Raw genomic sequence first — 70364 nt, 5'->3', positions numbered from 1 at the left:
AATGGATAAGAAAAAAGATCCACGTATATGCTGTTTACAAGAGACCCATTTTAGACCTAAACCACCTTCATATTGAAAATGAGGGGATGGAGAACCATATATCATGCTAATGGTCAACAAAAGAAAGCCAGAGTAGCCATACTTCTATCAGACAATCTAGGCTTTAAAATAAAGACTGTAACAAGAGATGAAGAAGGGCATTATATCATAATTAAGAGGTCTATCCACCAAGAAGACCTAACAATTGTAAACATTGATGCTTCAACTGTGAGAGCACCCATACGTATAAATCAATTAACCACAAACATAAAGAAACTCATTGACAATAATACCATAATAGTAGGGGACTTCAACACCCCACTTACAACAATGGACAGATCCTCTAATCAGAAAACCAACAAGGAAACAATGGCTTTGAATGACACACTGGATCAGATGGACTTAATAGATACATTCAGAACATGTCATCCTAAAGCAGCAAAATTCACATTCTTCTCCAGTGCACATGGAACATTCTCCAGAATAGACCACATACTGGGACACAAATCAGCCCTCTACAAGTACAAAAAGATCAAGATCATACCGTGTATATTTTCAGACCACAACACTATGAAACTCAAAACCAACCACAAGAAAAAAAAATTGGAAAGGGAACAAATACTTGGAGACTAAAGAACATCCTACTAAAGAATGAATGGGCTAACCAAGAATTTAAAGGGGAAATTAAAAAGTACATGGAAGCCAATGAAAACGATAATACCACAACCCAAAACCTCTGGGATGCAGGAAAGGTGGTCATAAGAGGAAAGTGTATAGCAATCCAGGACTTCCTAAAGAAGTAGGAAAGGTCTCAGATACACAACCTAAGCTTACACCTTAAAGATCTGGGAAAAGAACAACAAATAAACCCAAAACCAGCCGAAGGCAGGAAATAATAAAGATTAGAGCAGAAATTAATGCTATCGAAAACCCAAAAAACAGTAGAACAGATCAATGAAACCAGCAGCTGGTTCTTTGAGAGAATTAACAAAATTGATAAACCCCCCTAGCCAGTTTAATCAAAAAGAAAAAGGAAAGGATCCAAATAAATAAAACCAAGAATGAAAGAGGAGAGATCACAACCAACACAGCAGAAATAAAAACAATAATAAGATAATATTATTTGCAATTGTACGCCAATAAAATGGGTAATCTGGAAGAAATGGACAAATTCCTAGAAACATATACACTACCAAAACTGAAACGGGAAGAAATAGGAAATTTGAACAGACCCATAACCAGTAAAGAAATCAAATTACTAATCAAAAATCTCCCAAAAAACAAAAGTCCAGGGACAGATGGCTTTCCAGGGGAATTCTACCAAACATTTAAGGAAGAATTAACACCTATTCTCTTGAAGCTGTTCCAAAAAAAAATAGGAATGGAGGGAAATTTTCCAAACTCTTTCTATGAAGCCAGCATTACCTTGATTCCAAAACCAAAGACCCCGCTAAAAAGGAGAACTATAGACCAATTTCCCTGATGAACATGCAAGCAAAAATCCTCAATAAGATATTAGCCAACTAGATCCAACAGTACATTAAAAAAATTATTCACCATGACCAAGTGGGATTTATACCTGGGATGCAGGGCTGGTTCAATATCTACAAAACAATCAATGTGATTCATCACATCAATAAAAGAAAGGACAAGAACCATATGATCCTCTCAATAGATGCAGATAAACCATTTGACAAAATGCAGTATCCTTTTTTGATAAAAACCCTCAAGAAAGCAGGGATAGAAAGATCATACCTCGATATCATAAAAGCCATATATGAGAGACCCAATGCTAATATCATCCTCAATGGGGAAAAACTGAGAGCTTTCCCCCTAAGGTCAGGAACAAGACAGTGATGTCCAATCTCGCCACTATTATTCAACATACTATTGGAAGTCTTAGCCTCTGCAATCAGACAACACAAAGAAATAAAAGGCATCCAAATCATCCAGGAGGAGGTCAAACTCACACTCTTCGCAGATGACAGGATACTCTATATGGAAAACCCAAAAGATTCCACCAAAAAACTGCTAGAACTGATCCATGAATTCAGCAAAGTGTCAGGATACAACATCAATGCACAGAAATCGGTTGCATTCCTATACACCAACAATGACGCAACAGAGAAATCAAGGAATAGATCCCATTTACAGTTGCACCAAAAACCATAAAATACTTAGGAATAAATCTAACTGATGAGGTGAAAAATCTATACACTGAAAACTATAGAAAGCTTATGAAAGAAATTGAAGAAGACACAAAAATATGGGAAAATATTCCATGCTCCTGGATAGGAAGAACAAATATTGTTAAAATGTCAATACTAACCAAAGTAATCTACATATTCAATGCAATACCTTTCAAAATAACACCAGCATTCTTCACAGAGCTGGAACAAACAATCCTAAAATCTGTATGGAACCAGAAAAGACTCCAAATAGCCAAAGCAATCTTGAAAAAGAAAACCAAAGCAGGAAGCATCACAATCCTGGACTTTAAGCTGTATCACAAAGCTGTAATCATCAAGACAGTATAGTACTGGCACAAAAACAGACACTCAGATCAATGGAACAGAATAGAGAACCCAGAAATGGACCCACAAACGTATGGCCAACTAATCTTTGACAAAGAAGGAAAGAATATCCAATGGAATAAAGACAGTCTCTTCAGCAAGTGGTGCTGGGAAAACTGGACGGCAACATGCAGAAAAATGAACCTGGACCACTTTTCTTACAGCATACACAAAAATAAACTCAAAATGGATGAAAGACCTAAATGTAAGACAGGAATCCATCAAAATCCTCGAGGAGAAAGCAGGCAAAAACCTCTTTGATCTTGGCTGCAGCAACTTCTTACTCAACACGTCTCCAGAGGCAAGGGAAACAAAAGCAAAAATGAACTACTGAGACCTCATCAAAATAAAAAACTTCTGCACAGCAAAGGAAACAAGCAGCAAAACTAGAAGGCAACTGACAGAATGGGAAAAAATATTTGCAAACGACATATCAGATAAAGGGTTAGTATCCAAAATCTTTAAAGAACTTCTCAAACTCAATACCCCCAAAACAAATAATCCAGTGAAGAAATGGGCAAAAGACATGAATAGACACTTCTCCAAAGAAGACATCCAGATGGCCAACCGACACATGAAAAAATGCTCAACATCACTCATCATGAGAGAAATACAAATCAAAACCACAATGAGATACCACCTCACACCTGCCAGGATGGCTAACATTAACAACCCAGGCAACAACAGATGTTGGCGAGGATGCAGAGAAAGAGGATCTCTTTTGCATTGTTGGTGGGAATGCAAGCTGGTGCAGCCACTCTGGAAAATAGTATGGAGGTTCCTCAAAAAATTAAAAATATAACTACCCTACAACCCAGCAATAGCACTACTAGGTATTTATCCAAGGGATACAGGTGTGCTCTTTCGAAGGGGCGCATGCACCCCAATGTTTATAGCAGCGCTATCAACAATAGCCAAAGTATGGAAAGATCCAAAATGTCCATCAATTGATGAATGGATAAAGAAGATGTGGTATATGTATACGATGGAGTATTACTCGCCAATCAAAAAGAATGAAATCTTGCCATTTGCAACTACCTGGATGGGACTAGAGGGTATTATGCTAAGTGAAATTAGTCAGAGAAAGACAAGTATCATATGACTTCACTCATATGAGGACGTTAAGACACAGAACAGATGAACACAAGGGAAGGGAAGTAAAAATAATATAAAAACAGTGAGGGGGACAAACATAACGGACTCTTAAATATGGATAACATAAGGTTATCCATATCCATATGGAGGGGTTGTGGGAGGGGAGATGGGCTAAATGGGCAAGGGGCATTAAGGAATCTACTCCTGAAATCATTGTTGCGCTATATGCTAATTAACTTGGATGTAAATTTAAAAAATAAAAAATAAATAATTTTAAAAATAAGAATAAAAAAATAAAGTACAAATTTTTAACATTATTTGATAATTGTATTTTCTCTTTTCTACTACTCACCAATTTCAACTATCTTCATCAGTATCTGCATCAATATCTTCATCAATATCCTGTCTACTTCTTTACATTTATTTTGCTGTTTTTGTTCCATTTTCTTAGGTTCAAGCCTACATTAACTTACTTTCAAATTTTTACATTTATATGTTAAATGTTCATTATAGAAATGCTGATGCCCTGGGCCTTAGATATGAAGAAGAGAGTGGGGGCACTGAGGCTCACCAGTCTAGCTGTGACAAACCATGACCTTGGATGATACATGGTTGGGTACCCAAGCACTTAGTGTTCTGCTCACTAGGCTGATTTTGTATGCACCAGAACCCTGCCCAGGCTTGGGCCCTGGGGAGATGAAATCAAAAAGATGGGTTCAACTCCTCCCAAAAGAAGGAGCTCCATCCCAAATGTAAAATGTCAGCCCAGTCCTAGACTCTCCTATCTCCTGCCTGCAACACCATGAAGACTGAATGGATCCTCTTTTCTCTATGTCTCCTCATCTTGTCTATGCCCCTCCAGACACTTTCAGGCGTCCTGTTTCCTTTACCTCTCAGAAAACAATTGTGTGAAAGTGGACATCTTGGAGGTAAGGCAAAATAGGAAGGGCAGCCCAGGAGAACACTGTGAAGGTGAAGGTGATCTAGGCAGCCTGGGTGATAGGCAGTAATGAAGTCCTGCTTTTATCTTACACCACACAGCCCTAGAGCATCTAATTCCAGAAGTTTCATTCATTTCTGTCTATGGATTGGAGAAGGAGGAAGAGAGAAAATAGAATCAAGTTTTTTCCAAGGGATTTCAGTGGAAGAGGAGGGAGATTGTGAAAATTGGATTAATGTAAGGAGTGTCCAGAAAACCTCTTTATTGTTGTGTGTGGGTGTGGGTGTGTGTGTATTAGATGAACTTTAATTCTACTTAACGCATGTATACAGGACCACTCTGCATTCCACAGATATGGAGAAGCAAAGGCCATCATTCACACACTTGGGGCACTCACATCTACTTATCATGATGGACACATGTGGAATACTCATGTATCCATGAGTAAATGCGGCAAAGTCCCAGTTGTGGGTGAGGGCTGGAGTTGGACTTCAGGAAGACTGACATTAACTCATTCTTTGTCTCCAACATGGCCGTCATTGTTCCTGCTCTGACCACCCACCTCCATGGTCTCAGTGAGGCCAGGTGAGTCTGCATGGTAGGTAAAAGGGGAGGGGCGTAGCTAGATGGGAGAGGACACAGACACTGGTGGAAGGAAGGAAGATCTTTTGCAAATTAAGCATTTTGAGCCTATCCTTCAGGAGTAGATGTAGACAGACAAAGGCCTTTTTAGCTTGTGTTTGCAGAGACTCTAAAAGTAAAGTAAGGGCTCTGACCTATGGCCTTGGGGAAGCAGATGACATGTTTACTTCCAGTGCCATGGGAAAGCCTGTGGAGAGTCAGGAAATGGGATATATTTAATATGAAATTCTGTGATAGAACGCAGAAGCCTCAGGTCCTTCTTGCTTTCCACTCTACCTTACCGTCCTTCTCCAATTATCTGAGTCACTGACCCAGGCCGTAGTCTAGAATCATTGCCCCATATCACATATACAGTGGTATTTTTGCTGAAGGAACTCTCCCAATGAAAAAGTAACAGGTAGATTGACATGGGCTGATGACCATCAGTCATCTGAGTCCATGAGGAAAAGAATGTCCGCTTGGCAGTAGAAAAGAAAACCTGGGGTGCCTGGATTACTCAGTCGGTTAAGCGATGGACTTCGGCTCACGTCATGATCTCGTGGGTCACAAGTTTGAGCCCCGTGTAGGGCTCTGTGCTGACAGCTTGGAGCTGGAGGCTGCTTTGGATTCTGTGTCTCCCTCTCTCTCTGCCCCTCCCCCCACTTGCTCTTGTGCTCTCTCTCTCTCTCTCTCTCTCTCTAAGATAAGTAAACATTAAAAATTTTTTTTAAAAAGAAAAAAAAAGAAAACCTGACTCTGGGATTCTCATGCCCAGAAATCTGCAACTATCCTCCGGTATTTGGCACCTGTAAGTCAGTTTACACGAGATTCTACTACAACACGTTGACATTTTTGTGTGAGCCCTTCGTCTTCTCTGGCTGTGGAGGCAACAGAAACAACTTTAAACATAAATTTCTCTGCGAAAAATTTTGTATTCCTGAAAAGTAAGTCTCTCAGCTCCTCACCCAACCCCCAATGACACCAAATACTAGAAACCCTGGTTTTTTCAGTAAAAAGCAAGAAAGAGGCCAGGGGAAATTGAGCAATGGGACAAGATTGTACCTGGGTTGGGGACGATCAGTCACAGGCACAAATTTCAAGGTCTCAGGTCATTTAGTCCAACAAAACTCTTTTGAAATTGTGAAAATCAGAGCCCAGAGAGGCTAACAACGAGAGGCTCATTCAGAAGAAGGACGTGGGTCCAGACGCCCAAGCTCTCCACCCAACAACTCACCACTACCATGATCACCTCAGGTCTTTAAGATCCTATTCAACCCCTATTTTTGCACAGTTAAAAAGCAAAGTAGTGAGAATGGGCAGAGTAGTTCAGTATCTATAGTGAATGGCGACACAATAGCCTTAGACTCAAGAGCAGAGACCTCACTTTATTAATTTGTATGTCCTCAGAGTAGAGTACTATATTGGCTCACTAACATTTTATGGATGCATTGTGGATCAGGATGGTATAGGAATTAAAAACCCATTTGCTACTACGTGGATGGAACTGGAGGATATTATGCTAACTGAAATTAGAGAAAGACAAAAATCATATGACTTCACTCATATGAGGACTTTAAGAGACAAAACAGATGAACATAAGGGAAGGGAAACAAAAATAATATAAAAACAGGGAGGGGGACAAAACAAAAGAGACTCATAAATATGGAGAACAAACTGAGGGTTGTTGGAGGGGTTGTGGGAGGGGGGATGGGCTAAATGGGTAAGGGGCACTAAGGAATCTACTGAAATCATTGCTTCACTATATACTAGTTTGGATGTAAATTTTAAAAAATTAAAAAATAAAGTTAAAAAAAAAAAGCTCTGAAGTTCTGCTGAAATGTAAAAGACCCATGGATTCTACCAAAGGTGCTAACAATTGCTACATTTATTTATTAACAGAGACAGAGGCAGTGGAAGAAAGGAAACCCAACACAACATAAGGAAGAAATGAAGAAAAAGGAATATTCCTTATGCAAAAGTCTGCCAAAATAATTCTGAATATAAATGGGACTATTACTGGAAGATTTTGAATTCAGAATTCTTGCTGATTTCCTTGCTCAGATTTGCCTTTCATGCTGATTATATGTATAAAAATTTAACTGAAAACTTCCTGCATGTCAGCCCCGGTCTAAATTCATTCATCTCTCCCATCCTAGATTCTTCCAATGTAAACCACTGATGACCTCTCTGAAGATACCAACCTACCCATGTAATGAATTCATCTGCATAAAGGCCATCATTGTTGGCACCTCCTTGGCATGACCCGCCAAAACTGAGTTTGCTCCTGTATTTTGTCACTGACCCCAGTGGATTTCCATATAAGTGGCACTAAAATAATCCTCATTAAGTTGTTTCATCTGCCCCAAATCAATGAGCATTCAACCCTCAACAATGCTCATGTTCTAGGGAAATATCTCCAGTGCCCCAGGGACCAGGAATATAGAAATTATGACTTTACACCTGGAAGCTGCAAATCTTGAATGAAGCTGAGCTTCTATAATCAGAGTATGGAGAGTCATTCCCCTTTGCCCTGACTTCCCTATTCACATTCTCATCAAGGACCCAGCTTCACAAAGGAGTCCAGTGATAAGAGCATTCTAAGGACCATAAACACTGGGGGGCACTGCAGCCCAGAGTAAGTCCATATATGGGCATGCTAAGTCAATCCCAACAATGGCAACCCCTGCCTCTGGACTTTGGGCACAGCCTTGGAGACATCTCAGGAATTGGCAGGAAGCATAGGTTAAAGACGTCAGTCACCCTGGCCCTTCACCCAGGAACTGTTCCTGTGTAAAAAGGGACAAATGAAAAAGGTAGTTTCTGGGTATTGAACCAAAGTCTAGTAACCGAGACCATTCTGAATCCATAGAAAACTTCTTCCTAGGCCTGGCATCACGGGTATGACCTATCTGGTGCACATTCATGGATTCTGAAGACTTCCCACCCTCTGACTATTGTGAAACACAGTGTCACATAAACAAGTATAAATGAGTGTAATTTCCTTGAAAACTCTTTCAGAACTGTAGTCTAGTATTCCAAAGAATTACTATAAGTAAAGTACTCTCTGAAGACAATTAGTATCCAAAGTCCATTTTAGGCTCAGGTTTTCAGATTTCTCCTGGGCGCTCAAGTGATTGTCCAAGTTTCCTTCTCACTCAATCCTAAATTTGCCTGTAGGATGATTTGTGTGTGTGTTGTCTGTTGGTGCTGAAGGATGATATTCACAAGTGCCAACAAAGATCAGTAAAAAAGGCACAAAGCCATACAACATTTGCAGGCCTTCCTACAGAACTACATACCCAAGGAGTAATACAGGACATCAATTAATGAGAAACCCAAATGAATTTCACATTAAATTCAAGTGAGATATTTTGAGGGGGTGATCACTGATAAAAGGGGGGCCACAGATGACAACATAAAGCAAGGTCTTGGGGTACACCAAGGACAGAACGAAAAGATTACAGTCCTGAGTGTGGTCTCTTCCCAAGGTCATATCTGATCACTAGAGAAACTCGAAGGTTTGGTTTCTGATTCCAAGAGGCCCCAGAAAGAAGGAATTTGTGCAGCAGACCTTGGAATGTGGCACAAGTTTGCCTGTCATTCGAGAGATACTCAGTGCCTTCCACCCTCACATCTGGGTGCAGAGCAGAACCTGGGAGAAGATGGAAAGAAGGGAGATGTAATGATCATCATGAAGACACTGATCTCTTCCCCCATCTAACCATCCCATTCCATCCCCTGTAGGGGAATAAATAGGGTAGGAGAAAAGCTCCAACCCTTCCTCAGGCTAGCCTTCACTGGGTCTGGTAGATCATTCTCCCCACATGAAATTCCATATCCAGCAGCCTGACACCAGTTCCATCCTGCCAAGCTCTCTTTATCAGATCCGTCCTTGATCTGGCCACTTCAAAACCTCATTAGTTCTATCTGCTGTTGCCAGAATAATTATCCTCAAGCACCATTTCTGTTTCTCGGGCCCTTGATTCAAGACACACACTGCCTGTGGTTAAGATTTTAACCAAATATCCAGGTCTCCCATGTCTGCCCCATATTATTACTGTTTCCTATACTTTTGTCTCAACTTCACGAGTCTTTTTATGAGTAGCATGGACTTTGAGAGAGGAGAGTGACCTAATCCAATTCTGACCTATTGTACTTACTGGAACGAAAGGTCTGAAATGTGAGGTGACTTGACAAATGCCCCTGTTATCTCATAGTTTCATTTATGTTTTATACCTCGACTCTCAGTTGGGGACTTTCTTCCATGCACAATGCATTCTCTCCTTCTTCATTCATTCAGCACGTTCATTGAGCACCTACTGTAAGCCAGATACCATATGAGGCATGGGATAAAGTAGTGAGCAGAGAGGGCCATACCCTGTTCTCATGGAATTGACAATCTAAAGAGGAGACAGATATTTATCCAATAACCACCCAGGTACCTGATGATAAATGTTAATACACGATCTACAAGAAAGGCATAGGGTGTTATTAGCAGGTGCAGTAGAGGAACTTAACCTATCAATAGATTCAGCAAATACTTTCCAGAATAAATGATATTTAAGCTGACATCTGAAGCATAACAAGGCACGAGGGGGACAGGCATTCCCACCAGAGAGAATGATAATGTGAATACCTTGAGGCAGGATAAAGCATAACATATTCTAAGAATTGAATGTGCTCCCATAGAGCTGGGGGCACAGTGAGGATATGGAGGTTAGCAGGCCCAGGTCATCTGTATGACTTTATATGTCAGGAAAAGAAGTTTAGATTTATTTCAACTGTGATGAATAAAAATGGAGGTTTCCAGGGGCACCTGGGTGGCTCAATCAGTTGAGCATCTGACTCTTGATTTCCACGCAGGTCATGATCTCACAGTCTGTGAGTTTGAGCCTCACATCGGGCTCAGAACTGACAGTGCACAGCCTTCTTGGGATTCTCTCTCTCCCTCTCTCTCTGCCCTTCCCACTCTGCCCCCAAATTAAATACATAATTTTTCTTTAATGGAGGGTTTCAAAAAGAAGAATAATGTTTCTAAGAGACCAGTCGGGGAATTCTGGTTCTGAGCACGGCAGAATAGCTTATATCAAACTATTCTACAGATGACGATTATATTATCTTGACAAAATGGAAAAAACAACGGTTTTAAGTCACTGGAGAGTGACCAAAATTAAGCAGAAGCTGGATAGGATTTAATCCTTGAAAGAAAAGAGCCATGGTGGAAGAGATCCACACATGGCTTTTCTCAGAGGAAGACCCCCAATCCAGCCTGAGCGAGGCAGATAAAGCTCAAGCAGAAAGCCATAGTCTTATGTCCTGAGAAGTCAGAAGACAGTACTCAGGATGGACTCCCAAAGCAACTATGTATCAAGGGAGGAAATCCAAAGTGGAGACAACCACAAGAGGGAATCTCCAACATTGTTATACAACCTCTTCTCAAATCCCTGATTGTCTCCCCAGTCTCTTATATGCAGGTGATATTCCAAGAATCCAGCCAGGACAGAGGTGCCAAATTATCAGATAGGTTTCATAGCTTTGATTTTTTTATTCAAATCCTAGTTTGCTAACATATAATGTAGTATTGGTTTCAGGAGTAGAATTTAGTGATTCATCACTTACATCTAACACCCAGTGCTCATCCCAACAAGCACCCTCCTTAATGCCCTTCACCCATTTATTTTTTTTTTAATTTTTTTTTTCAACGTTTATTTATTTTGGGACAGAGAGAGACAGAGCATGAACGGGGGAGGGGCAGAGAGAGAGGGAGACACAGAATCGGAAACAGGCTCCAGGCTCTGAGCCATCAGCCCAGAGCCCGACGCGGGGCTCGAACTCCCGGACTGCGAGATCGTGACCTGGCCGAAGTCGGACGCTCAACCGACTGCGCCACCCAGGCGCCCCACCCTTCACCCATTTAGCCCATCTCCCCACCTAGCTCCCTTCCAGAAACCCTCAGTTTATTCTCTGTATTTAAGAGTCTCTTACGGTTTGCCTCCCTCTCTGTTTTTATCTTATTTTTCCTTCCCTTCCCCTATGTTCATCTGTTTTGTTTCTTAAACCCCACATATGAGTGAAATCATATATTTGTCTTTCTCTGATTTATTTTGCTTCGCATAATACACTCTAAGTTCCATCCACATTGTTGCAAATGGCAAGATTTCGTGCTTGATTGCTGAGTAATATTCTGATATATACAGATTATATATACTATATATATATATAGTATATATATATATACTATATATATACTATAGTATAGTATATAGTATAGTATATATATAGTATAGTATATATAGCATATATATATATACATATATAGTATAAAAAGGTGATATATACATATATACATATATATATCTGTATATATACATGTATATATCTGTATATATCACCTTTTTATACTTTATATGTATATATATATGCTATATATATACACTATACTATATATATACTATACTATATATATATATACACATATACTATATGTATATATATACATATACTATATGTGTATATATATGTGTATATATCACCTTTTTATACTTTTTTAAAAATAAGCAAATATTACTTTTGTGACTTTTAAGAAATTGTTGGATTTTTTTCAAAATATGAAATAACCTAAGGATGATAATCTAAAAAACAAAACAAACAAACAACAAACAAAAAACCCAGCAGCATCAGCACCATTTGGGAGCTTGTTAGAAATGTGGAATCTCAGGCCCACCAGAGAATTGCCAAATTAGAATTGCGTTTTAAAACTATCAGTCTGCTGGGGCGCCTGGGTGGCTCAGTCAGTTAACCGTCCAACTTCAGCTCAGGTCATGATCTCACGGTTCAGGGTTCAAGACCCGCGTTGGGCTCAGGTTCTGTGCTCACAGCTCAGAAGCTGGAGCCTGCTTTGGATTCTGTGTCTCCCTCTCTCTACCCCTTCCCAGCTCATGCTCTATCTCTCTGTCTCACTCTCAAAAATAAATAAACATTAAAACTATTAGTCTGCTTTCTGTCTCTGTGGGTTTGTCTGCTCTGGACGTTCATGTGAGTGGAATTATACAATGTGTTCTTTTGTGCCTGACTTCTTTCACTTGGCATGGTGCTTTCAGGGGTTGTCCAGGTTGTGGTACATGTCAGTACTCCATTCTTTTGTTGCTGAATAATGTCCCATTGTGTGGGTATACCATACTTTGTCCATTCATTGGTTGATGAATATTTAGGTCGTTGTTATAAGCGGTACTACTGTGAGCATCCATTTATAAGTTTTTTCTAATTTTTTTAATTTTATTTTTATTATTTATTTTTGAGAGAGAAACAGAGTGCGAGTGGGGGAGGGGCAGAGAGAGGGAGATACAGAATCTGAAGCAGGCTCCAGGCTCCAGGCTCTGAGCTGTCAGCACAGAGCCGGACATGGGGCTCAAACTCATGAACCATGAGATCATGACCCCAGCCAAAGTCGGATACTTAACTGACTGAGCCACCCAGGCACCCCGGCAGACTAATAGTTTTAAAACACAATTCTAATTTGGCAATTCTCTGGTGGACCTGAGAATCAGTTTTATGTATCAGTTTTAATATGGACACGTGTTTTCATTTCTTTAGGGTAAATATCTAGGAGTACAATTTCTGGGTCATGTGATAATGCTATGTTTACATTTTTTTAATGTTTATTTATTTTTTGAGAGAGACAGAGCATGAGTGGGGGAGGGTCAGAGAGAGGGAAACACAGAATCCAAAGTAGGCTCCAGGCTCTGAGCTGTCAGCACAGAGCCCGATGCAGGGCTCGAACCTGCGGAGTACGAGATCATGATCTGAGCCAAAGTTGGACGTCTAACCATCTGAGCCACCCACGTACCCCATACATTTTTGATAAACTACCAAACTGCTTTCCAAAGTGGCTGCGCCATTTTATGTTCCTTCCTGTAATGTTTGGGCGTTCCAATGTCTCTATATCCTTACCAACGCTTGTTATTCCTCATTAAAGAAAAAAAATTACAGCTATCCTATCCTAGTGAGGATGAACCCGTTTAATGTTTCATTGTGATTTTGACTTACATTTTCTTAATGACTGATATTGGGCATCTTCTCATGTGCTTATTGGCCATTGGTGTATCTTCTTGCGAGAATGTCAACTCAAGGCCTTTCCCTGGTTCGTAAAAAGAAAAGAAAAGAAAAGAAAAGAAAAGAAAAGAAAAGAAAAGAAAAGAAAAGAAAAGAAATCTGCCTTTTAACAAGACCCGTTGGGGATTTGTATGCTCATTTTGCAAGTACAAGCCTATGGAAAATCAGGAAGCATCAGGAAAGGAAATCTACCTGAGTAGCTTCTTACAACGAAAGTTTCTCCTTCACCAGCTGCCTTCTACCCATAAAATGTGAAACTCTTCACAGAGTCTATATGGCCCTGAGGATTTACAGTGAGCTGCCTCCATCCCTTTTCTGTTCCTAGTAGTGGCTTCTCTTTCAGGGAATTCTCTCCCCCTGTTCTGTGATGTCTTGTGAGGGTCAATTCCAGGAGCCTGATGACCAACTGAAGCCAGGGAACCAGACCATTTCTCCACACATGGGGTGTGTAGGGGGCAGCACATTAGTTAAGATCAAAATTCCCAGCTAGGCCATTTTGCTCCCAGAGGACATTTGGCAATATCCAGAGACACTTTGGGTTGTCACAAATGAGGGTGAAGTCTGCTGGCCTCCAGTGGGAAGAAGCCAGGGATGCTGCTAAACATCACATAATACACAGGACAGTCCCTCCACCACAACACAGAATTACCCAGTCTAAAATGATAGTAGATCCAAGGTTGAGAAACCTTCAATTAGGAATCATATTCTTCCTCTCTCAGAAAAGCTAAAGAGAAAGTGAACATCGCTGTCACAGCAGTGCCACCACAATCCAATCTAGATGACCTTCCTGCTTAGACAATGTACTTCTTCCTCGTTGACCCTCTCCAGTGCCATCAGTTCCCAACCGTGGAGCCCCAGCTTTCCATGAATCATGTGAGCACCAGTAACGTCCCAACACATTCCTGGGTTTGCTTGATGTGAGACGAAAGGGAGATGATTCATTTCAGAAGTACTAAATAAAGGGTATACTGTCTAATTAATAATAGGTTTAGAATCTATTGGAAATATGTATGGACTCCCCCACACAATGGAGTTGCAAACCCTTAGACACTTCACTTCCTGGTTCTTCTCCCCCTCTCCATTTCACGGGCTTATTTTCACGGGCTTTGCAATGAGCATGCACCAAAGAAACGAAGGGAGGAGGGACTAAAAGTCTCTGCATCGCCCCAGGGAATGTACACTTTTTCCAATCAGACTACTTTTTGCCTTACATGGGCATAGGCAACATCTCAGTAAGGCTGTAACCTCTGTAGTACTCAGCCAATGAGGAACCAGGGGAGGGACTTGCATGCTGGGAGATAAATTGTCTGCTGTAACTGCCCCAAGTGTGCCTGTCCATCAGACACCCGCTCTTGCAAGAACGCTGATTAAAGCCTCGCTTCACTGTGCTCCGAGTCTTGGCATCCCTCCTTTGATAGGGCCATTGGTCTTATTTCTAACACTGAGTTAGCCAGTATCTTTCCGTTGCTGGTAACAAAGAACCCTGACCCACAACTACCTAGTCGGATGAGGGCTCCACTCCAGGAAGGGTAGCCTCACCCAGCTGCTAGGCTAAGCATACACATAAAGCATCAGCGAAGTAACAAAAAGTGTGGCTTTAAGGAACTTCACTAGAACTTGTAATCAGAAAACCAGAAAGAAACTATTTTAATTTCAGTCTAAATGTAAGCTTTTCATCAAGTACCTTAAACTGTTCATTCTTAGGAGCCCGGTGGTCTGGGCCACTGGTTGGGTATTGAGGCAAGCTTGCTTTAGCTTTGAGTTTCAGTGCTAAGAAGGCAGAAGAAAACAAGGGAGAGGAAAGAGACTAGATTGTTTCTATCTGGGCTCAGGGGAGAGAATGGTATAAAAAGAAGCCTATGTTCAAAAGACAAAAAAAAAATGTTAAAACTGGAATAATATTAAAAATGGAAGATGTAACCTATAAAATGGAGCACCACAGGACAGGAGAGCCTAAAAATTGAAACCACTATCCCTATATATCAGGAAACATCCATAGCAATCTATCTGCAAGCCCAAGAAGCGTTGCAAAAAATAGAGGCTTTGCATCTAAATACACTTATTGGTCTAATTGCAGTGAGATTGAGAGTAAAAGCCTCTGAGGCCATTTGGCAAAGAACATGGGAAACACAGCAAGCAGCAGCTACAGAGTTCCAGGGTGTGGTTAAATATAAAAAAAAATTCTTATATATTTAAAGAAACCGAACACTTTAACAATTAAAAATCATGTCTAGAGGCACCTGGGTGGCTCAGTAGGTTGGGTGTCTGACTTTGGCTCAGGTCATGATCTCGCGGTCTGTGAGTCGAGCCCCTCGTCGGGCTCTGTGCTGACAGCTCGGAGCCCGGAGCCTGCTTCGGATTCTGTGTCTCCCTCTCTCTCTGCCCCTCCCCCACTCATGCTCTGTCTCTCAAAAATAAATCAACGTTAAAAAAATTTTTTTTCAAAAATCATGTCTATGACATACCGTTGAGTGACGAAAGCTATTACAGAACAGCAAGAACTTCCTTCCCACGCTTGCTACCATATCAACATGAATACCTAAGACAAGGCTGGATGAATGTTCACCAGTTAGCAATCATTATCTATGGACGAGGGATCCTCTTCTTTGGACTTTTCTGTGTTGTTTGAATATCTCAACAGTGATTACACCTCCTTTCTCAAAAAAAAAAAAAAGCTGGAAAAGGAGGAGGAGGAGGCAGAAGGAAGGAAAGAAGAAAAAAAAAAAAAAAGATGCATAATCCCATAATCCTACTGAGTTAGGCTCCCATATCCTCAGAGCCCGGAAGGACTTTCACGAACTTCTAATTCAGAGATTACCAAACCACACCACACGTTAGAATCCCCTGATAAGCTTTTTTGAAATGTAGCTCCTGGTAGACAAACAAGCAGTTTCTTTTGGCCGGCCCCCACCTTTGACCTACTGAATCAAAATATCTGGGATGGAACTTGGGAATCTGCACATTGACAAGCCCACTCAGATAACTGTGTTCTAAAACCAGCCTCTGGCAACCTCTCGCCCGCTTTCTGTCTGTATGGATCTGCCTCTTCTAGATTTTTCGTATAAATGGAATCACCCACCGTCGGTGGCCTTCTGTGTCTGGCTTCTTTCACTTAGCACAGTGTTTCCAATGTCCATCCATATTGTAGCATGGATCAGTACTTCATCCCTTTTTGCGGCTGAATAATACTCCACTGGAGGGATAGGTGACATTTTTTTTTTATCCATTTATCCTCTCATGGGTATCTGGTTTGCTTCCACCTTCCGGCTATTTCAAATCGCATGTCTATGAACACTGTTGAACAAGTTTTCCTTTGAACACCTGTCTTCTATTCATTTGGTTACACAGCTGAGAGTGGATTCACTGAGCCATATGGTAATCCCATGCTTAACTTTTTGAGCCACCACCACACTTTTTACTACATTAAGTGGCTACTAGAAAATTTGCAGTTATATGCGTGGCTTGCATTATGTTCTATTGGAGAGCGCTGTTCTGGATGTTTCTTTCTGCCCCAAAATTTCACTGATGCTAACCTCTCATGTATACATACCACACCATCTTCCAAACAGGCATAGATTACAGGAAGCTGAAAATCATACCAAGAGTAAAAGAAAGCAAAGAGAATAATAAAAGAGGGTATCACGAAGAGATTCATCTTTTTTCAGAGAAACTGAATAACCATCGCTGACATTTGTTGAATGTGCCCTTTTTGTGTCGGTTCTGTGCCAAGTGCTTTCTTTATGTATTCACTCGGCAATCCTGTGGAGTGGGTAATGTGATAACATGATTGTCCTCGTCCATTTTGCACAGAGCCCATGAGCAGCAGCGGAGTCCAGATTTGAACCCAGGCCTCATTGCAAAACCCAAGCTCGTGGCTTCCTGGTAGCCGAGGCAAAAATGAAACATCGGCTCTAGAAAGCACCTTTTCACAGGGGCCAGTAACAGAGGTGATGCCAGTAAAGTTACTTCCCTGCCCATTCTCAGAATGGCTCATGGCCAGAGGGAAACTTTCTCCTGACCTTGAGCTCCACAAAGAACTTGCTCTGTGACTCTGTCCAAGAAACACTGATACAACGTGATCATGTCCCCAAGATAAGTGGTACCCAAACTGCAGGATCATTCATTCCACTTGGTATGAAAAGGGAGGGCTTAATGTTCTGTCTTAATTGATGAAGTGCAATTCAGTACGGATCTGGATTATAGACCCTGCTATGTAACGTTTTTCTCAAAGCGACAGGAAACAGTTGGGAGGAACTCAGGCAATACTGAACTTTTTCCCTTCACTAGGCTTCTAGAATTTCGGAGCATCTTTCTCTTGCCTGGGAATGGCCTATGACTTAGACCTCTGCTGCCCTCTGGTGTCTCTGAGAATAAAGGCACCCAGCCAAGAATTCTTTCCACTCAAAACTGCCCGACCGTTGTTGTTCTCACAGGCCCGCAAAGCAGCGGAGCCTGGGGTCTGAGGAGAGGAGCATGTGAGCTCCCCCCCACCCCACTCCAAACAGGCCTTGAACCTTCTCTGAACACACACACCCCATCTTCAGGGTCTGGGCTCTGCCCCAGCCCTCACGAACTGCATTTCATTTCCCTCCCCTGGGTGCACTGGTGTCCTGATTCAGGCTAGTGCTGGGACCCAGATTGTTGTTGGAAGACAACAGTTCAAGAGTTGCTATCAGTATGAAAGACCAGGATGGCAGAGTGACTAGAATACGAATGAGAAAGCATGAAAGGGAGAGTATGAATAGGTCACAGATATCGAGGGCCAAGCTCTTCCCACCTGGGACCTGCTCAGCTGGACAGAATCTCAGGCCTGGAAGGGACTGTAAATCTCGTGGAACCCGATGTCTCTCTCTGTCCCCTTCTCTTTCTCTTTCTCTCCCTGCCTCCCTCTCCCTCTCTCCCCCTGTCTCTCCCTCTCTCCCTCCCTGTCCTCTCTCTCTCTCTCTCACTCTCACTCTCTCCCTCCCTCCCTCCCCATTTCTCCCTGTCTCTCCCTCCCTGCATCTCTCTCCCTCTCTGACCTAGAGGGAGAAGCACCCTGCCCCAGCTCATGCAGCCAGTCTGGATTGGAACTCAGAGTTACCCCTACCTGTCTCTCTTTTCCTTACTTCCCAAACCATCACAGTTGATCCCAAACCACTTGCCTACCACCATTTTATAGTGAGAGAAGGTAGAATACCAAAATTATTGCTCTCCTATAGACCAAGGTTCAAACCAGCCCTGCCACTCACTCTGAGGCCTTGGGCAAGTTATTTAAACTTTCCCAGTTTTCTCAGGACTTCCCAGGCCTACTGTGAGGATTAAATACGAGTGTGCACGTCAAGCCCAGCACCTGGGATATAGTCAGTGCTCGGTAAGGATTAGCTGTTAATTCCGGGGGGGGGGGGGGGGAAGCGGAGTTCTTCATTCTTTTCCGATGCTTGTGAATCTATATGAAGCTGGCCTTCTGGGCACCAATCCCCTTGACAAGAGGCCTTCACTTGGGTAGGAAAAGGAAGGTAGCCCTCAAGAGCACCCCCTCGCAGGGGGCACAGGTTCAGCCGCCTGCCCCTCTCACCCCACATATCCCACTTACCAATGACATTATGCCTCCCAGAGAGTAAGATCCAGAAGAGCAGCAGGGAGAGGAAGTAGGGCCCGTGGTGTCACTGAGGTGGCACATGGGTGTGCAGCCAGGGGTTTCCCCCACCTGATGGTCAAGGAAAGGGATGGAGAAGCTGGGAGCTGCAAGACCCACGGAGTGGTCAGAGAACAGGTCTCAGATGACTCACACTTGATGACTGGCAAGTATCAGAGCCCCAGAAATCCCCGCCCACTGCAAGGAAGTGTTGGAGGAGGTCACAGAGAGGACATGGTGGCCGCCAGTTGACCTGCAAGCTGACCCTGGGCAGTTGGAGTTTCCTCCCCCTCCCCCGTCCTTGGAGCATAGGCTCCGCCCACCATTCCCACAGCGGGAGCCATTTTCACGGATGTAGCCTTGAGGGAGCAAAGTGTTGCTGAGACCCTCTGGCCGGTACCTGTGACCGAGCCTGGTTAAGGCCCCTCCGTAAACTGTTAAGGTTCTGGTGGGCAGGCGCTGAGATCCTCTGTCTTCCAGAGCCCAAGACCAGCATCGTGTGTAAATCCCCTTGCTTGTTACACCTGCCAGTGTGTAAATTCCCTTGCTTGTTACACCTGCCACCTGCGGAGATCAGAGTGGCCTCTTTTCTCTTTCCTCTGTCTTACCCTGCCCTCTGTGTCTGGGGGCCGGTTTCAGATTTCACCCCTCCCAAGGTGAACCACCTGGAAGCTGAGGATGGGGAGGGGCGTGTGTGTGGCCTTTCCATCTGGTCAGAAGCTAATTTCAGGGTGCAAGTTTGGGGCATCCATAGGAGCAGAGTCCACTGAGACCTGCTCCCCCAGGCCTGAGGTGGAAATGGCCTTAAACTCTGAGGAAGGAAAGGTTCTGATGGCTTTGGTTTAGGGTACAACAGTAGGAAAAGAGGCCTAGAAAGGCCTAGGGGGGCGGGGGAGGCGAAGAATCTGGCTTTTGACCTCCAACTCCAACACAACCCCGAGGTCAGATGCCCTTCAGACCTGTTGGGATGAGCACAGGGTGTTGTATGGAAATGAATTTGACAATAAATTATATTTAAATTTTTTAAAATGTTAAAAAAAAAAAAACAAATTCAGCCCTTCAGTTCATACTCTCTTTCTCTCTCTCCCTCTCCCCCCATCGCACCTCATTCTCTCCCCTCCCCTTCCCCCCCACCCCATGTCATTGCTCCCAAGTGGACAAGGTGGGTAGCCCCAGATGAGGAGGGAAGACCTGGAAGGGACCTCTCTCCTGGTGCTCAGCCTGTGCTGTGCTGGGGCTCACACCTTCCTTTCCAGTCCCACCCCCATCCTGGCAGAAAAATCACCCTACTTTACAGTATTTTAAGGTTCTAGGACTGCTGTTTTTCATTGAAAGTTTCTCCACATTGATTTTTTTTTAAGTGTGCATGTGTTATTTTGATTTTTTTAATAAACAATAACACGATAAGCAAAACAATGGAAGAGGAACCTGCCAAAATGTCCAGCAGCCTGTCACACTGACACCTGGGGGTCCTCCTAGTTCCCTGCGCTGTGAGCCTGGAGCCCTGGGATGGCCATGGACAGGCTCACACCATCTACTCTTGTTCAGATCAGGCAACAACGGACACGTCTGCTCAGAGAGAAGAATGCTTGGATCATAGCAGAAACCGGAATTTCATAGGCCAGTGTGAAAACAGAGGGAAGGGAGGAACAAAAAAGACAGCAGTGATGGGAATTTTCTTCTTAAGTTGTAACTTGCCTTTTTCCACTAGACTTGGGAATTACAAAAACATCTTTGCAATATTCAAGGTGAGCACTAATACTCTTTTTTTCTTGTTATAAAAGCCCTGCCTACGTTAGCAATTTCTAAATTTTGAATGCATGTGTCCTTTGACCCAATATGACATGTGTGGTTCATTAGCCACCTAACCCCAAAGTCATTCTCTCCTTCTCCTTGCTAATAGAATCTCAGCTTTTATATACAGATGGGGCCATCCCTCAGCCTCAAGGATGAAGCATGTTTAATCAAAGACAGTCACATTTTCCCATTCCCGTTTGCTTTTCTGGCCTCCCTTGTGGCAACAGTTCTGACCGATGAGAGGACAAGGGAAATCCGGGGAGGGGATGGCTTCTGGGGAAGATGGTCTCCATCATTAAAAGGAGAGCACCATCTGAGGTGAAGGTCTTTTCACCACTACATCTTCCTGCTGTGATGTCTGGAGCTACAGCAGCCATCCCACACCTGTGAGGTGACCCTCTCGAGGACAAAAGCCAGCATGCTGAGGTTGGTGGGGAAGGAAGGAATGAGTCTGCACGTTGGTGCTGAGGGTAAGCTGCCGAACCAGCCTCACTGCCTCTCTCCAGACTCTGATGTGAGAAAATTAAATGTCTTTATTGGCTAAGCCACTGTTAGTTGGGTTTTCTATTACTTGCAGCTCAAAAAATTCTTCCATTCATTCAGTGAACATTGATTGAGGGGCTTTGTGTGTGTGTGTGTCTTTTTTGTCAGACTCTATTTGAGAACCTAGAATTCTACTATTGAGAATTGTCCCCAGATTTACCTGCAAAAGTAGGCCAACATTAAACGTACACGGATTAAGGTCCAACAAGAGCTGACTAGCTAAATTAGCTATTTTCATGGAGTCCCATTACAAGAGTGTATGTGAGGACATAAATTTCTCAAAGATATAGAATGTGATCCATTTTGTATACCTAACAAATATAATTTTTTTTTTATTTTTTTAATGTTTATTTTTGAGAGAGAGAATCCATAGCAGCCTCCAGGCTCTGAGCCCAACACAGAGCCCGACACAGGGCTCGAACTCAGGAATAGCGAGATCATGACCCGAGTCAAAGTCCAAAGCTTAACCGACTGAGACACCCAGATGCCCTCTAACAAATATAATTTTTAAAAACTGATCTTGATTCCAAGAACCTAAAGGTAATTCCTCCCTACAGCAAAGTGACCTGGAGGGGACTTACTGCCTGTCTTGGAGCCACGGGCCAGCCCCTAAGGAAGGAGGTCCAAGGTAGGAACATCCAAACGACTGCAGTAAACCAGTTCCAAGCCCAACTCACATTCTGATAAAAGAAAGGTCAGCAGGCCCAAGAAGAGGCCTGAGGGTCCCACTCCTGAGGCTTGAGAGAGACTTCTGGGGCAAGTCGGTTGAGCTCCCACCCTCCTCTGCCCTCGCCACCTGAGCAGCAACATTTCAGTGTTCTCAGAAAGGATGGATTGCCTAAGGTGCCATAATCCTGCAGCCATGCTCAGACCCCCTAGCTCTCTCTCCTCATCCTAGCCCTCAAACAGCACAGACAAGAAGGTCAGCATGAGCCTTTACTGGGGACAAGCAGCACCGAACACCATTGCCCAAATCCACGGCTATATTCCCACGCTCAGGGCAGCAGCAGGAACAGAAGCAGAGCAGGGAGGGCAGTGAGAGCCCCCCGGAGGGTCACAGCCCCAGGATATCTCCCTCTCCTGGCAGCCAGAACAAGCCCCCTGTAGCAGCTCAGGACAGCTAGGACACCCGGGTCTCTGCAAAAAGAAGGAACATCAGGTCACAATGTGCCTTCCTGGCTCCAGCTCCCCCCTACCCTAGAGAGGTTTCCCTTCTACACCCTAGAGAAGCATGGCATACGTTGCTCCGCAAAGCCTCGAATGGTGCCCTGCTTCCCAGATAATCCAGTCCAAACTGGTGGTGAAGACTCTACTCCTTCAGATACCAACCTCATATCTCCTGGCATGAAAGCAGCCCAGCTGTCCCTTCACCCACACTTGCCCCACCCCCACCCGGTTCCCCAAACATGGCACACACATTCCACCCTCTGTGCCTGCTAACCACCAGACTCGCTGTCCAGCGTGTACTCTGTGCTATTCTTCCTCTGTCACTGCCCACCTAGCCTTTAGGACCCAGATCAGATCCCACTTCTGGCAGAAAGACCTTCCTAAGGAGCCACTCCCACACAGAGAGCCTAGAAGCCCCAGCTCGTCTATTCAAGGATTCTCATCTGTGACACATGACCTTTTTCTCCCAACTAGCCTCTGCAGGGCAAGAACTTGCCTCGACCTTCTGAAGCCCCCTGCCCGGCACCTAAGCCAGTGCTCGGCACCTAGCAGTTAGGTTGGCTGTTTTCAGCAATGACAGGCTGTACTCACCTAATTCAGAATCAGACCTGAGGGTCCAGCTGGGGTTTGTGGCCAGTTCGGCTCGCAGAATTGGTGGGACACAGAAGCGGCCGCAGCCTGACTTGCAGCACTTTTCCCCGGCCTGGCAGTTCTCATCCGTCATGCAACTGACGATGCACAAGCCCACCAAAATATTTGGACAATCACCACTCCGCCCTGCGAGATAAACAGGCACAGGTAAAGAGACAGGACAGTCAACTCCATGGACTCCACGTTCCGACTGGCACTGAGACTCAGAGGCTCCAGATGAATCCATCCCTGACTGTAACTAGATCTTAACCAAACATCTGGCTGAGAAACCAGGAAGCTACAGCCTCTGAGAATAGGCAGGTCCCCAAGAGAGCATCTGGACCAATAGTTTTCAAATGGCATCTCAGATTTCCCTATGGTGGCCCCTCGGGGCTTGACGGCTCTGTGGGCGGGGCTGCTTGGAGTCTGTCAAGACCACCACTCTCTCCCCCACACCTGGGCCTTATAGTGTTACTTCTTCAGGGAGGCCTTGTCTGCCAGACAAGGTTTGGGGCCCTGCTTTGTGTGCCTTTCATCAGAATTTATTACGATGCCTGATCCGTCTACCTTCCCTGATAAACTCTAAGCTACATAAGGAAGAGAATCTGTCTTCAGAACCTTGAACCCTGCCTGGGAATCCACATGTTGTCTAAAAACAACATCTGAGCCAGTGATTCTGAAATGGAGTTCTACAGGGCCACGTGGGTGCTTCAGTCAGTTAAGCGTCTGACTCTTGATGTCAGCTCAGGTCATGATCTCGTGGTCGTGAGATCAAGCTCACTTCAGGCTCTGCACTGTCCGGGCAGAGCCTGCTTGGAATTCTCTCTCTCTCCCTCTCTCTCTGCTCCTCCCCAACTTGTGCACTCGTGCACGCGCGCTCTCTCTCTCTCTCTCAAAATAAATAAACTTAAAGAAAAATTTTTTAATGGAGTTCTACAGTCTGGTACAAAAGGAGCATTCAAACAGATGTATTTGTTTTTTAAAATATATTGAAGAGGGGCGCCTGGGTGGCTCGGTCGGTTAAGCGTCCGACTTCGGCTCAGGTCATGATCTCATGGTCCGTGGGTTCGAGCCCCGCGTCGGGCTCTGTGCTGACAGCTCAGAGCCTGGAGCCTGTTTCAGATTCTGTGTCTCCCTCTCTCTGTGACCCTCCCCCGTTCATGCTCTGTCTCTCTCTGTCTCAAAAATAAATAAACGTTAAAAAAAAATTTTTTTTTTAATATATTGAAGAAACAAAGAAATCAGAGCAGCAATGCTTTTATCTGTTGCATACGTGTTGCTAAGAAATCAGTCAGAAAATCCTGATCTTGGGCAACTCCCTCACTTTACAAATGAAGAAGCTGGCTCAATGAGAGGAGTTTGCTTCCCTGAGGTCACAGAGCCAGTCGGCAGCAGAATGAAGCCCAGAAGCCACACTGCCCATCTTCCAGCCTCAGGACCCTTCCTACTAACCCACACTGCCTTCCCCTAGTTCTTTCAATGCCAACATGGGCCCCTGGGCCCTAGAAAGAGGGGTTGCTTTGGACTGGGGGGCTAGGAGGACAGGAAGCATGAGAACTCTCACCACCACCCCCCCTCCAGAAAGGGAAAGACAGGAAGGCCAGAGATGGCTCCCTCCCCATCCCACCCTGGAACTCAGGACTTCTTCCCCAAGGAGCCAACATACCTCCCTTAATGTCTCCACGGCAGGAGTGGCCACAGCCGGTGCTACAGCATTTAAGCCCCTGGGGGCAGGACACGTCCCCATCACACAGCTCCTTACACGGAAGGGGGTCAGCTGGACATTCACCTCCAGGCTCTGCCATAGAATCATAGCATTGGGGCCCAGAGGTGTTCAAGCCCAGTGTTTCTGGTTATTTTCACTGTGACTCTTGAGTGCAAAATACATCTTTCATTGTGTATGTTAATTCGTATGCATGCCTCAAACGTATATATTTATGTACACACATGTATATACTCTATAGTCTATTTCTTCTTTTTTTTTAATGCTGGCCGTCAACTACTAAACTGATCTCAAGATTCGCAGTCTGGGAAACACTGCTGAGGTCTAACCCACTGTGGCAAACGTACCTATTGCCAGCCCCACAGTCACTCTCCGTCCCTCCTTCCTGTGGTAGGTGGTGGCCCCCAGTGAGCCACACCTCCCATACTGTCTCTGGGCTGGGCTGTAAGGGACTTGCTTTGACCAACAGGACACCAGCAAGTGTGATGCAGGCAGAGGCGTGGTAAGCACTTGCATACTGGGGCTCATCCTCTTAAAACAATCCCCCCACCACCACCGCCTCCTTGGAAACCAGCCGCTATGCTGTGAAGCAGCTTGGGCTCCACTGCAGAATGATGAGATGCCCCAAAGAGAGGCATGAAGAGAGGCATCCTGAACATTCCAGCCACCATCAAGTTCCCCGCTGAGCTCCCAGCTGCAGGCAGCTTCATGAGTGACATGGCTGCACCATGTAGGTTATGAGAACTAAGCTCAGCCAACCCACACAGCTGTGAGAAAGAGTCAATTGCTGGGATTTTAAGCCACTAAGTTTAGGAAGTGTTTGTTATGCAGCCATGGACAACAGAAACACTTGCTAATAAAGCCACAGGCTTGTGCAGTCAATGAGCCCAGCCAGCTACAGTGAGTTGCTTCCCCATATTACCTTGTAACTAGAGGGACCAGAAATGAAGACATAAGCTGGGAAAATTCTGCATTCCCGACCCAGGTAATGCCCCTTTCAAACTGCTTCCTGGCTTCACTTTCTTCCAGTGCAAAGACAGACATAACACAGGGAGGTAGAGCCGTCTTTTCTCAACCATGAGGCAACTACTATGAGGACAAAGTCAGGGAATGCAAAGGAGAAAGAAAAAAATAACCTCATCCTTGTTAGCATCATGGAGCCACCACACCAGCCCTGGTACCTGCTTCAGGACCTTTCGCTATGTGAGAAAAATGTTATACCAACTCCGTTAATTTTCTGTTGCACACAGCCAAACATCCCTGATGCGCCCCTTCACCACCCCTATGAAGATAATGACGCTCAGAGAAATGAAGGGGTTTGCCCAGAACTACAGAGTGAGTCAGTGGCAAAGCAGGACACAACTCAGCCTCTTGGTTTGCAAGGAAGCACTCTTTCTACTACACCATCCTTAAAACACGCAGGCACCAGGCCAGGTCCTCTGGAGCAGGCACTCCCTAAGAAGTCACACCCAAAACAAACTGATTCACCATGATTCATTCATCCCAGTGTTTGTTTCAAGTTTTTGAAATGGAGAAAAGAAGTGGCAGGCAATTAAAAGCATTGTAGAAAACCAAAGCAGGACCGGCCCAGGACCTTTGAGTAAGAACATGTGAGTACAAATGCATATGGCTGCCGGGAAGTCTGCCGTGGTGGAAAAAGCAAGTGCTGGACTCCAAGAACGTTGCAGCTGAACAATCAAGGTCTAATAACCCTGCATCCCAGGATTTTCCTGAACGGCCCCCCTTTCAAAGATTCTAGGCCAATGGCACATCACATCAAACCTGATTTTTTAAAAATTTTATTCATTTTTGAGAGAGAGAGAGAGAGAGAGAGAGAGAGAGAGAGCACAAGCGGGGAGGGGACAGAGAGAGAGGGAGACACAGACTCCAAAGCAGGCTCCAGTTTCCGAGCTGTCAGCACAGAGCCTGATGTGGGGACTCGAACCCACAAACTGTGAGATCATGACATGAGCCGAAGTCAGACACTTAACCAACTGAGCCATCCAGGCGCCCTTCAAACCTGATTTTTTATCCAGAAAATATGGCCACTGTAACTGCCGATGTACCCCTCCACACCTCCCCTCCTGTTTGACAAACACTAAAAATCTATTTAACAAAGAACAAAGCCTTTCATCCACAGTTAAGAAGGCTGGGCATAAAAACAATCTTCCTGGTGAGAAAAACCTAGCAACATAACTCCTCACGGAATTATACTGAGCAGCACCCTTCCCAGATTTCACCACTTTGCTGAGCTTGGCCCCAAAGTGACCAATGCCAGGAGCACTCTGCACTTCCTGCCCTCATCCCCGGGACCAGGCATTGAGACCAAACCTCTACTCTCTTCCACGACAGGCTTCCTTGAGGTCCCTGGGGTTTTGGCAAATACGAGAAGCATTGAATGGACTCTTGGAAAACAGGCTAAAGCCCTGAGGGTCAGAACATATGCCCTTTGACCAGGGCCCAGCATGGGCCCCCATGTCTGATGCCTAAATCCCTACCAATAATTCCCTACTCTCAGCTCAAACACTGGAAAGGGGTGTCACGACCTCCAAGCCGGACTATCCCATCCTTGTACTTTATACTCAACTGAAATCTGGCTTTCTAGAAGTTCTATCCATTGGCCCTTGTCCTATCCCCAGAGACCTGAGGAAAACATGGCTTGTGCCATCCCCCTTAGATAGGATCCTCTGCCCTTCACCATCTCAGCTTTCCCAGACTAGGTAAGCTCAGTTCCTCATACCACATGGTTTCTAGGCACCTCACAGTTATCTTACCAGGAACCAGGATGAGAAATAGGGAAGAGAGTCAGGATGGGAATGGTCATCACCACCCTGCAAATATGTCTCTATCCCAAGACCCCAAGCTATCACCAAAAAAAAGTGGAATAAAAAAATGAAGCCCAGGAAATACTCGGACATAGGCTTTACTGCTGCCCCAGCTCCAACCTTCCACTATGTCTGAGGGAAGGACTCCAGGTGCTGGCAGAAAAGTAAAACCTCAAAACTTCTGAAGCCAAGACAGGCCCTCAGAGCTATCAAACCTACTTCTCTTGCAGACAGACAGACAGACATCCAGGAAGAGGGGGCAGGATTGGCCTGAGGTCAATGGTGGCAGAATTGGGTCCCAAATTCCCAGCCCTGACACTAGATCCGGTGCCCTTTAAACCACATCATTATGACTCCCTACATTCCACGAGGATTACCCAAAAATGAATCAATAAGAGCTAGGACTTGCTTAGCTCAATTCTGACAAAAGAAAAGACCTAGTGGTAGAAAGTGTTAGGGATTAGGAAAATGTATCAATAAACCAGTGTGTTGAGAGTCTCAAAGACAACTCCTAGGCTGGGTGATTTGCTAGGATTCACAAGACTCAGAGTACAGTTGGACTCATGGCCATGATTTATTACAGCAGAAGGATACAAAGCAAAATCATCCAAGGGAAAAGGTGCATGAGGCAAAGCCCAGAAGAAACCAGGCACCAAGAGTCTTCTTCCGGTGGAATCACATGACACATGAAAACACACGTGAAGTGTTGTCTACCAGGAATGCTCACGAGAGACTCAGGGTTTTTACAGGGCACTCTCTGCCTAGCAGATACGACTCTTACCAGTTACGGTGGTAGGAACACTCTCAAAAATCTAACTTCCCAGAGCCAGCCAGGGCCAATGTTACAGGCAGGCCTTTCTAAGAACATCAATCTCAGGCCTGCTACATTAACTCTTTTCTCAACAACCAGCAGTGAGGTTTCAGGAAAAGGTCACCCAAGCACACAGGGAGCCCATGCCACCCATCTGTCCAAAGGATATAATACACATGTTGTAATAAGCAAAACAGTGGTCACAGGTGATGGAGAGTGATCACGTTTCATGGTGTGAGAGAGGGGACCATGAGGGATCCAAAGGAGACAACTCTTAGACCATAATCTGAATCTTTGCTCCAATACCTCTTCCTCCCCAAGTGCTCCCATCACTCAACTTATTCAAGCCACACACCTAAGCACTGTTCTTGACACTTCCTCTCCCTCAGCACCCACACCCACTTACTTCTTCACCTGTCAACTCGACCTTGAAAAGTACTCCAAGTCTGCCAGTTTCCCACGTCCACACCATCACCACCCTGGTCTAAACCGTGCTCACCTCTCCCCCAGCCTGCCACAACAGCCTCTTAACTGGCCTGCCATCTGCTACATTTGCCCCCATCCATTCTTCATACACCAGCAGGGTGGTGATTTTAAAATGAAAACCGGGGACATCTGAGTGGCTAAGTTGGTTGAGCATCCGACTCAATTTTAGCTCAGGTCATGATCCCAGGGTCGTAGGATGGAGTTCCCCATCAGGCTGTGCTCTGAGCATGGAACCTGCTCAGGATTTTCTCCTCTCTCTCTCTCTCTCTCTCTCTCTCTCTCTCTCTCTCCCCCCTCCCTCCCTCTGCCCCTCCCCTGCCCATGTGCATGCTTTGTCTAAAAACTAAAATAATTTTTTTAAATGAAAACTGGACCAGGACTCTCCTTCCACACTTCTGTACTTCCAATGAGCAAATAAGTGAGTGAGCAAACAGGCCAGGCTTCAGACAGGTGGAAGGCTGAACAGGGAGGCACTGGCATCACAGTCTGAGCTGTTAAGCATTATTTGGTAGGTTTTGTTCCGGCTTTTTAAATACATTTCTTCCAAACCGTATGATACAGACTGAATGTTCGTATTCCCCTAAAATTCCTATCTTGAAATCTAACCCGCAATGTGATGGTTTTAGGAGATGGGGCCTTCGGGAGGTGACGAGGTCAGGAGAGGGGAGCCCCCATGAATGGGATGATGCCCGTATTGCCCTTCCGCCATGTGAGGTCACGGTGAAAACACGGCAGTGTGTGAACCGGGAAGCTGGCCCACACCAGACACTGACTACGCTGGCACCTTAATCTTGGACTTCTCAGCCCCCAGAATCATAAGAAATTAATTGCTGTCATTTATAAGCTACTCAGCCCATGACACTCTGTTAGCGCAGCCCAAAGGACTAAGACACTACATTACCACACTTTGAGGTAAACTTCCTCATCTCCACTTTTACAGATGACAGAGGTGAGGTTCAGAGAGATGAAAGGACTTGCCCGAGGCCACACAGAAAGCAGAGAAGCCAAGACTCAGATGCAGGCGCAGACGAGAACTGCCTGAGGGGAGCAGGTCCCAGAGTCTGCCCTGAGCCCCCTGGAGGCTTGACTGTCCCTCCACTGTACGGAACAGACCAGCACTGACGATGGTAAACCTCTGGCAATGTCAGAACTGAGGGAAAGCAGGAACCACCCAGAGCCCAAGACAGACGGCTTCCTGTGACCTTGAGTATAGCAACCAGTCCCATTGGGTGAGTGGGCCAGTGCAGGACTGAAGCTATAGAAAAGTCATGAACTATGGACACAGCAACCAGGATCGCTTCCGGCCAGTCTAGGAACCCCACTCGGCCAGTGCACTCTGGGAGATCTTCAGGGGGATCACTAATGCAGCCTGCCTGGCTCGAAGGGAAGAGGAATCCCCATCAGGGCTGGCCAGGCCCCAGAGCAGCTCACAAAGTGCCTTGCCTGGGTGCCAGCCTCACCCTCGGCCCCCGTAATTCAGCCAGCAGCTTCACACACTGGGAAGATTGTGCTGGGCCCTACCGGCTGGCAGGGAGTGACCCGCCTAACACAGATTCCCAGGCTCTGTTTCCAGAGCTGGGCCTCAAGAGTCCTGGCAAGGAGTACAACCCTCTATTCTCTTTTATGGGCAGGGCGCCCAAAAGATCTGCCTAAGCCAGACACAGCCCCACTGGGTTACAGGGAAGGGGCCCACCGCCTGGGGAGGTTTGGCCAGAAGGAAAGAGATTGTCACATGTTGTGGAGTTTCAGGGTCTCAGAGAGGGAGTGATCAGGGGAGGAGAAAGCAATCCTGATTCGCGACAAAAGGAGTTGGTTAGAAACTGTACTCCTGATGAAGCCCGCCTTAGTAGGCGAGAGGAAGGAAGCTAATGTGTAATGTATTACTAAACACCTTACATACTTTGAATCATTGCAACAACCTCCGAGGCTTATTCTTTCCATTTTATAGAGAAGGGAACTGAGGCTCGGGGAAGCAGAAGACACTTGACCAGGGACACGCTGGCCAGTAACTGGTGAGCCTTCAGGTTTGAACCCGGCTCTCTGACAACCAAAACCTACTCTTTTCTACTGTAATATTCTGCCACATGCACTCAGAGGAGAGAATGGTTCCAGTTTCTTCAGAAAACATAATGGGAGGAATGATGTAAGACCCCATTTAAGACAACAAAGAAGATAATAAACCCTATCAAACGGTATTTTAAAACTATAAAATACCCTGAAACACACCAAATACACTTGGACAGTGGGAAGACAAAGATTCAACATAAAAATATCAGCTGTCCCTAAATTAATGTATACATCTAACACCTCTCCAATAAAAATAGCCTCTGTACGGGGGGGGGGGAGTGATAGACAGTATGATAATAAAATATATTTGGAAGCACAAACAAGCAAAATTAACCATAAAAATCTGGAAACAAGAGAGAAATGAGAAGGGGCTAGACACAGGAGACAGACACATCGTCAATTCCTAATACCTTTGGCGGGGGCGGAGGGCAGGGGAGGGCCTCTCAGGGAACAAAGGAGGAGGCAAGCAATCAAGCAGAAAGTTCTGTCACTTCCACCTCCGGACCTCCAAATTCTCTCCACTGTGTCACCTTTCCTGCGTCCCCACTGCCAACCCCCTGGTCTGACTGGACTCCATCCTCAGCAAGAAGCATCCGGTCCCTCCCTGTCTCTACTCCAACCGTACCAGCTTTCTTTCAATTTCTCTAATGTGGCAAAGCTCCTGGGATGCTCATCACACCCTTCGCCTGGCTAACCTCAACTCCAGGTGAAATGTCACTGCCCCAGACAGGCCTTCCTTGACCACCCAGTCCAAAGCCAGCACCCCCTCTTTCTATCTCTCAGCACCCATTAGTTTTCCTCCATATCCTTCTCACAGTTGGAAAGTATATGTTCACCTGCTCATCTGGGAAACCTCTTTCTCCCGCACCAGACCATGAGCTCCAAGAAGGCCGGGATGGGAGCCCCTTTGTTAACCACAATATGCCCGGAGCCCATGCTAGATCTAGGAAACAATAAACATTCAACAAATAATTGGTGAAGACATAATGTGTAAACGGAGAATTTGGGGCATAAGAATCCTGCAAAAGGCAGGAGAAATCTCTTTCAAACACCTCTCTACCAGAACCAGAATAAAACAGGGCACATTTCCAGTAGGAGATGGCCATCCTAGGTGCGGACAGAGGGGACATAAGGCCTCAGAAGCAAGTGAGCAGGGAAACGCTTGCTGCCTTGCATAGGTACCGAGATTCTATCTTGCTGTCTCCCTGCAGATTCTCGAACTAAGAATTAATAGAGAAGACTGCAGCTGACAAGGGGAATTGAGAATTAGCCAACAGCTTTCAAATCTGCCTGCCAATAAGGACACGCCAAGATTTCCATTCCGGCAGCCTCCTCTGCCTGCCTGGACCACATACCACAGATCACCATGGCTGGTAACCCTTCGTCTATCTTTTTTTAGAAAAGTTCTCAGAACATGGCAGGCACTTAATTATTGTTTTTCAAAGTAAAGTAAAACCAGCAATAACATGGTATGGGCTTATTTGAGAAAGAAACAAGCAGGCCCCCAAAGAGCCCATGGGGCCCGAGGTAGTGCTTCTTACCCAGCTTTGGTTGAGAGACTGGGACCACACAGCTCTTGTTGCAGCCAAACGCGCAGCATTTCTTTCTACCTGGACAAGTCTCATCAGTGACGCACCTTTGGAGACAGGATTGTTTCCGAACAGCCCTGGGACAATCTCCTTTCCTCCCTGTAGCAAAAAAGGGAGACAGCCACACACTCAAAAAAGAGAGAGAGAGAGATAATGGTGCCCGGTGGCACCCACCGGTGTAGCAAAAGGGAAAATCAAAGCAAGGAAGCCCTGAGCTTCTTTAGGACTCTCAGCTCTGGTGCTAGAGCAGAGACAGTGATAACAGCTCACATTTACTATAAGGTTTACAGAGTTTACCTGTGCCAGGAACCTCTCATTTGATCCTCACAACAATTATCCCCATTTTACACATGAGAAAATTGAGGCTTAAAAGCTTAACACTTACAAAGAGCTGTTTAAAGCTTACCTAAGGCAATCACTTCTCGGCCTTTTGGCTAAGATCAAGTGTAAAGCTTACCTGAGGCATGGAAAGCCTGCTTGCCTCGGGGGTCTACTCTTTTGATCACTACCTTTTTTTTTTTTTTAATGTTCATTTTATTTTATTTTATTTTAATTTTTTTTTCAACGTTTATTTATTTTTGGGACAGAGAGAGACAGAGCATGAACGGGGGAGGGGCAGAGAGAGAGGGAGACACAGAATCGGAAACAGGCTCCAGGCTCTGAGCCAACAGCCCAGAGCCCGACGCGGGGCTCGAACTCACGGACCGCGAGATCATGACCTGGCTGAGGTCGGATGCTTAACCGACTGCGCCACCCAGGCGCCCCAATGTTCATTTTATTTTTTAAGAGAGAGAGAGGGAGACAGAATGTGAGCAGGGGAGGTGCAGAGAGAGAGAGGGAGACACGGAATCCGAAGCAGGCTCCAGGCTCTGAGCTGTCAGCACAGAGCCTGACATGGGGCTTGAACCCACGGACCACGAGATCATGGCCTGAGCCGAAGTCAGACACTCAACCAACTGAGCTACCCAGGTGCCCCTTTTGATCATCTACCTTTAACAGGCTTCCCTGCACAACTTTGCCCTCCAGTCTTCACAGGAACCCCAAGTTCAAATAAAAGACAGAGGGGCACCTGGGTGGCTCAGTCAGCTAAGCATCCGACTCTTGATTTTGGCTCAGGTTATGATCTCACAGTTTGTGGGTTCGAGCCCCGCGTTGGGCTCTGCACTGACCGCACAGAGCCTGCTTAGGATTCTCTCTCTCTGCCCTTCCCGCACTCATTCTCTCTCTCTCTCTCTCTCTCTCTCTCTCTCTCTCTCTCTCAATAAATAAATAAACATTAAAATAATAACAATAAGGGTGCCTGGGTGGCTCAGTCAGTTAAGTGCCTGACTTTGGCTCAGGGCACGATCTCACGGTTCGTGGGTTCAAACCCCATATTGGGCTCTGTGCTGACAGCTCAGAGTCTGGAGCCTGCTTCAGTTTCTGTGTCTCTCTCTCTGCCCCTCCCCTGCTCATGCTCTGCGTCTCTCTTTCTCAAAAATAAATAAACATTAAAAAAGTAAAAATAAATAAATAAATAAAATAACAATAAAAGACAGAGATCATCTGTTATGTGTTCTTTCCTGATAAAAGACAAAGAACTGGGAACTGAGTGATTAGAGACCCCAAAAGGGGGAGGAGGGTCTGCAAGCAAGCTAGATCTCAAGAACCAATCCAGGGGCACCTGAGTGGCTCAGTTGGCTGAGCGTCTGACTTTCGCTCAGGTCATGATCTCGCAGTTCGTGGGTTCAAGCCCCATATCTGGCTTTGCTCTGCCTGCTTCAGAGTGTCTCCCTCTCTCTTTGCCCCTCCCCAGCTTGCACACACGTACGCTCTCTCTCTCAAAAATAAACATTAAAGTTCTGACTCATTTGGAGAACTGGATGCTTGAGTCTGAGAAGGGGCCAACAGGAGGGCCTTTAAATTTGCTTGTACTTCTCAATGGTTGTCTTTTTACTTTTCTAGCATGATTATTCTAGAAGCCTACTTGGGGCAGTGCCCTTTCACAGATCAGTGTCTAATCTGGTGACCGAAAGGCTGAAGTTGGGAACTTAGCCTCTTGGAGAAGTGCTGTTGAGACTTCTGGGTCGCCTAGATAGTGGCTCCTGCCACTTGAATCTTTGGGCAGCAATGAGGAGTGAAGAGCCATGTCCTTTCTCCCTGGCTCCTATGGATTTTGCTAACGAGAGGATGTGTCTTATTTGGTGTTGAGCAAATCGTAGGAACTTCATCTAGCTGTCCTGCATTAACCTGTGAGCAGCGTTGAACTTGAGAGAAAAAACTGCATAGAAATTTTGAGATATTTAAATATCATTCAGACCACTTGGCTTCATTGTAATCAAATACTTGGTCTTGTCAAAAGGATTCTAATAAAATGCTTTAGAGCAAAAAATAAATAAATAAAATAAAATAAACATTAAAAAAAGAGAGAGAGAGAGAGCAATCTAGGAGGTAGGAAGCTCTCCAGGTCTTTCTAGCCCAGAGGCAACACCTGGATTTTGCCCGTCCAGCCAACATACCCTTCGGAATGCCTCCTCGGCAGACCCGACCACAGCCGTTGCTGCAGCACTTCTGCCCAGCCGGACATGATTCGTCCCCCCAGCACAGCTCTTTGCACAGGTTCTTATTAGGAGGGCATTCTCCTTCTTTCACTGCAAAAGATAGCACGCGAGATTGAGGGAACTGGCTGGGCCTCAAGAAACAGGGAATGAAAGCCAAGTGCACTTCAAGGATTTTTCAGGCTCTGCAAACATTCCTATCCAATATCTCTGCAACCACTTTCTCCTCCCCCCACACAACCAGTGACACGCGCCCACCACGACTAAACAACCAGCCACTTTGTGGATAAAGAGAGGGAAAGGTTGGGGTGACCTTGTTCCCATTTAAGGAGCCCTAGGGAAAACCTAGAACCTCTAGTAAGCCAGACTGGAAGTCCTACCTCCGAGCCAGGAAGACCTACCCCGGCTGTCCTGAGAATCTACACATCCAGTCCTGTCCTACAGGGATCACCATTTCCACAAATAAGGACTCTCACTTCAGAAAGAGGCAGGGGATAATTTCTCCTTAGTCACTTTCTATTACTGTCAGCCAAGGAATCCAAGTAATAGCTCACCATGCTCTCCAGAAGCCACCCAGGATATCAGGGACCCAAGAGCAAGAAATGCCTTCAGGAGGAAAAGGCAGCTCAACATGACGATGGTGCTGAGAAGTGAGATGAGCACTTAGTCCAGGCCGGAGGTATACACCTTGCCCAGAGCATCAACCAAAGGAAGGGCAGGACTAGGAGACTGGCCCAAACCCAGCCCCAAAGTCTCCCCTTGTGCAATATCCCCCAGGATGTCTTCTCCTGACAAAAAGAAAAGTGACTGGTCGCTGGTGTGTGGGAAAATTCCTGGCACTCCCAAAAGGCCCATGTGATGATGGTGATCAGACTCTGTAATGCAATACACACAACATCCCTGGACAATGATGAGGAACCTGTTCAGTAGCTGGGGAAATGTAGGGAGGGCCACTAGATAAAGGAGCCTCTGGAAGGACCCAGCCGCAACCAAAGTGACAGAGGGAAGGACCAGAGACACGACTTAATAATAACCAAAGCTAATAAAATGTACTGTGGCTCCTGTTCATCCTAGCAACCCAGAAAACAGAGAATGGAACAGACTACTTAGAAACCAGCAAACACACACACACACACACACACACACACACACACACACACACACAAAACAAAAAACAAAAAACCTACAGTAAAGCCATGTTTGAGTTTGTTCACAACTAATACAAATGCACCAAAAACCTACATCTTGGTCCCTCTAGCCATACAGGCCATTTTTGGATTGTGTGAAAGCAAGCTGACAGAATCCAAAAGAAATTGCTATGACTCAAGTAGTCTAGACAATATATACCCTCCTTTCTTTATCTCCTCTTCCTCTGCTTGTTTTTACTTTATCTGTCTGTACTATTTGCGACTTTAGGCAGGCATGATATTTAATGGTATCCTCTGACGCTGCTTAGCCCAGTAAGGTTAAAGGGCAGAGGAAATTCAAGGCCCAAAGTAAAAATCTCCTTAATAGAGCCAGAGTTTGGTGCCATATAGTTGCCTCATCGTTTTAAGGCTGATGTGGGAGCACGGAGATAATTAACATTTGTTGATGACCTAACATCTGCTTTATTTGTATTATTTATTTTAATCCTCACAATAATCTTGCAGAGGTAAGAAAGGTGATTCAGAGGGGTTGAGAAAGAATGCCCAAGGTCATTAAGCTAGTAAGTAGTGGCTACCAGAATTTACTAATAGTAACAATAGATGACATTGCCTGAGGGTTTACTTGCGACACAGTTCTAAGTGCTCTCCATGAATTAACTGCATGTAGTTAATCCTCACTGCAATCTTATAGGTTAGGTACTATTATCCCCACTCTACAGATGGAAAAACTGAGGCACAGAAAGAACCGTGGGTCAGTTAGTAGTAGACCAAAGGTAGGCAGCCCAATTGCATAGTCAATGTTGTTAATCACCATATCATATTGAATTGGAACTCAGATATTTCTACATGTAAAACTCGTGTACTTTTTACTCCCCCATATTGTGACCTGGTAAAAGGAACTTTCTCTACCACCCATAAATCGATCCAGTTCTCTTCACGGACCTCTTACCTCTAAGCCAGAGCTAAGAGGAGCTCCATAGCTGTTAACCCCTTGCATCCCCTGCCCATCCCAGAATCACCCCTCTGGGGATAGAAGCCCAGCTCCCTGGGGCTTGGGGAGTCCACGGCCCAAGACTCAACCTTCATTATGATGCCTTCAGATGCTAGAGGCAGCCCCTGGCGTCTAGGCCTGGAGGGCCCCGGTGGGTAAGCGTTTGGGACGGCATGGGCCAGACCCCCTCTTGTTGGGTTATCGGGTCCTCGTAGTAGGCCCACTCCCTCCATTCCGTAGGGGATGAGTACGAGGCATATTAAATTCTACGGCTTTCAAAGACTGGACTGTAGGCGCCGCTGTGCTCCCCTCCGCTCCCCAACCCCAGCCCAGGGAGCCTGCTGCCCTCCTCCTGCCCCACACTTCTCCACCGGCCTTGACCCAACGGGGAGCGTTCTGGGACCAAACACCCACAGCCTACACGGGAGGCGCGGCCCCGCCCCGGACGCAGCCCCGGCGACCGCGCACTCAGCGCCTGTAGGCGTCTCAGACCCTGGAGAGACGCAGCCGTTTGGTTCCCATGGAAACGCCGCAGCTCCCCGCGGCGCGCTTCCGGGCCGGCGAACGGCGCGCTGCGATGACGTCACGAGGCCACTTTCCGGCCGGTGGTAGAGTCGGTCTGAAGTTGCGGGGGCCGGGGGAGCCATGGGGGCCACTGGCGACGCCGAGCAGCCGCGGGGACCCAGCGGGGCAGAGCGGGGCGGCCCCGACCTGGGCGACGCGGGCGCAGCGGGGCAGCTGGTTCTCACGGTGAGGGCGCCCCCGGGGAGGCCGGGGCTGGGCCTGGGCTCGGGCCGGCTGGGCCTCGGGCTCCCGGGACCCTGGCCCGCGGGTGAGAGAACGCGGCGGCTGGTGCTGCTGCCCAGGGAGTTGGTGTTTTCGCAGTCCAACGACCTGGATTCAAATTCTGATGCCGCCTTTCTAGCTAGGTGACGTGAGCAAGTCCTGCCAACCCCTGAGCTCCAGTTTCCTCTTCTGTAAAATGGAGATGATTAGTGCCTGCCTCATAAAGTTGTGGGGATGGGGTGTAAGTACGAGGAAAGCGCCCAGCACACCACCTGCCCCAGAGTAGCCAGCCCCTCGGTAAACACTGGTTACCTTCCTCCTGCCGTTCCAGAAAAGGTGGGGTTGGGACCTTTCGAGGCAGGAAACTTTTCTTCAGTTCCTCCTCCCGGGCGGGGCCTTTCAACCGCTGCCCTCCCGCCAACCCCGTCCCAGAGAAGCGGGGATGTTTACGTTTAAGTTCATCTCCACCCTCCACCCCAGTGTCATGGACCTCAGTGACACCCGTTCCCTTGGTCCCCACAGAACCCTTGGAACATAATGATAAAGCACCGGCAGGTGCAGCGAAGGGGCCGCCGCTCACAGATGACGACAAGGTAAGGCTGGTCTTGCGTATTTACCTCCCAGGCATTGGCTTGGATGGCACCTTTGGGGTCCCCACTGCACCGAGCTGAGAAGAGATAATGAGCTATTGGAAAGAGCACTGGACTAAGAAAGAGGAGACTAAGATTCTGTAACTCTGTGTGACCTTGGTTGAATCATTGTCTCCTCTGAACTGATGTACCAAGTGAGGGGTAGTCATGGATTCAACCGTGCCTAAGATCCCTAACACTCACTGGCTCTGTGGTTGAGGGCTATAAAGAGATCCAGAGGGACGCCTGGGTGGCCCAGTCGGTTAAGCGTCCAACTTCGGCTCAGGTCATGATCTCATAGTTCATGGGTTCCAGCCCCTCATTGGGCTGTGTGCTGACAGCTCGGAGCGTAGAGCTTGCTTTGGATTCTGTGCCTCTCTCTCTGCCCGTCCCCTACTTACTCTCTCTCTCTCTCAAAAATAAATAAACATTAAAAAAAAAATTAATAAATATACTGCTAAAAAGAAAGAATAGCATGGAGGTTCAGAAAAAAGTGGGGCTAGTAGTATTTATCTCCGTGAAGGGAGAGAGTACAAGATAGGCCTATAGGATGTGGATTATATTTCTTGACTTGGGTAGTGATTAAATGGATGTTCACTAAAACTATTTGTTAAAGTGGGGCGCCTGGGTGGCGCAGTCGGTTAAGCGTCCGACTTCAACCAGGTCACGATCTCGCGGTCCGTGAGTTTGAGCCCCACGTCAGGCTCTGGGCTGATGGCTCAGAGCCTGGAGCCTGTTTCCGATTCTGTGTCTCCCTCTCTCTCTGCCCCTCCCCCGTTCATGCTCTGTCTCTCTCTGTCCCCAAAAAAAATAAATAAACGTTGGGAAAAAAAAAATTAAAAAAAAAAAAACTATTTGTTAAAGCATATAGATTTTGTATTTCATAAAACACTTTAAGAATAATGCTCATTTCGGGGCACCTGGGTGGCTCAGTAGGTTGAGCGTCTGACTTGGGCTCAGGTCATGATCTTGCTGTCTGTGAGTTCGAGCCCTCCGTCAGGCTCTGTGCTGACAGCTCAGAGCCTGGAGCCTGGTTCGGATTCTGTGTCTCCCTCTCTCTCTGCCCCTCCCCCGCTCGTGCTCTGTCTCTGTCAAAAATAAATAAAACATTAAAAAAAAGAAAAAGAATGCTCATCTCATGGGCAAAAGACATGAATGTCTTCTCCAAAGAAGACATCCAGATGGCCAATCGACACATGAAAAAATGCGCCACATCACTCATCATCAGGGAAATACAAATCAAAACCACAATGAGATACCACCTCACACCTGTCAGAATGGCTTACATTAACAACTCAGACAACAACAGATGTTGTCGAGGATGCGGAGAAAGAGGATCTCTTTTGCACTGCTGGTGGGAATGCAAACTGGTGCAGCCACTCTGGAAAACAGTATGGAGGTTCCTCAAAACATTAAAAATAGAACTACCCCATGACCCAGCAATTGCACTACTAGGCATTTATCCAAGGGATACAGGTGTGCTGTTTCGAAGGGGCGCATGCACCCCAATGTTTATAGCAGCACTATCAACAATAGCCAAAGTATAGAAAGAGCTCAAATGTCCATCGATGGATAAATGGATAAAGAAGATGCGGTATATATATATATATATATGCATACACATACACACAGACACAATGGAGTATTACTCAGCAGTAAAAAAGAATGAAATCTTTTGCAACTACGTGGATGGAACTAGAGGGTATTATGCTAAGTGAAATTAGTCAGAGAAAGACAAATATCATATGAGGGATTTAAGATACAAAACAGATGAAAGTAAGGGAAGGGAAGCAAAAATAATATAAAAACAGGAAGGGGGACAAAACATAAGAGACTCTTAAATATAGAGAGCAAACAGGGTTGCTGGAGGGGTTGTGGGAAGAGGGATGGGCTAAATGGGTAAGGGGCATTAAGGAACCTACTCCTGAAATCATTGTTGCACTATGTGCTAACTAACTTGGGTGTAAATTAAAAAATTAATTTTTTTAAGGGGCGCCTCGGTGGCGCAGTCGGTTAAGCGTCCGACTTCAGCCAGGTCACGATCTCGCGGTCCGTGAGTTCGAGCCCCGCGTCAGGCTCTGGGCTGATGGCTCAGAGCCTGGAGCCTGTTTCTGATTCTGTGTCTCCCTCTCTCTCTGCCCCTCCCCCGTTCATCCTGTGTCTCTCTCTGTCCCAAAAATAAATAAACGTTGAAAAAAAAATTTTTTTTTAATTAATTTTTTTAGAAAAGTAATGCTCATTTCACAGGTTATTATGAAAATGGAATAAAGCCATACATCTATGTAGTGCATACTACATCTGGGCACATAGCTTGTTTTCAGTAGAAGCTATCTATTATTCTCATTAAAGGAGTTTGTGTCAGGGGCGCCTGGGTGGCTCAGTTGGTTGAGCGTTCAACTTCAGCTCAGGTCGTGATCTCATGGTCTGTGGGTTCGAGCCCCGCATCAGGCTCTGTGCTGACAGCTCAGAGCCTGGAGCCTATTTCGGATTCTGTGTCTCCCTCTCTCTGTGCCCCTCCCCTGTTCATGCTCTGTCTCTGTCTCAAGAATAAATAAACATAGGGGCACCTGGGTGGCTCAGTCGGTTGAGTGTCCAACTTCAGCTCAGGTCATGATCTCATGGTTCGTGGGTTCGAGCCCCGCGTCAGGCTCTGCACTGACAGCTCAGAGCCTGGAGCCTGCTTCGGATTCTGTGTCTCCCTCTCTCTCTGCCCCTCCCTCACTCATGCTCTGTCTCAGAAATAAATAAACATTAAAAAAAATTTTTTTTAATAAATAAATAAAGGAGTTTGTGTCAATAATTGGCTGAGCAGACCAGGAAAGATATGTTTGGGACATGATCCCTAACTATGTCTCCTTCCTGAATGCAGTTTCACAGATCCTGCTATCTCCATGGACCTCCTCCGAGCTGTTCTCCAGCCTAGCATCAATGAGGAGATCCAGACTGTCTTCAACAAGTACATGAAGGTGAGAGGGACACAGCAGTAAAAAATTAAGGACAAAGATTCACGGACAGGTCTTTCCTGCATCACAATCCCTCTGGCTCTCTCTAGTGCACAGATGTGTAAAGGTTTCCTATTCTGAATCCCTGAGAACTTTTCTCCCCTCTTTGGGGGGTAATTTGAATACCTCTTTGTCAAGTCATTATGAGCATAAAATGATTTAAGTGTAATGTGCTCAACACTGTGCTTTGAACAAGTGTTTTTATTTGTTTAGTAGTATCACCATTATTATTATTTAAAATTCCTTTTGGGGCACCTGGGTGGTTCATTTGGTTAAGCATGTAACTCTTGGTTTTGGCTTAGGTCATGATCTCATGGTTCATGAGTTCAAGCCTCACGTCAGGCTCCGCACTGATGGTGCAGAGCCTGCTTGGGATTCTCTGTCTCCCTGTTTCTCTGCTCCTCCCCCCACCCCATCTCTAAATTAATTAAAATTTTAAAAATTCCTTTCTAGACCTATAAATAAACGTCTACATGACTCTACCTGATTGTCCCATAGATATTTCAAACTCAACATATTCAGAACTGAACTGTTTTTCTTCCTAAACCTTTTCCTCTTCTTGTATTTGTTTAATCATTCAAGAAGTATTTACTGAGAACCCACCATAATAGCAGGCACTGTTCAAGGCACTGAGGATGTAGCAATGACCAAAATGACAGTGTCCTTGTTCTCTTTAAACTGATATGTACTGCATTAGGAACACCAGAGAGAAGGGGGAGAGTGACCAGTGGGGAGCAGTTCTAGTTCATAGAGTGTATCTAGGAAAGCCACACGTGAGCAGAGACTTGAATAAAGTGAGGAAAATACAAGCTATGTGGACACATCAGGGAAAAGCAGTCCAGGTAGAGGGAACAAGGGCAAAATCCCTGAGGCACTAGTGTGCTTGGCACATTCAAAGCAACAAAGTCAGGGCCCCTGGCTGGCTCAGAAGAGAAGGCTGGCTGGCAACTCTTGATCTCGGGGTCATGAGTTCAAGCTCCATGTTGGGTGTAGACATTACTTAAATAAAACTTTGAAAAAAAAAAGAGCAACAAAGTTGCCTGTGTGGCTAGAACCAACTGAGCCAGTAGGAGGGTAATGAGAGGTAATCAGAGAGGAAATAGGGGCCCCTTTCATGCAGAACCTTTGAGGCCACAGTAAGGACTTTGGGGTTTACTCTGAGTAAAATAGAAGCTCTTGGAGAGTTTTGAGCAGAGTACTTATCTGAATTTTTTTTTAATTTTTTTAATGTTTATTATTGAGAAACAGGGAGACACAGAGTGTGAGCCAAGGGAGGGGCAGAGCGAGAGGGAGACACAGAATCTGAAGCAAGTTCCAGGCTCTGAGCTGTCAGCACAGAGCCCGACGCAGGGCTCGAACTCACAAATGATGAGATCGTGACCGGAACTGAAGTCAGATGCTTAACCGACTAAACCACCCAGGCACCCCTGATCTGAATATTTTTAAAGGGTCACTCTGATGTGAAAAGAAGCAGCTGCAGGAGGACCAGTTAGGAGGTTTGAGATGATAGTGGCTTGAGTGTTAACAGTAAAGGTGTTGGGAGTCAGATTCCATGTGCATTTTTTTAAAGTTTTTATATATTTTGAGAGAGAGCCCATGAGCGCACACACATGCTTGTGCATGAGTGGGGGGTGAGGATGGTGGGGGCAGAGAGGGAGAGAGAATCCCAAGCAGGCTTAGCTGTGTCAGCACAGAGCCCAACGTGGGCCTTAATCCCACAAACCACGAGACTGTGACCTGAGCCGAAATCAAGTCAGATGCTTAACTGACTGAGCCACCCAGGCACCCCAGATTCCGTGTGTATTTTATTTTATTTTATTTTATTTTATTTTATTTTGTTTTGTTTTGTTTTGTTTTGTTTTGTTTTGTTTTGTTCTGTTCTGTTCTGTTCTGTTCTAATGTGTATTTTAAAGGTGCCAGCAAGATTTGCTGGCAATTCAGATGTGCGGGGTAAAAGAGCAGAAGTAAACAATTTCTGAGTTATCTGCCCTGGGCAGCTATAAAAATAGCATTGCCACTGACTTGCTATGAGGAAAGCAGGAACGAGCGAGGGAATCGGGAGCTCAGTTTTGGAGCTCAGTGTGAAGTTTGAATGGGACTACCATTCAGTTAGAAACTGGAAACCAAGAACTCTGCCTTTCCTTCACCTTCCCCATCCAGTCACGGAGTCCTGTACCTTCCACTTCATCATCCGTCACACATGCCTTCATCACCCGTCTTCTTCCTTGCCTCTGCCTTGGTTCAGGCTTTCATCTTCTCTCACCCAGGCTCTAGCTGTAACTGCTGCTCTTTCAACTCACCTTCCATACAGCTGCCAGTGACATCTAAGGTGTACATCTAAGGGTGTCGCTTCCCTATTTAAAATCCCTCGGTGACTTTCCATTGCCTTCTGGGTGAAATCGAGATTCCTTAACATGGCATATATGGCCCACTGTGATCAGACCCCAGCCACACCTCCCCATATACCCGGTTATTACTACCCCTAAATATTGCATGTTCCAGAATGCACCATGTATTCTCATGCCTGCACACGTTTACATATGCAGAAGTAAAGAGGTTAATCCACTAGGAAAAGGCTAGGCCAGGAGTCAGTCTAGGATTGCCGGTCTCCAAAGCCCTTTCCTTATCATTTCCCAATAGTGGATACCGTGATTCAAGAACTTTCTCTCCTGGACAAATGCTGGATGAACACAATTTGTGGCTCTGTGCTCCCTTCATGTAGTCTGTCGAGATACCTCCTTATTGGGGCACTTGGGTGGTTTAGTCGGTTAAGCGTCCAACTCTTGATTTCAGCTCGGGTCACGATCTCATGGTTTGTGTTATCGAGCCCCACATCCAGCTCTGGGCTAACAGCACAGAACCTGCTTGGAATTCTTTCTCTTCCTCTCTTTCTGCTCTACCCCCTGCCCCCCCCCCCCCCATTCTCTCTCTCCCTCTCTCTCTCTGCTCCTCCCCCACCTCGTGCTCTCTGTCTCACAAAATAAATTAATAAACTTAAAAAATGTATATCTCCTTATCACCCTTGTTTTCAGATAAGAGACTTGATTATATCACTGCTTCAGATAAGTTCACACTGTTGATTGACCTCTTCTGTCTATCCATTGTTTTAAAAATGTTTAGGGTAGTAACTTCTAGCCATGACTGATCTTATCTGAGACATTGTTCATCTGTTCATCGTTATTGATTTGTGTGATGACTAAATGCATCCCTCTTTTTAAAAGAAATAGCCTAATAATATAGTTCATAAAATAGATTGATGGATGGACAAAGGGATGAATAAATAGATATGTTATAGCAAATGTAACAAGATGTTAATTATAGACTCCACGTGGTAGATGTTAGCTAGTCACTGATTGAATAATTGTTTCAATTTTACGTTTGAAGTTTTTCATAAGAAAATATTGGGGGAAAAATAATACAAATATTTTGAAAAGTAAAAACCTAAAGTCACTTAAACCTCCCAGAGATACCAAACTGTTAACAGGGACTACATAGTCTCCCATACTTATTTGTGTGTGTGTGTGCGTGTGTGCGTGTGTGCGCGCACGCGCGTGCGCGCACACCTATGTTCAAAAACTACGTGGCATCATTTTACACACACTGTTCTGCAACTCAGTATTTTCATTTAACAATATAATTTGGTCCTGGTTTTAGGTCAGTACATAATAGCTCACCCTGATTCTTTTTCTTTTTTTCTTTTTTTTAAGTAATCCCAGTGCCTACCTTGGGTCTTGAACTCACGACCCTGAGGTCAAGAGTCACGTGCTCTACTGCCTGAGTCAGCCAGGCGCCCTGTCGCCCTGATACTTTTTTTTTTTTAAGTTTATTTATTTTGAGAGGGAGAGAGAGAATCCCAGGCAGGCTCCTCACTGTCAGCGAGGTGAAATCCCACGAACCATGCGATCATGACCTGAGCCAAAATCAAGTCGGCGGCTGCCTAACCCAACTGAGCCACCCAGGTGCCCCACCCTGATTCTTTTATAATAGTTGCAGAATAGTATATTGTATGGATGTACCACAACTAGATAGTCTCAAGAACATTCAGATTATTTCAAATTTTTGTCTATTACAAACAGTGCTACACTGTGTACATCTTTGAGTGTACATCTTTATTCGCTTGTGAGAGTTTTTCTGGAGGATAAATTTCTAGCGATGGAATTGGTGGATAGAAAGGAAAACATTTTTTGCCCCGAGAAAAATTTCTCTCCAGAAGGTCGTACAATTTTGTATTTCTCCCAGCAGCATTTGCGAACACCTTATTCAGGACCAAATTTCATTCTCAGGTCCAGAGATCACTTACAGTCACCCCTGTATATTCATCACACTGCCATCTCCCCTGCTGGCTGTAAAGAATCCAGACTGTTTTAACTAGCTTTCACTTAGCCAATACTCAACACTGAATACCAGCATTAATCTCTAGTTCTTAGGGTTTTGTTCTAAAGTGAAACTGTGACCATTCATTTAATTTGGCCTGAAGAATTTTCCTCTTCATCTCGTGAGATTTCTAATCCACACTTTCTCACTCTTTTCCTTGGCTGGACATTAATAATATCAGGCATTTGGCCTTGCAAAATATAAAATGTGGGTGCCTGGGTAACTCAGTTGGTTAAGCATCTGACTCTTGATTTCAGCTCAGGTCATGATCTCACCATTGATGATTTTGAGCCCCACATAGACTCCATGCTGACAGTGTGGAGACTGCTTAGGATTTTCTCTCCCTCCTGTTCTCTGTCTCTCAAAATAAATAAAATAAACTTAAAAAGCAGGGGGTTGGGGGGGCATCTGGGTGATTCAGTCGGTTAAGCACCCAACTTTGGCTCAGGTCATGATCTCATGGTTCATGGGTTCGAGCCCAGCATCGGGCTCTGTGCTGACAGCTCAGAGGCGGGAGCCTTCTTCGAATTCTGTGTCTCCCTCTCTCTCTGCCCCTCCCCTGCTCATTTTCTGTCTCTCAAAAATAAACCAACATTAAAAAAAAAAAAAATAGCTGAATACAGATACTGATAGATTCATTTTTCAAGAATTATTTTAAATAAAATAAAATGAAAGTATATCTCCTTGAGGGTGCCTGGCTGACTCAGTAGAGCACATGACTCTTAATCTCAAGGCCCCCAAGTTGGGGGGCACGGAGCCTACTTAAAATTTAAAAAAAAAATTTTTTTAACATTCATTTTTGAGAGACAGAGGCAGAGTGCAAGTGGGGGAGGGGCAGAGAGAGAGGGAATCACAGAATCTGAAGCAGGCTCCAGGCTCTGAGCTGTCAGCAAAGAACCCAACGCAGGGCTCGAACTCATGAATTGCAAGATCGTGACCTGAAGTCGGACGCTCAACTGACTGAGCCACCCAGGTGCCCCAAGCCTACTTAAAATAAAAAAAAAGAAGAAAAGAAAGAAAGTACATTGCCACAGTAGGAGCAGTGATTATAGATGCCAGCATTTTTCTGTAACACTCTTTTAGGACACAACTTGGACTCTTACTGTGAATGTGTTCTCAGTGACTCCATCTGAGGCCGCTCATCACCTGTCCCTCAGTGTTTTCAGGCTCCAGCTCTCCCTCTTCCCCCATAGAGGAACCTTCTGCCTTCCCTTTCCCCAGCTGATTGGGACTTCTGGTGTCCTGGGGCCCTGGCCAGGTCTCATGCTGTCCATCCCACACATTTCTTTCAGATAGGGCAAAAAATTCAGTGAGGACCTTCTACGCTCGGGATCTTTCCTGGCCTGGGCTGTTCCTCTTTTCCTATACAAAGTAATACAGGTACATTGTAAAAATTGAGAGACTATAGATAAGCAAAAAAAAAAAAAAAGAAAAAAGAAAACAGTCATCCATAATATCACCACTGTTACTTTAATAAAATTTTTACAGTTCTTTTGTCTGTGTTTGCTTTATGCTGTTTTACATAAATAGACTCACTCTGTACGAAACTGTTTGATGCCTTGCTTCCTTCACTTAGCAATATGTCTTGAATGCCTTATCATGTCAAAAATATATTCTCGGGGCGCCTGGGTGGCTCAGTTGGTTAAGCGTCTCACTTCGGCTCAGGTCATGATCTCATGGTTCGTGAGTTTGAGCCCCGCATCAGGCTCTGTGTTGACAGCTCAGAGCCTGGGGCCTGCTTCCGATTCTGTTTCCCTCTCTTTCTCTCTGCCCCTCCCGTTTGCTCTCTTTCTCAAAAGGAAAGGAAAGGGATTGTTTTTTTAATTTTAGAAACAGTGAGCAGTAGAGGGGAACAGAGTGGGAGAGAGAGAGAGAGAATCTTTTTTTTCTTTTTTAAGTTTATTTATTTATTTTGAGAGAGAAGAGACAGCGTGAGCAGGGGAGAGGCAGAGAGAGGGTCCCTGAGAGAGAATCCCAAGCAGGCTCCACATTGTCAGTACAGAGCCCGATGTGGGGCTCAAACTCACCACCATGAGATCATGACCTGAGCTGAAACCAAGAGTCAACACACTTAACTGGCTGAGCCACTCAGGCGCCCCTTTCCTTACTGTGGTTTTTAATATTTGCACACTACTTCCTGGTATGGATATACCACGATTTATTTGAGCAATAATTGGACATTTAAGTTATTCTTTGGTTTTGTACTGCTTACACATTAATGCTGTAATGACCATCCTTTGGGCATCTCCATGGTTATTACCCTCCTTAAGAGAGAATAAAGTGAGGAACCTGGGATTTGACTCTAAATCTGTCTGATCTCGGGGCTCCTGGGTGGCTCAGTCGGTTAAGCATCCAACTTTGGCTCAGGTCATGATCTCGTGGTTCGTGAGTTCGAACCCCGCATCGGGCTCTGTGCTGACAGCTCAGAGCCTGGAACCTGTTTCGGATTCTGTGTCTCCCGCTCTGTCCTGCCCCTCCCCCACTCACGCTCTGTCTCCCTCTGTCTCAAAAATAAATAAACATTTAAAAAAAATTTTTTTTTTAATAAATAGATCTGTCTGATCTCAAAGCCACATTCATAATCCCTTTTCCCTTCTGTATGAGGGTAAGACAAAAGCTTCTCTTTTATATTCCATTTCCTTCAAGTTGATGCAAATTAGCAGGTCTTCTGACCTTGTCCTCTGTTCTGCTTCCCCCTAGTTCTTCCAGAAGGCAGCACTGAATGTGAGAGACAATGTGGGGGAAGAAGTGGACGCAGAGCAGCTGATCCAGGAGGCCTGTCGGAGCTGCCTGGAGCAGGTGAGACCAAAGGGGGCAAGAGATGTAGGCACAGGGTTAGTCCTCGGGGCTCTATTAAGAAATGTGATCACTTCGTTCATGGTATTTGGGGGAGCGGGGGGTGTGGTGCCTGACGAGCCACTAATATCCATCTAGGGCTTAGAGCTGCTGCTGGCAGAGAGGAGGGAAGTGGCTCCCATGTGCCAGGCTCTGTGATAGATACTTTCACGTGTATTAGTTCATTGACATCCCAGAAGGCGTCTTTTAATCCCTAGTTTACAGAAGAAGAAACTGTGGTTCAGAATAAGCAAGAGTTAGAATAACTAAGGACTGTCTCACCTCTGCAAATACTTGGTGACTTAACTCTTCAAGTAGTTATAGCCCCTTTTGGCATCATGGAGACTGTCACCCTTTCTGCCTCTCAGGGTGTGGTCAGGAGGCATGACATCAGGTCTATAAATATGGCTGTGTTCCCAAGATAGAAGTGAACCTGTTTGCATGTGTCAGCTGTTCTTACTAATAGGAATTGTCAGCATCACCCGGATTTTGTGCTCGACTGTGAAACCACTAGGTATCAGAGATGGAAATGTTTTCATACTCAGAGGCACAGAGGCTAGTTTGAGCTTAGTCGTGTGAGGATGATTCTCAGACATGAGAGAGTGATGTCTTCTGGGTGCTTGGCTGGCCAGCTGCTCAGGCACAGCCTCAGAAAAGAGCGAGACCAGGGCTGGAGCCTCAGCCTCGAGAGGACAAGATTCCATCCACCAGTGCAGTGAAAGCTGATCTGCTTCTCATGGTCTGTCACATTTAAGCTAGCCAAACTCCCAGGAGGCCAATTCATTAATTCACTCTGGGTCTGTAGTATATTATAATCAGTTGTAACATCTGCTGGTAATAAAACCTGGCAGTTTGCTAACATTACTATAAGTTTGAACTGAAACAAGATTAAATTAATAAACCTTCAGTCTCAGTTGCATCCCAGAATGCTTTTTTCTTTTTAAGTTGATTTATTTGGGGCGGGGGGGGGGGGGGGGGGAGGGGGAAGGGGCAGAGAGAGAGGGAGAATCCCAAGCAGGCTCAGAGCCTGATGTGGGGCTTGAACTCTCAAACCATGAGTTCATGACCTAAGCCGAAGTCGGACGTTTAACCAAGTAAGCCACCCAGGTGCCCCCTAGAATGCTTTTTTTTGAGTTTATTTCTCACTGCAGGTAATATGTATTGAGAGCCCACTGTGTGCCATTTCTGTGCCACGCCCCGACAGCACTGTGCCAGATGGACATAGTCCTTACCCCCAGATCCCTGATGTTACTCCAGTAATCATAAAATAGACCTAGGATAACAAACTGTTCTAAGTGCTGTGAGTGTGGGAGGCAATGAGAGAGTACGCTACAAGGTAAGGGAGCGGAGTACATCTAAGGGACGGAAAGCGGGCAGGGTTGCTGATTTTCAGAGGGTGGAGAAAATACTTGATGAGGTCGGAAGGGTAAGCAGAGGCCAAATCAAGCAGAGCACTGCAAACTGAATTGTACTATGGTGTTTTAAGCAAAAGAGCCGCCTAATGAGATTTGCATTTTGAAAGATCACTCTGGCTGCCATGAGGAGATTGGAAGGGAAATGTGTGAAACTATGCCTGAGTCCCCATGAAAGATGAGATTAAAGTGAACTGGGCATAGTCTGTACTCCACGAATGGTTTCACCTTTCCAGTCTCCTGAATCCCCATGTCCACCTTGTGGAGTCCCCCCTTGCTGGGATTGATGGGACTGGGAAGCTAGCATGTGGAACAGAAGGTATATGATCAGAGCACAGGAATTCGAGCACAGGAAGGTAGAAAGCCCAAAGTCCATCTTGAAACCAGACGAATCAAGAAACTTTGAACAAGTCTTTTGACCTTTCTGTTCCTCAGTTTCCTTATTCCTAAAATTAGGAGTAAGAATCCCACCCCCCTACCCCCAAGGTTTGCTATAAGGATTAAATGAGAAAATATACATACACTACTGACGCAGAACATACTAGATATTAAATACATGGGAGTTCTATTCATAATTATAACACTCGCCTGCCTTAGGGACCCCTGGCTGGCTCAGTCAGTAGAGTGTGCGAGTCTTGATCTTGGGGTTATGGGTTCAAGCCCCACGTTGGGTGTAGAGATTACTTTAAAAAATAATAAAATCTTTAAAAAATAAAAATAATAAATGTAAGGGGCGCCTGGGTGGCTCAGTCGGTTAAGTATCCGACTTCAGCTCAGCTCATGATCTCACGGTTTGTGAGTTTGAGCCCGCCTCGGTCTCTGTGCTGACATCTCAGAGCCTGGAGCCTGCTTCAGATTCTGTCTCCCTCTCTCTCTGCCCCTCCCCTGCTCATGCTCTCTCTCTGTGTCTCAAAAACTGAATAAACATTAAAAACATTTTTAAAAAAATAGTAAATGTAATATGCAACTGCCTTACAACAGAACCTAATTTTTGGTGGCCAGGTACTCGGAAGTTCTTTGGGGTCCCCTTGTCTAAACTGCATGCAGAACTTCATTACATGCAAAGATTCTTCACATTGGACATGATACAATTAGAGTAGGGTTTTTAGTTTGTTTGGGTTAAGACTTGATTTGCCTGCTTGCACTTCTGTTACCGACATTTACCATCTCAGTCATGTTCCCTAATCTCCTTAGATATCCCTTTATGGCGATTTCTTAGGGAGAAATGGCTGATCTTAGCTATAGCCCGTTGCCTTGCATTTTTTGTGTCCTTCATTTTGTTTTGCACAGCAGTTGTTTTTATTTGTTCATTCTATTTATGCAAGTAATATACATCCATTAACAATTTGGCATAGTAGTTAAGAAGGCAGGCTTTTTCTTGATTTACACCATCCAGACATGAGTGCTGGCTGGACTCACTGTGTGACTTCAGGCAAGTTACCTCACCTCACTGAATCTCCATTTTCTCATCTGCAAAGTGAGTAGAGAGGTGCTACCTCATAGGATTGTTGTGAGGTTTAAATGTGGTGGTACTTTTAAAACATTTATTCAGCAACAAAGACTCAGTAAATGTTACCTGCTGCTGGTTTATGTTAAAATTAGACACAATAAATTATGAGGAAGAAAACTAAAATTCCTCCTGATCTCCCTACCAGCAGTAACTCATATTAACATTTTGGTGCATTTTCTTCTTCTCCCTATGTATGTTTTCACCTATGTCTGTTCGCTCATGGGGGCACAGGGAATGCAGTGAGGAACAAAAACAGACCACCTTGAACCCACTGGCTCCACTTTGCACCTGCTGTTCATTCTTTCACTCACTTTGTTTCGGTGCCATTCCTCACCACTTCACCAAAACCCCTCCCATGTCAGGGTCCCCAGTAACCTCCATGTTGTCAGATCCTCTGGACCCGAAGTGTCCTCAGTTTACTTCTTGGTAGCGTTTGTGCCAGGGGGTCATTTCATGTTTCTTCGAACACTCCTCTCCAGTGCCTTGACTTTGCGTCCGCTCCTCCTCGGCTTCCTGGACCAGCTCACCTTCTCTGCCTGCCCTCTTAACCATTGGTGCGTTCGTGAGTTCAGTCCTCAGACCCCTTCTCTTCTGCGGCTCACTCTCATTCTAGGTGCTTCCCTCCAGTCCTGTGGCTTTGAAGCAGTTTAACTGCTGATGATTCTCAAATGTGTATCTGAGCCCGGAGCTGCCTCCCCCCTTGCCTTCTTCCGGTCCACTCTCACGGCAGCCAGACCTTTCTCTTTAAAGATGAACCAGATTGCGTTGCTCTCCTCTTTAAAGCCCAGTGACTTCCCACCGCAGGCAGAGTAAAACCCTGATGCCTTAACATGATCCACAGAGCCCTCCCTACCTGTACTAGCTCCATTAACTTCATCTCATCCCACCACTCCCTCGCTGGCCGTCTTCTAGCTGTACTGGAGTCCTTTCTGCTTCTCCAGTACACCAAGCTCGGCACCTTGGCACCTGCTGTTCTCACTGCCCAGCATGTTCTATCCTTAACTCTTTATATAGGTGCCTCCTTTTCTTCAGCTTTGGCTCAAATATTGCCTCATCAGAGAGGCCTTTCCTGGCCACTCCATCTAAAGTAGCACCCCATCTCACTCCTTTCCTCACCTCCAGTTAATCTCTGTCACCTTACTTGTTTATTTCTACCATTTATTTCAATATGAAATTATTAATAGTTCGTGCACCTACTTCCTGTCTCCCTTTCCACCCCCACCTCTGCTAAAAGCTTGAGCTTTGCAAGAGTTGAGGCCTAATCTTGTCCACTGCAGTATTCCCAGCCTGAGACTATGACTTGTAATATGTGTACACAAAGTGTTGAGTGATTGCGTGAGTGAGCAAGTGAGTGAGTGAATGAATGAATGAATGAATGAATGAGGAAACAAAGGAACAAATGGCAAATGAACAGGCAGGGTTCCTGCTCTCATAAAACTGACAGCCTGGTTAGGGCAGACAGGTATGAATTAAATTACCACAAAATATGCACATAATTTCACACGGAGACTTATGCACCCTACACTGCAGCGTTTGGAGGAGAAGGTCATGAGTTCAGACTTAGCAGATTTGGGGACCTCAGCGCATAGACATCAGACAGACTGTTGTATAAATCTGTAGTTCAAAGGAGAAGCCACAGCTGAAGAGAAAAAATCATAGTCAACATTGTGTGTCAACTCTACTCAAAAAAAATTTTTTAAATTATGGTGTCGTCACTTTATAGATGTTAAGTGGAGCTGTGAATGTGATGAGAGTAGATAGAATACCAAATGGAAGAAGATAGAATGAACCAGATTGCGGAAGATGAGCCAGCAGAAAAGGCTGAGAGAGAGTGGCCACACAAGTAGGAGGAAAACCAGGGAAGTGTGGCCACAGGAGCCTGTAGGAAAGAGTTTCCAGAAATGGGGAGTGCCCAGGCCTGTCAAATGCCGCTCACATGAACACAGGTGTTCACATGACTATAGGGCTCCTCACTCACCCCTCTCTCCTCTGCCCGTTATTTGCCAGGCCATCTTTTTCTTCACACAGGCCAAGTCTGTTCCCACCTTGGTGCTCTTGCACTCCTCCCTGCTGCTGACATGCTTCCCCTCAGCTTTTCTTCTAACTGCTGCTTCCTCTTCCTCCTCCCCCTCTCCCTCCTCCTCCTCCTCCTCCTCCTCCTCCACCTCCTCCTCCTCCTCCTCCACCTCCTCCTCCTCCTGCCCAGCCCAGAAGGCTGCCTTCTCCAAACAGCCTCCCCTCTGCTAATTGTCTGTCACATCTGCCTGGACTTTTTTTCTCCAGAGCATTTATCATGATCTGAAATTACCTTGTTTGTATGTTTGTTGATTTCCTTATTTCCAGATTGCCCACAGAGTGTGAGCTCCACAAGAGCAGGGACTTTGCAGGTGCTATTTACTACTATGTCCCCAGCACGTCTATACTTGGTGCCAAATATTTATTAAATGAAAAGCAGTGGCTTATGAAGTAATATGTATTATATTAATGCATTTAGTTAGGAAAAATATATAGTATATATTTACAAGGAAAAGAGTAATGAGGAATTTACATTGAAATATTAACAGTAGCCTGTGCATATGGGAAATTTCAAGTTTGATTTTTTTTTTTTTACATAGTTTTCTAATTTTTCATCAATGATCATTAATTACAGTTGACCCTTGAACAGGCAGGGATGAGAGGCGCCAATTTCTTGTGGTAGAAAATGCACGTATAAACTTGTTTTTAGAAGTAATCTCAGGGCACCTGAGTGGCTCAGTCGGTTAAACATCCGACTTCGGCTCAGGTCATGATCTCACAGCTTGTGAGTTCGAGCCCCACATGGGCTCTCTGCTGTCAACGTGGGTCTAGCTTCAGATCTTCTGTGTTCCCCTCTCTCTGCCCCTCCCCCACTCCTATTCTCTGTCCCTCTCTCTCTTTCTTTGCAAAAATAGATAAAACATTTTTTTAAAAAAATTTTAAGTAATCTCTGCACCCAACATGAGCTCGAACTCACTACCCTGAGATCAAGAGTCCCACACTACCAACTGAGCCAGTCAGACGCCCCCACATATTATAAACTTTGACTCCAAAAACTTAACTACTAACACCTTTATGTTGACTGAAACCTTACCAATAACATCAGCAGTTGATGAACACATTTTGTATGTTGTATGTTTTATATACTGTATTCTTAACAATAAAATAAGCTAAAGAAAAGGAAATGTTATTGAGAAAATCATAAGGAAAATACATTTACAGTACTGTACTGTTTTTATTGGGAAAAATCTGTGTGTAAGTAGACCTACACAATTCAAAGGGTCAACTGTACTTAAGTATTTTAAAAAATAGGTCTCTCTTTATATGTATATCTTGGGGTGCCTTTGTACTGATCATGAAAAATTTTCAACCCAGTTTGGAGTTTTAACCTAGCTGTTATCCACCAAAATAATAACTGTTAACACCTTGGTCTTTTCCCTTCAGGCTAAACTACTGTTTTCAGATGGAGAAAAAGTAATACCCAGATTGACCCATGAACTTCCAGGGATAAAGGTCAGACTCACTGTGTCTGGGGTGTTGCATGGGGAGACCGATGAGGCTGGGAGGCAGGTGAACTCTGTGGGCCCAGGGAGGTTCCACGTGTTACCTGTTTGTAGGACCAGGTCCAAATAGCATCATTGGGAGAGCTTCTGAAGCCTGGTCCAGGGAGGGGCTGGAGGGTGTAGTCCCAGGCTCTGGCTTCTGCAGCCCCTGGGGACCTGCAGCTCCCAGGCTCTGGCCTTTCACTGACTCCTCCCTTCCATTTTCCTCCAGCGTGGCCGACAGACAGAAGAAGAATGTGCCCATCGAGGAAGCCCCATTCCCAAAAAGGTAAACCATCTCCCCATTTTCTGGCTGGGAAAAGGCCCTACAAGTCCAGAAGAAGGTAGAGGGCCTCCTCCGTGCACCGTGGAGCCTATCTAGCATAAGAGGCAGGGCCCCTGGAGACTGTTACTCTCCCTGTTCACTCTCATTTGGTCTCTTTGGAAAACCATCTCCACCAAGTGACCCTGGACCTGCCAGTGGCACGGGGTAGGGCTTCCCACAGGGTCAGGCCTCTGACAGCTGTTCTTTACGGCAGAGGAAGGGACGGCCTCCTGGACACATGCTGTCAAATGACCGGGCGGCTGCCGGCATGGTGTGAGTAGGGGCCAGCGGTGTGGTGAGAACGGGGAGGGAGTGGGCCTGGAGGGGGACAGGCCAGAGTTCTGCCTGCCAAAATCAGATCCAGCATTTGAGTCACCAGGGAGGAGGGTTAGTCTGGTTTGAGGGCTGGGGAAAGAAGGCAGCAAAGGGGGGATACTGTTTTATCCTGCTTTTGCCCCAGAACTGTTCAGCCCAGCATGATTAAATACCAGAGTTGTTTTTATTGTTAGTATATATTAAATGCTCATAAGGTGCCACAACTGGTCTAAACACCTTATGTACTTGACCTTTTCATCCTTACAGCCACCCTGTAGTGAAGGTATAGTTACTTTTGCAAGTAAGGAGACAGACTCAGAGAATTTTTGTCCAAGGTCCTACAGCTAATAATGAACAAAATTGCGCTACGGTTTTTGAAGCAGCAGAATCTTCCTTTCAAACAAAACTTTACGTGGAAGCCTGATAGAGCCGCACGGGTGGGGTTGGGAACAACGGGGACAGCTTGAAACCACCGGTCTAGGAGACGGAGCAGTAAAGTCATCGTACCATAGCGTGGTCTCCCGAAGCAGCCCCACTGCTCACAAACAGGAGAGGGAGGGTAGTTGCTGCTGTTCTCTCCTTTTCGCAGATGAGAAAACTGCAGCTCAGAGAGGTTCCCGGACTTGTCCGCGTGGCTAGGTGATATCAGAGCCAGTCCTAGAATGGCTTTTTGCCTTTGTACCTCCTCCTGTGGGTTACCAGGAGGAAAGACAGCCAGGGCCAAAGTGAGAGTATGTGAGGAACTCCCACCACCGCCAGCAGGCTCTGCTCCAGTCCTGGGCCTCACCTCGGAGAAGTCACCTTTCTTCTTTCCTTCCAATCAGATGGAAACCAAAATCCTGTGAACCAATTCGCCGAGAAGGCCCCAAGGTATGATTATGTGAGCATGGCAGTGACCACGATGCCAGGGAGACTCGGTCAAGGCTCTGGGCCCACCATGAGGGAAGGGGCGAGTGTGTGAGGTATTTGTGAATGCCATTCCAGAGCCATCCCCCTATTCCCCGACCCCTGCCCTGCACCCACGCCCCCGCTGGCCTCCCACAAGGGTCTTAAATAGGGATTGGAGCTAGGGATACTTAACATGTGACAGGCACTGTACTAAATCTTTTGTACGGATTATGTGGTTGCATTTAATCTTTTTTTTTTTTTTTCAAGTTTTTATTTAAATTCTAGTTAGTTAACATGCAGTGTAATACTGGTTTCAGGAGTATCATTTAATCTTTATAACAATCTTATGAGATAGATTCTGTTATGCTTCTGTAGTTGAGCTTCCTTTCCTGTGAACGACCTTGTGGGAAGGAACTATTTTATCTAGTTAGCTTATATACTTAATACCCTTGAACGTATGTGAAGGCTTAGAGACATGCTCAGAGTCACATACCTGCTGAGTGGTCAACCCAAGTCTCAAAGCCAAGGTTCATTGCCACCAGAGGCTATGCTCTTAACCATTAGCCTCTGTTGCCTCCAGAACGGTTGTTTGCAAGCTCTTTTAGCAATAGAATCCTTTCTTCAAATAAAATCATGTGTGGAAGCCCAGTAAGGTACCTGAAGACTCCTCTGTCCTGGTTGAGGCTGTGTCCAGTAGAAATGTTTCACCTCCCATTGCTTCTCGGCCTTTTGGCTAAGATCAAGTGGAGAAATGTTTCACCTCCGGGGCGCCTGGGTGGCCCAGTCCGTTTAGCATCCGACTTCGGCTCAGGTCATGATCTCGCAGTTTATGGGTTCGAGCTCCATGTCAGGCTCTAAGCTGACAGCTGGAGCCTGCTTTGGATTCTGTGTCTCCCTCTCTCTCTGCCCCTCTCGTGCTCTGTCTCTCAAAAATAAATAAACATTAAAAAGAAAGAAAGAGGAAAGAAAGAAAAGAAAGGTTCCACCTCCTGTATTACTGGCCTTCTCTGCTCTCACACTGGCGACCATGCCTTTCGTCTTAAACTCTGCTCCCTTGATTGAAATGCTCCTGCATTTGCCTGATCTTTCTGTTCCTCCCCAGACATCCCTTCTGTCTCTCGTGAGTTCTTCTTCAGCAATGACCCATATACATGGGCGTTCCTCAGAATTCTCTCCCTGGCCCACTCCTGCACCCAAAGTTTCTGTGAATGATGTACTCAGGGCTCAGTGTGTCCTGAAGTTGCCATACCCCCTTGTTTGTCCCACACCTCTCTTTCTGGTGTAAAATTTATATACCCTGCCTGCTAGAACGCCCTGCCTGGAATTTCCATAGCATTTCAAATATCCCACATTGCAGTCGGAATCTTTCTTCACAGACCTTCTTTGACATTCTCTGCTTGAGTCATCTTTCCCTCTCCCCCTCCTTCCCATCTACATCCCCTCAAGTCCTGGACAAGTGTACCTCCCAAATATATCACCATTCCTCTTCCCTTCTCGTCATCCATACTGCCATCTGAGCTCAGACCCTCATCTTTCAAAAGTACATTAGGACAGCACCCTCTAAACTGCTCCCTGCCTACAGTCTTGCCACTTCCAATCCATTAGCCACATTGTGGGCAAGTGAGCTGTCTTTAAAGCAAATCTGGCTCTCCCTATTTAGAGGCCTTAGTAACTCCCCGTGGCCTACAGAATAAAGTACAGACCCACAAAAAGAAGCATACCAGGGCCTCAAGCCCTCTCTGCCTCTCTCTCCAGTCTCATCAGTTGCCACTTGCTAATCTGTTCTCCCTCTCCTTTAGGTGTAACAGAATTGCTCATGGTTTCTCTAGCATGCCAAGCCCACTGTCCCCTCCTGCATTCATCCTGGTCCCTTTCTTCCTCTCCTCCGCCCTTTCAGAATTAACTTGGGAATTACCTCTGCAAGGGACCCTTCCTGTTGCTCTCCCCCTTGGCATCCCTCATGCCCGGCCCTCATCTGTACCCCTGCCTGTCTCGTGGTGGTATAATTACTACACATACGTCTGTGGTCCCCGGAGAGCAGACTGTATCTTACTCGTCTCTTTATCCCCAATATTTAGTCTAGCATATCGTCAGTACTTGGTTACTTGAATCAGCTGTTTGGAATAGTGGACAAGGATAAAGGTAGGAAGAGTATTTCCATCCTGTCCAGCAGGTACACCTCACCCTCACCCGCCTCTGTCTTTTGCATAGTGGGACCCAGCCCGGCTGAATGAATCTACCACCTTTGTGTTGGGATCTCGAGCCAACAAGTAAGTTTAAGGGCTTTGGCGCGGAGGGAGGGGGGCAACTCTGGGGCCTGCTCCTAGGACTGCAGCTGCTGGAATCCTTACCACTCGTCTGTTCCTTTTCAGGGCCCTGGGGATGGGGGGCACCAGAGGGAGAATCTACATCAAGCACCCGCACCTCTTTAAGGTAGGTGAGTGATAGGAGTTAGGCAGGCCTTTGCAGTGTGTGTAGATGGTTGTTGGGAGCTCTGGCTGGCACAGAGAAGTTTGAAACAAATACTGATCTGGGAGTCAGGACTTCTGGGTTCTAGTCACCCCTCTGCCCTTAACCTTTACCTTTTGTAATTTACTCAACAACTCTGTATCTCAATAGTGACAGCAACTTTCTTTGTGTGCTTATTGTGTACCAGTTTCTTGTGCTGCACTTACATTATCTCATGGAACTATCCTTTAAGATAGGGATTGCTATATTGTTTTACAAAGGGAAAAAAACAAAAAACAACCCAGAGGTAAAGAATGGCTAAGTGACTGGCCCAAAGTTACTCAGCCAATAAGTGGTGAGTCAGGATTCCAGGCCGGGCCTGTCTTTGGTAAAGTTTGAGCTCTTTACCACCACCTTATTCAGTTGTCTATAAAATAAAGAGATTGAAGCAGGGCAGCAGTTCTAATCCTTTTCAAACAAAGGTACTTTGGTCTCTACTATTTAAGAAAATAATGGGGGAGGGGCACAAATTCCCTCACCCCCTTAAATGAATTTATGTTTTTTCAGTCACAAAACATCCAAATATATTACAAAGATAGTAGTGCGTGTGTATTGAAGACAGGTGATTTTGCACCTGTGCATAAGGCTTGGCGCCCCTTGCCAGAACCACACGGCTCCTTTGGGGTCCCAGAATTACGGCTCTGTGTGCTACATTCTGTGCAAGTTCAAGTTCTCTGATGGGCAGACTTGCTTCTAGTCTTTCAGTCTTACGTCCTGGGCTCCTCAGCACCTGGACAGTATGCCTACTTGCTACCTCGTTTCCCTTTCAGTGCCTTCACTCCTGCTGTTGCGCTTGATGACCTTCCTCCCCCAGGCTTATCTCTGCCTGACTCTTCTGTAACCTCCACCTCTTCTAAAACCCCTCTAGCATTATCTCCCATGTCTGTGCTCCGGGACCTACTTGGAGCTCCAGTAGCGCAGTGGTTAAGAGTAGAGTTTCAGTCCAGGTTCCACCGCTTAGTAGCCAGGTGACCTTGAGCAAGTGGCTTCACATTTCCCAGTCTGTTTTGTCATCTACAAAAAGAAAATGATACAAACCAACCTTTTAGGATGAGCAGAATTAAGAGAGAGTGCAGTGAACTCCCGGAGCAATGCCTGGCACATAGCAAGGGCTCAGCAAATGTTCATTGTAACCAGCAGACATTCCCGATTCTTAGATCGCCATTCTTAGACTGCCGATCCGCACTCATTACTGGTGGGTGTGATGTCTCACTGTAATCTTTCCAATCTAAGAAGTGGAGGGAAAATGTTTTTGTTGTTTTACTTTATATTCTGTTAGTGACAACGAGCATCATTTCGATGCATCCCTTTGTATTTCTTCTGTAAACTGCTTATTGAATTTTTTGCCCATTCTTCTGTCCTTCTGACGCATTATTCAAATTTTTTTCCTTTTCAACTTTTTTTATTATAAATATATCACCCCATTCTTATTGTAAAAAGACTCAATATACAGAAGCTAATAGGGAACAAAACACAAAGTTTCCCTTCACCCTTGATTTGGAGTCTCCTCCCCTAGAGGCCACCACCACCACCAACATGGTAGCATCCTTCAGTTCCCGCCCTGTGCACACACATGGGAGTGTGTGTGTGTGTGTGTGTGTGTGTGTGTGTGTGTGTCCTTTAGTGATTTGACAATACATATGTCAGTAGCCATAATATGTAGGTAAGTACATAGTGTTGTCTCCCTCTCCCTCTCTGACCCTCCCCCATTCATGCTCTGTCTCTCTCTGTCTCAAAAATAAAGGTTAAAAAAAATATAAGTACATAGTGTTCTCTGATTGTATTTTTTTTACCCCAAAATTCATTTATTGAACAAATATTTATTGAGTGCTAAACACTCTCAAGGTGCTGATACATAGCAGTGAACAAAACAGACACAAAAAACTCCTTGCCTTCACAGAGCTAACATCCTTTTCTTTCTTTCTTTCTTTCTTTCTTTCTTTCTTTCTTTCTTTCTTAATTCTTGAGGGAAGGAGAGAGTGCGCATGTGCACAAGCACATGTGCAGGAGAGGTGCAGGGAAAGAGGGAGAGAGAGAATTCCAAGCAGGAATTCCGTGCTGTGAGCACAGAACCCAACCTGGAGCTCGAACCCACGAACTGTGAGATCATGACCTGAGCCAAGATGAGGGGTCAGATGCTTAACTGACTGAGCCACCCAGGTATCCCACAGAGCTAACATTCAGGACCAGCAGCTATGGCTTGGGGGCCAAATCCAACCTGTAGCCTATTTTTGTCCAACTCTGGTTTTTTATATTTTTAAAGAGTAATTTAAAAAAATAAAAATGAAGGATACGTGACAAAAATGTATGTGGCCAGCAAAGTTTAAAATACTAGCTGGCCCTTTAAAAAAAAAAAGAAAAAGTATGCTGACCACTATGAATCTATGGATAATATCTGAGATTTGTCCATGTTATTAAGTCTCCTTCATTTTATTTCTAACAGCTGTGTAGAACTTATAGACTAGATATTCCATAACTTACTTCATTACTCCGCTATTAATGGATATTTACATTTTTTCCCAGTAGTTCTATTACACACAATGCTTTCCCAAATATGCCTGTGTACATGTGTGAGTGATTCTGCAGGATACATCCCTGGAAGTGAGATTGCTGGGTCAGAAAGTGCATACTTTTAAATTTTCTGATTAATATTCATGTTACTTGGGAAATGAAATAAGTATTTAAACTCAAAGAGTGGTAACGATGCAGATTTCTCTGCTTTGTCTCTATCTCAAATGTTGTGCCTGTCTTATAAAACCTACCTTAATTGAGCACTTACTGTGTCAGGTACTATCTTTCCTACTTTTTATGCACTATATCATTTATCCTTACCGAGCACCCGATGAGGTAAGTATGAATACCATTTCACGGATGAAGAAACCGAGTCTCAAGGAAATTACTGCCCAGGTTGACACCATCTACTAAGGGGCAGGAGCCAGAATTTAAACCTAATTCCAAAACCAGGTTCTTCACCGCAGTACTATTCTGCCTCCCCCAGAGCTTGACCTGTCCTGATTTTTGTCTTAGAAAATAATGGTCACCATAACCATTCACATGTGTTGTAAACTACCTCAGGTCATTTTTTAAAGAGGAATTACGCTCTAGAATAGTAGTCATCAGTCTGACCAGTTGCCAGAGTTCTGTGTTCTGAGAAAGGAAGGGGTAGAGATTAGAAGTGCTAAAGATCTAGTATGGGGGTCCCGACCCCTGGCCTCCTGGGCTCAGCTCTACTTGCTGTGAAGAAGTTGGCGAGCCCTCTGACATCCACCAGGCTGAGATGAGGTCTTCTTAGTAAGAGCTACTCAGGGACCGAGAGATGGCTCTGGGACCAAATGAGAAAAGTTCCTCTCACTAGGCTAACGTCTGTGATTTCATCCCTCACAGTATGCAGCTGACCCCCAGGACAAGCACTGGCTGGCCGAGCAGCATCACATGCGGGCAACAGGAGGGAAGATGGTAAGCACTGTTCACACGTGCCATGTCAGAGACCCACCCAGCCCGGGGACCAGGGTTCCGGCCTACCTCCACATGAGACTCAGTGAGACTCAAAGCCTGACGAATGTGGAAAGGGAGACTTGTCAGGGTGGAGAGGGCCCATTCCTTCATGCTGAAGGTCGGACTTAATCCCTGGATTCCCTTCCCACACACCACTCCCTCAGCCTCCCACATCATCCCTTGTATTTGGATTGTATTAGCTGTGCCTAAAAATGTCAAGCTCCAGACACACTTAACACTACTTTCCCCTCATGTGCCCATTGACAGATTGCACTCGTGGATCACAACACTCTTCTACCAGACACAGCTGTAGAATCTTCCCAACACAGTGATCCAGGCAGCACCTCTTGTCAGTAGGAGTTAGCACATGCAGTAAAACTTGTTTGCCACACCTAGCAGCCCTTTCCAGAATCACCTCTGCTTAAAGAGTACTTAGCTTATATCAAGCAACAGTCTTGGGGAAAATCATCGCTGTGTGTTCTAAAAGTAGCAGGGTTTTGTTCATCACATGCAGTGTCCCCCACCTGAGGCCTCAGTCGCACCACTGTGACTGCACCTGTTAGAACTCCATGGCCTTGCAAGCCAGTATGCCATCTCCTTTCTGGCAAGGAAAAACCATCTTCTTTTTAGTACTCTTCTTATTCCTACCCCCTGTTTAAGAAGATGTCAGGGAGCTTAGCACTGATACATAAAACGCAACATAACATAAATAAGAAATCGATGGGAAAAAGGAAAGACAGGATCTAAAGTTAAGCGATAAGCAAGACGAGCTTTATTTCTTTTTTAATTTTTATTTTTGAGAGAGAAAGCATGAGCAGGAGAGGGGCAGAGAGAGGGGGACAGAGGATCCAAAGCAGGCTCTGCACTGAGAAGTAAGCCTGATGCTAAGCTCGAGCTCACGAACCATGAGATCATGACCTGAGCCGGAGTCGGATGTTCAACCAACTGAGCCACCCAGGCGCTGCAAGACTAGTAGCTGACTTTTTTAAATTTTTTTTAATTGCTGACTTGATAAACCAGCACACTTCCATGGGTTTTCACAAATTTAGCTCTAGGCCCTTCTCAAGGACACCTCATCTGTTAGATAGTTCACAGTGCTCATAAGGTGAAAACAGATTCCTCAGGGGACACACAATCCTGACCATAAGAGCAGAAAGAACTGTCTCTCACAGAAGACTTTCTCATGTGACGGATAACATCCCCTGTATGGTAAGCTCATGAGAGGGCTCTCTCCCACTGCAGACCGTGGCATTGTGCCAAAGCTGTTCCGTAGGCCCCAGGACCACAGCAGTGTGTGCAGCTTCTCATGCTTTCCCTTTTGCCATGAAGTTCAAAACCAGATTATCTTCGTTCTTAGAATTAACATATGGCTTCCTCCTCCTGATTTCCTGTTTCCATATGTGTTTTGCTAGCTCTCTTGCCATTTCATTTTAAGCTACCTCAGAGGCCTTTTTTAAGAGGAAAGGGCCATAAATAAGTCACCAGTCCCACTCCCTAACCCATAAAGTTTCTATATGTGTGAAAGGTGGTCTCGGTGCTGTTCCCCAGTCTCTCCCTACTCACTCTCCCCTCCTAAATTGTAAATCATGCCCCTCTCCCCTCCAGCCCTGACATTAAGCACATGTTTAATCAAGTGTTGTTGAGTTGAATTGAATCAAAGGCAGTGACCACTCTCCTTTGCTCCTGCCTCAGGCCTACCTCCTCATTGAGGAGGACATCCGGGACCTCGCTGCCAGTGATGACTACAGGTAAAACCAGTCATCTGTCCCCTGCCTCTCCCCTCCCATCACAGTAGCCCCTTGGGGTGAGCCTGGGCCCATACCCTCCCTTGCTTCAACTCTCCTCAATGTCTGTTCCAGAGGATGCCTGGACCTGAAATTGGAGGAGCTGAAATCTTTTGTGCTACCCTCCTGGATGGTTGAGAAGATGCGAAAGTACATGGAGACACTACGGACAGAGAATGAGCATCGTGCTGTTGAAGCACCTCCTCAGACCTGAAGCCGGGTCCCCTGGCCACACTTGGCAGCCCTCCTCCCAAGGCCCTCCCCCACATGGCTGAGGCCACTGCCGGGACTGCTCCTGGATGGATCTCAGCGGCATTAAACTGTGCCTGGGCTAGTCTGTAGTGACTCATTACAGAGCACCCCCAGAATGGCACGTGGTTCTATATTTGTAAAGTTATCGGTTAAGAAGCAATTAAACAGTTTGTAATAAACATAGTGAGCTTGCTGTGTGGTCTGCATTGTAGGGATGGACGGATTACCAAGGGCTCTAGAAGAAGGGGGCACAGGAAAAGATGACCAGCTACCCTCCCCCATTCCAGGTCAGATCCAGTGAAGTCCCACTGCCCCAGGCATTATCTGCTTTATGACACGAGGCTGGGGACATCATGTGCTTTGTTAACCTTCCCTGTCTCTCTTATTTCTTCATCCCCTAAGGTATAGACGAAGTGCCAGAATGTGATGGCTGGCATCATAGGGGTTGATGACAGACCAGAAAATGAGGAGAGGCTTTCATTACCCCCCCCCCCCCCCCCGTTTTACAGGTTAAGATACGAAATGTTGTGTCTGAGGTCCCAGAGGACGGTTGGAGAGGCAGCGTTATGAGCCCGTTTCTAAGTCTCCTGTTGTGGCCATCATTCCCCTCGCATGAGTTTTCAGAGGTCCCTACAGAGGTGCCCGGGACATTATAATAGATGGAGGAGCAGGGGGTTCCGGGTTGAGGGAAGAAGTACCAATGTCGACGAGACCCGGACGCTCCCTTCCCCTGGGCGTAGGGATCCTGGCTGAGCGCACCGGCCGTTCCCCGCCGCATCCCGGCGTTTGTCCTGGAAGGGTTCATCATCCCACGTGGACTTTTTCTTGGCCCTTTAATGGTCGGCGTTTTCCAAAGGCCACCAATCCGCTGCAGATCCGTTAGTTAATGGCGGCCTCTTCTACCAATCGTCGATCAGAAGTCTGTTCCTGCCGCCCAATAGTGGTACGCTGGAGGGTGGGTCTAGCAGTTGCGCAGTTACAGAGTGCTCTGGCGCTCCTCATTGGCTGGATCAAACCCAAGCGAGCCGCTGATTGGCTGGTCCAGCCGGAGGGTTACAATTCAAACGCGGGCGGGCGGGCCCCCAGCCCTGCAGTTGCAGTTGTGCTCTCCGAGTTCCTGTCTCCCTGCCCGCGCCGCCCGGATGGCTTCCCAGAACCGCGACCCAGCCGCCGCCAGCGTCGCCGCCGCCCGCAAAGGAGCCGAGCCCAGCGGGGGCGCTGCCCGGGGCCCCGTGGGCAAGAGGTGAGCGGTATGGAGGTAACACTGGCCGTGCCCAGCACGCCCTGGGCCTTGGGGTCGAGACCTCGGACTTCCGGGCCCCCACCTCCTCCTTGAGCGGGCTGATACGGGGACAGGAGGGCACGCCGGGAGCTCGGGCCGCCCTGGGAGGGCCTCCCGAAGGAGGACGGAAGGGGGAGGCAGGCTGCCAGGATCCTCCGCGGGTAAGCCAAGATGAAAGTGTGACTGGGACCTTCGGTGACTTGGCGGGGGGAGAGTGGGGACGGAAGTGGGTGGAAATTGGGACCCGGCACGGGGAGAGACGTCAGAGAAGCTGAGGGAGTGAAGAACAAGCCAGACCGCCCTGCGGGAGCCTGGAATTAGGAAGGGTGAGGACTCACTGGGACCCTCCTATGGAAGCGGAAATGAGTGTGCCCCCGCTGAAGTCTGACCTCGGGGTAGGGGAAGCCTCCATGACAGCTCCTCCAGAGAGATTGGGGTGGGAGGAGAAGCACCGCCTGGAGCCCTGGCTCCTCCAGACTCCCAGATGACTCCCAGCACTCATTTTGCAGGCTACAGCAGGAGCTGATGACCCTTATGGTGAGTGACTACGTGCCCAGACCCCGCAACCAGTTCTTCCACCCTCCACCTCCTACTCACCTCCGCTAATCAGCGACTTTCGTACATCAGGTTCTTTGCTAGACATAGTGCAGGGGATTAAAACACGAGTCCAGTTTGCGCCCTTCTGGGAAGAAGTTAATATACCCCACCTACACCTTTCCTTCCAGCAGTGTCTACTCCCCATCCCACCCCCACCCCCACCCCCACCCCCACCATGAAGTTCTCTCTAAAATACAGTTCCCTGAAACCATACAAGGCTTTCCCTCTATCCTGCCTGGTCCTACTTCCTTGCCTGGAGATTTACCCATACCCTGCTCACCACCCTTAATATTCTTAATCCTTTCATACTTTGAAATGCTTCTTCCCAGATGACCTTGTCTGCATTAACCCTGAATATCAACTGAAATCCTTCAGTGCCCCTATGTAGATCTACCTAGTCTGTGAATGATCTGGAGGCTTTGTGTGTAACCAGCACTCACTGGCATGCTCAGTTGAATTCCCAGCATCCAACAAGATTGGAGGTACAGAGCTCCCTTCTGCTTCTCTGCATAACCCCTCTCTCCTTAACATACCCAGTACCCCTCCCCAAAGGGGAAGGTTCAGCCCCCAAGAACTGAATCACTTCCCCAGAAAAGCCTGTCAATTTGGTCTGGTTGCTTTATTTTGGATCAAAATGTGATGCGCTTCAGAGGAAGGAGTTCACCCACTGACCCCTGAAAGTGTAGTCTGCAGCCCAGCAGGTGTTGTTTCTTCCCCCAGATGTCTGGTGACAAAGGAATTTCTGCCTTCCCTGAATCCGACAACCTTTTCAAATGGGTGGGGACCATCCATGGAGCAGCTGGCACAGTAAGTGTAGGGTTGAGGTCGGTGAGTGTGACTTGGCTGGGTCTGGGGAGAGGTAGGAGGAGAAGTCCAAGTGCAGGTCAGCTTCAAGTCTTCAGCCTGGCAGGACGTTCCCCTGTTGTGTTCTTGTGCTCTGAGCCTATGGCCTCGTCTCTCCCTCTGTACAGTAAGAGGTTGGGTTTAAAGCAGGGCTTCCCATCTTAAGTGCCTACAGGGGGCCAGACAAAAAGGAGAATGGAGGGTACACGAGGACTTTGGCTGATGAAAGGGCTCAAGTAAGTCCCAAGATGGCAGCTTGCCATTGCTGCACGTCTGGGTTTTGGTTGGTGGGTTTTGGGGTATTTTATTTTTAATGTTTTTTAATGTTTATTTACTTTTGAGGGAGACTGAGACAATGCGAATGGGTTAGGGGCAGAGAGAGAGGGAGACACCGAATCCGAAGCAGGCTCCAGGCCCTGAGCTGTCAGCACAGAGCCCGGTGCAGGGCTCAAACTCACAAACCACAAGTTCATGACCTGAGCCAAAGTCAGACGCTTAACCGACTGAGCCACCCAGGCACCCTGCTCCACATCTGGTTTACGATTAGTCAGAAATCCACGAGTGCCTGGCTGGCTCAGTCAGTGTAACGTGTGACTCTCGATCTTGGGGTTGTGTCTATACCCATGTTGGGTATAGCGATTACGTAAAAATAAAATCTTTTTTTTTTTTTTTTTTTTTTTTTTTTTTTAATTTTTTTTTCCACGTTTTTTTATTTATTTTTGGGACAGAGAGAGACAGAGCATGAACGGGGGAGGGGCAGAGAGAGAGGGAGACACAGAATCGGGAACAGGCTCCAGGCTCCGAGCCATCAGCTCAGAGCCTGACACGGGGCTCGAACTCACGGACCGCGAGATCGTGACCTGGCTGAAGTCGGACGCTTAACCGACTGCGCCACCCAGGCGCCCCAAAATAAAATCTTTTAAAAGATAAAAAAATCTGGATATATGTCTAAAACATCCTGGTTTTTACATGTTAGTATCTAATGTTATAACTGACTAAAGCACAGCTGTGGTAACCCTCAGGATGCCAGTTTACGCCCCTTATCTGTAGGACAAGGATCACTGATGTCCCTGCCAGATATGCGAGAAAGAACCAGAGCCATTGCAACACTTTGTCTTTTGTCAAGTCCCAGATAAACTCAAAGGTCCTAGCAAGCCCCTTTCTGGGGCTTGGGTCGGGCTGTGAGGCTCAGGGTGGGAGGTATACTCCCCACCTCTTTCTCCGATGCCAGGTATACGAGGACCTGAGGTATAAACTCTCCCTGGAGTTCCCCAGTGGCTACCCTTACAATGCACCCACGGTCAAGTTCCTCACGCCCTGCTACCACCCCAACGTGGACACCCAGGGTAACATCTGCTTGGACATCCTGAAGGACAAGTGGTCTGCCTTGTATGATGTCAGGACCATCCTGCTGTCCATCCAGAGCCTGCTAGGAGGTGACTTCTGAGACCAGCCCGTCCCCTGAACCCGGGAACCTGTCAGGCCTCCCGGGATTCCCCCAGGCCAGCCTCTTCTACCCCTACTGATCATTCTCTTTCTGTCCGTCCACAGAACCTAACATCGATAGCCCTTTGAACACACATGCTGCTGAGCTCTGGAAAAACCCCACAGGTGGGTCCTCTGTCCTTTCCTGGCACCAGGTGATCCCTCCCCAGCCTTCAAAGGCTCCCTCACACAGAAGGATCTTGGTGACTTGGGATTGTGTCCTGAGGACTGGGTTGGGAGTGGATGTCAACCTAGGGAATCCACTTCTGCCTCTGCCTTGGTGTTTTCTGATTTGCCTGTTTGCTATAAAAATCAGGAAACTCTTTCCACGTTAATGTAGGTTGAGGGGCTTTTTAAGTAGAAGGCAAAGCTTTGTGCAAACGATTTGCTCACTGAGGCCCCCCAGTCACCTCCCCAGCCTCACTGGAAGCAGAACCCCTCCCCAAGACCTGACTGGGTGGGCAGCAAAAGGGACTCTGTTGTACTAAGAAATCCTCTCCAGCTCCCCAGATTTTGTATCCTTGCTTGCCCTCATGTGCATCTTAATCCCCGTCCCCACCACTCCCTGATACCTGCCTGTTCTCTTCCAGCATTCAAGAAGTATCTGCAAGAAACCTACTCAAAGCAGGTCTCCAGCCAAGAACCCTGACTGTCTAGCCTCTTTCCTTGTGTTGTCTTTTTATTTTCTCCTTAGATGGTCTGTCCTTTCCTTCATTTCTGCCTAGGACTCTGTATCTTAAACTGTGGTGTTATTTTTGTTTTGTTTCTGTTTTTTAAATTAAGTGTCTGGTTGAGCCCTTGTGATGAATATATTAAATAAATACATTGGTTGGGTTTTTTTGGGGTTTTTTTGTACAAGTTGCCTTGTAATTTCCTCAGGGTTGGGAGTGTTCAGTGCGGGTGGAGTAGGGTCCAGACCCTTGCCCTGCTCCTCTCCAGGGACTAGAAGCAGCTGAGAGGCTGTGTGGCTGCGCAGGGGTGACGAGGACTCGTTCCTCTATGAGCTTAGTCATTTCATGACTGCATCTGATTCCTCACCTATAAGATGGGTCTCACAAAATGCCTCTGTAGAGTTGTGACATGAACCAGGGACGTCAGTGGATACTGGAGCTGCCCAGCTGAGTTACAGGTGAGGCTGAATCAGAAAGCGTGTACGGGGGCGCCTGGGTGGCTC

General features: G+C 46.1%; 3 protein-coding genes across 8 annotated transcripts; 2 read left to right on the top strand and 1 right to left on the bottom strand.

Annotated features, from left to right (window-relative positions):
- Positions 1–22260: 22260 nt before the first annotated feature.
- WFDC3 (WAP four-disulfide core domain 3) lies at positions 22261–37958 on the bottom strand. Of its 3 annotated transcripts, XM_047853209.1 has the most exons (7): positions 37726–37958; positions 35727–35815; positions 35134–35265; positions 32588–32734; positions 24801–24932; positions 23096–23281; positions 22261–22474 (listed from the first exon to the last, which is right to left on the bottom strand). In XM_047853209.1, exons 1-7 carry the CDS (start codon positions 37956–37958, stop codon positions 22458–22460), a joined length of 936 nt encoding a protein of 311 aa, XP_047709165.1. In that variant the 3' UTR covers positions 22261–22457. The 3 variants fall into 3 exon arrangements, with proteins under 3 accessions (XP_047709165.1, XP_047709167.1, XP_047709166.1); XM_047853211.1 differs by lacking the exon at positions 24801–24932; XM_047853210.1 differs by lacking the exon at positions 35727–35815 and having other exon boundaries at positions 37733–37958.
- On the top strand, positions 37930–65166 carry DNTTIP1 (deoxynucleotidyltransferase terminal interacting protein 1). 3 transcript variants are annotated; one of them, XR_007150985.1, is made up of 14 exons: positions 37930–38061; positions 38620–38690; positions 41596–41692; positions 48803–48901; positions 55319–55387; positions 55649–55705; positions 55956–56014; positions 56881–56926; positions 59156–59214; positions 59317–59377; positions 62837–62908; positions 63215–64156; positions 64640–64695; positions 64807–64892. XR_007150985.1 is itself a non-coding variant. In XM_047853207.1 (13 exons), exons 1-13 carry the CDS (start codon positions 37957–37959, stop codon positions 64943–64945), a joined length of 990 nt encoding a protein of 329 aa, XP_047709163.1. In that variant the 5' UTR covers positions 37930–37956; the 3' UTR covers positions 64946–65166. The 3 variants fall into 3 exon arrangements, 2 of the variants coding, with proteins under 2 accessions (XP_047709163.1, XP_047709164.1); XM_047853207.1 differs by lacking the exon at positions 63215–64156 and having other exon boundaries at positions 64807–65166; XM_047853208.1 differs by lacking the exons at positions 37930–38061; positions 63215–64156 and adding an exon at positions 38161–38240 and having other exon boundaries at positions 64807–65166.
- Positions 65167–66055: 889 nt separating this feature from the next.
- UBE2C (ubiquitin conjugating enzyme E2 C) lies at positions 66056–70035 on the top strand. Of its 2 annotated transcripts, none has more exons than XM_047854649.1 (6): positions 66056–66226; positions 66775–66802; positions 67583–67669; positions 68937–69141; positions 69257–69316; positions 69781–70035. In XM_047854649.1, exons 1-6 carry the CDS (start codon positions 66126–66128, stop codon positions 69837–69839), a joined length of 540 nt encoding a protein of 179 aa, XP_047710605.1. In that variant the 5' UTR covers positions 66056–66125; the 3' UTR covers positions 69840–70035. The 2 variants fall into 2 exon arrangements, with proteins under 2 accessions (XP_047710605.1, XP_047710606.1); XM_047854650.1 differs by lacking the exon at positions 66056–66226 and adding an exon at positions 66251–66426.
- Positions 70036–70364: the final 329 nt, after the last annotated feature.

Source organism: Prionailurus viverrinus, chromosome A3 (assembly GCF_022837055.1).
Source record: "Prionailurus viverrinus isolate Anna chromosome A3, UM_Priviv_1.0, whole genome shotgun sequence".
NCBI lineage: Eukaryota > Metazoa > Chordata > Mammalia > Carnivora > Felidae > Prionailurus > Prionailurus viverrinus.
This window is presented reverse-complemented; position numbering and strand designations above follow the sequence as displayed.

Coding starts and splice junctions, on each gene's coding strand:
- WFDC3 (XM_047853209.1), bottom strand. CDS start 37,958: ATGGCTCCCCCGGCCCCCGCAACTTCAGACCGACTCTACCACCGGCCG. Junction 35,816..37,725: donor CCGCGCCTCCCGTGTAGGCT/GTGGGTGTTTGG, acceptor CTCACTTCTCAG/CACCATCGTCATGTTGAGCT. Junction 32,735..35,133: donor CCGAGGAGGCATTCCGAAGG/GTATGTTGGCTG, acceptor TTTTTGCTACAG/GGAGGAAAGGAGATTGTCCC.
- UBE2C (XM_047854649.1), top strand. CDS start 66,126: ATGGCTTCCCAGAACCGCGACCCAGCCGCCGCCAGCGTCGCCGCCGCC. Junction 66,227..66,774: donor CGGGGCCCCGTGGGCAAGAG/GTGAGCGGTATG, acceptor CTCATTTTGCAG/GCTACAGCAGGAGCTGATGA. Junction 69,142..69,256: donor CATCCAGAGCCTGCTAGGAG/GTGACTTCTGAG, acceptor GTCCGTCCACAG/AACCTAACATCGATAGCCCT.
- DNTTIP1 (XM_047853207.1), top strand. CDS start 37,957: ATGGGGGCCACTGGCGACGCCGAGCAGCCGCGGGGACCCAGCGGGGCA. Junction 59,378..62,836: donor AGCACCCGCACCTCTTTAAG/GTAGGTGAGTGA, acceptor CATCCCTCACAG/TATGCAGCTGACCCCCAGGA. Junction 64,696..64,806: donor GCTGCCAGTGATGACTACAG/GTAAAACCAGTC, acceptor TGTCTGTTCCAG/AGGATGCCTGGACCTGAAAT.